This window comes from Triturus cristatus, chromosome 7 (genome assembly GCF_964204655.1).
Source record: "Triturus cristatus chromosome 7, aTriCri1.1, whole genome shotgun sequence".
In the NCBI taxonomy this organism is placed as follows: domain Eukaryota; kingdom Metazoa; phylum Chordata; class Amphibia; order Caudata; family Salamandridae; genus Triturus; species Triturus cristatus.
Genome location: NC_140590.1, coordinates 1,506,901,605 through 1,506,973,693, shown reverse-complemented (window position 1 = coordinate 1,506,973,693; position 72,089 = coordinate 1,506,901,605). Strand labels below are relative to the sequence as shown.

The following is a 72,089-nucleotide window of genomic DNA, read 5'->3' as shown; positions in this document are numbered from 1 at the left end:
CCCCACCCCCCCCCCCCCCAAAAAAAAGCCCACTTGTAGTGGTCAGGCTCACTTGCTGCATTCACGTGTGGTGCTGTACAAAAGTTGCCGACCGCTTTACACATTACCAATGTCACATATACCAAGCAGACACATGGTGTAAAAGTGTACTTAGCACATGTATCTTGTAAGTTTTAATGAACTAATGTAAGTGTTACATTTGATAATAAGTATTAAAGACTGCATTCACTGTAGTATTAGAAAATGTATTCATATAAATGTGTTTTGTCATAACCGATTGTGATAATTAAACCAACCTCATTTAGTAGTTAATGCACTTACTATAGAGATTAAATTTGACTTTCATAATGTGTGTACTAAATTACATGAATAACAGGTATTGATTTGCAAACTGACTAGAAGCCATCCTTACCTATGTAGAATGCGATTTTACTTAAAACGATACAAGGTTTATGAAATGTGTGCATTAATATTCCATTTATTTGATTTGAAATTTACTGCCTCCTTTTCATGCACATTGTGGTGTCACTTTTTTTATGCCCTGACAGCGCAATAGGCTTGCCCATGTCTACAAGGCAGCGTAAAGTCACCCTACATGACTCTTCATGGCCATGTAAATATGGCCCCTTTCACGCATTACTCTTCATGAAAGGGGAATTCTATGGGTCTCACTGTGAGAGTTTCCACGCAACGTATATAGAACCAGACATCAATAGAACCTGACACTTTCTCAGAATTATTTTGTGAAAATGGAAATGCATCAAAATCCTACACCTCCCCAGGGAACACGTAGGAGTGGTGCAATGAGGAGAAATACTTTTATTTCTTCTTGTTTTTCCTCTTTCTATGCGTGCTGCATTCTGCAGCATGCATGAAAAGAGGAAAATGCCATCAGAGATTGTTCTTGTGCAGAAATATGTCCCTTCATGCAGAAAAATAATCATTCATGCAACTCGGCACCCTTGCAACATGACGCAAGAGTGTCAGATTTGGTGCACGGCTGCTGTTTGAGCGCAGGCAGAGGGGAGGAGGACATAGATATGGTGCATTCCTGCCTTTTTATTTTGATGCACAGCAGCGCAGCAGGAAGCCTTGCTGCCCTGCATCAAAATATAGAAAATGAGGCCTGTAGTTCTTAACCATACTAGTAAAAAACAAACTACCCTTGGTTACTACACACTAGATTGAGAGGAAGACTCTATTTTTTTAATATTGTATGATAAACTGCTATGATTTTTGTAAAGTAGGAATGCATTTGTTATTAGTCTCTATATCGTACGATTATGTATTATAGTCATGTTCTGACTTTTATATGTATCTGTTTCACACAGGATTTAGGTCGGGGGAAATTATAGAGTGCAACACAGAGAGACTTAAATTATTTGTCCTAAAAAAGATGGAATATTATCAGTAAAACCATTGAAACGCATTGAAGCACCATTTTTCATAATTCGTGGAAGTCACTGGATCCGTGGATACCTGAATACCATGTTGTATCAGGTCCTAGTTAAAAAATGGTTCCAACGGATATGTTTATTTGAATGACAAAGTACATTGTCTGTTCTTTTTCTCCCTCTTAATGTTTTGTATTTTTTTTTTTTTTTTTACTTCAAATGAATTTGAGACGTATAGCGCGTGTGGGATCATTTTAAATATTTGTAATATAAAAATGTATTTGTAATAAAAAAATTGTGATAATTTCTAGTTTCGAGCATACATCTCTTGAGTCTATTACATGGACTGCAGTTTTGTTTTTATCCTTACTTGTGTTCTGATTGGGAGTAGAGTCTTGCTCTCAATCTAGTGTGTAGTAAGCACGGGATAATTTGTTTTTACTTGTTGGTAGTACCCTAATTCCCTTGGTGTGGCATACGGGGTCCCTCTCTCCTTTCTATTGTTCTTAACCATACTTACAAACAATTATTTTATACATTTACTGATTGATACATGTAATGGGAAATGTAATGCATTAAGAAATTATATTCATTTGTGTCTGAATGTGCACACACATATTAAATGTGCACCATTGAGTTAACGTTTAAGGTGTCACATGTAGTCCTGCATCTCACCATGCTTCATAAAGCTGATTTATTTTCTGCTAGCACACATTTTTTTGCAGGTATTTACATGCATTGTTAGTTGTAGAATAGATGCTTTACTGCACTATATATAGAGAAAGAGCCTGAAAAGAAGACCTTGATGAAGAAACATTGTAAACCAGAGTGACAACTGAAAAGCCTGTTGAGTAAATGTTGCCACCTGATGTGCATGCAAGAAATTGATGTAGTTCCTATGTCTAGTGTGAATGTTACCCCGTTGTTGAAGTCTGCCCCATGAGAAATGGATGAAACAATGGACCCCTGATGATATGTACAAAGGGGGTGTTATGTGTGTTATAAAGTACTGTTCACCATGTCATACTTCAGAACCTCTTTTTCCAGAGTTGCTTTAGGAGGTCTCTTTCAAACCTTCTCTGCCCCTTTAGGAACTTTTTTTCTTTTGGACCTTGTGAGGTTTAAACCTCAATGCCTATCTGATCCCTTCCTAAGTGTGGTTTAGGCTAGCACTTTCTCTCTGACCCATAGAAGACTCCAATCCAATCTAAAAAGCTTTATTCGACAATTGTCATAAAAGCGATACAAAGCAAGTACACAGTCCATAATAGCAATATAAAATGTATACACTTAAATTAATTACTTAAAATAGAATTAGAAACTAAGCTCTAAAATTTATAAAAAGAAACATTTTTTAACATACTCGAGGATAATACAGGTACACATCAGAATCAGCTAGGACATCACTCTCTAATGTTCCGATTTCTTATTATCCACGCCCAACCTAAGAATTTTTCCACAGCCACAACAATGACCGGTACTGTACTAGTACAGAGAATCCTTAGTGCCTCGCCACTATGTCTAGTACCCAATAGTTGACAAATTGGTCTCAGCCAGACATGCCTCGGAGCTAAATAGGGAGGACATACAAAAAACATGTGAGTTATCGTTTCTTCATGGGATTTGCAGAAAGGGCATAGGTTATTTACATTATTAGACCACCGGGCAGCGAATGAATTCAAGGGCAATGATCCCACCCGTAGCTGGAAGTACAATTTCCTATCTAATGGCTTAGTGACAAGGTCCCAAAAGGGCTCAAGCCTTGGGACAGATTTTATATTAAAAAAAACATCCGTTAGAGAAAGGGTGTTACAATCGGTCATTGTCTTTATATTAGTCCACTCCCAGTAATTTTCTTTTAGCAGGATTTTTGATGGAAAGGAAGCACCCAAGGGCTTCACCCCTAAATCGCTCAGACCCAGAGCCTCAAAAGATTTTCGAAGATCTTTGAACCACCCAATTTTGGGGGATCCAGCCATAGACAAAACGTCCAGGAACCCCGCTGCATACTGAGCTAATTCTGGGGTTGACCACAGTCTCCGCCAATATAAAATGGGACGTAGTCTAGCTATATCTGCAATAGAACTCTTTCCCAGATCATACCTAAGAGGAACTAAGGGCGTACTCTGAGGCAATGATGTGATGCCTCGAAAGAACTTGTTCTCTGAAACAGTAAGGGAGGACAAGTTCTCGAAGCCCCACAATTCAGCTCCATACAATGCTGTACTAACAGCTTTAGCACTATAGACCTGGAGCACAGGTTTGATTGGTTTCGTTAGGAATTTCTTGAATTCACCTCTTATAACTCCAGTGAGCTGTCTATGTTTTAAAGCTGCCAGTTCTTTCTGGTGCGTCCACTTAAGGTTATTTTGTATAGTAACCCCTAAATAAGTAAAAGCCTGTACTTGTTCAAGGGATTGGTTAAACAATAAAAACTTATGTTTAAAATGTCTATGAGGGTTAAAAGCCATGAACTTTGTTTTCTTTACATTTACTTCAAGTCCACGATCCTCACAAAAAATCTCGAAAATACCTAATGCCCGCTGTAGACCGCTAGGAGTCTTGGCAATTAGAAGCGTGTCATCCGCGAACATTAGAATCGGGACTCTCACGCCTGCAAGAGAAGGGGCATCAGTGCTTACTTCTAAAAGACGATCGGCTATTCCATTGATGTAAAGGGAAAATAAAGTGGGGGCCATTGCACAGCCCTGACGAACCCCCCGTTCTACCGGGAAGGCCTCAGTTGTCTCGCCCTGCCCTCCTCATCTAATTCTGGCGGTATTATCATCGTGGAGCCTCTGTATTAAAGACAACAGCCCTTGGTGCAGTCCCTGATCCTTCAACACCCTCCATAATTTAGGACGAGGGACTAAATCATAGGCTGCCCTTAGGTCCACAAAGACCGCATAAAGACTCCCTTTACTCAATGTCACGAATTTCCAATATAGAAGGACAAAGCTGAATACTTGGTCAACCGTGCTAATATGCTGACGATAGCCCGCCTGGAATGGAGACAAAATACTGTTTGAGGCTGACCACAGGTGAACACGATTTAAGATCAACCTACCTATGAGTAGCGTCGATCAAACTAATGGGCCTGTAGTTTTCCGGAAGCGACCCGTCCCCCTTTTTGAATACCGGAATTATCTCAGCCAATTGCCACGCACTAGGGATAGGGGCACCACGCGCCAGCGCATTAGCAGCCAATTGAATGTATCTCCCCCATTTAACCTTATCATTCAAAAGTAGGTCCGCTAGAACCCCATCAGGGCCAGGAGCCTTCCCGGGAGCTACACCGGTAAGGGCCAGCGCCACTTCTGCACTATTAAAGTCAGGAACCAAGATATTCGAGGCAACAATACCTTCGCTAGCTGTTCTATCCAGGAGGGAAGCATACTGGGGTTTGAAATACTCCACCCACCTCTCCGGGGGAACATTGTTTTGAGGCCGCTCTGCCTGGCCACCATATCCCCACTTCACGATGCCCCAGAACAATTTGCTGTTGTTCTTGGTACTCGCTTCTAAAAGATCCAGCCACTTAAGTTCATCCCAATGACGCTTTGCCTTTGCAATACAACTTTTATAATCATTTCTGGTAGTACGCACAGCACCTACATCGCCTTCCTTTAAAGCTTTCCCCAGCAATAGCCTCGACCGTCTACAATCCTCGTCAAACCAGCTAACTCGACTCGAGGCCAATTTCGGACCAGTTTCTCTCTTCTTTTGAAAGAGGGTTCTCAGGAAAGCAAAGAGATTAGTATGAATTGATGTTATATCCCCTATATCACCATTGGAAGAAAAAATCCGTTCCATTTCTTGAATAGCACTATTCACCTCACTCAAAATATTCTGCAAGGTGAAGGGATTCTCTTGATTACAAGACCACCTCAGACGGCGCATATCATTAGATAACACGACATTCGAGGTGGGCAATTTTCCAATCAGCAAAAGAGCACAATCCCTTTTCCACCAGTTATGGGATAAACAGAGGGGATTATGATCACTTTCTGGAAGGTCGAAAATCTTCATATCAACAAGGGAGTGCCAAAAACTCACAGCCGCAAGGATATAATCAATGCGACTCCTACTCTGACCATTGTTGAAAGTATAGGCACCATTACTGTCGCTAGGCATCCTACCATTCAATGCCCTTAAGCTCTTCTCCATACAAAGGGAATTAATCTGGATTATTTTTTCCGTCCACCTATTTATAGGAGGCAATTCTTGAGGGGGGATACCCCAAAGTGCCTACTCATTCTCATATTCATCCCCCTCATAGAGTACCAAAGGGTCGAAGGTAGCATTAAAATCGCCAACGACTACCACGGAAGAACCAGTTGAGTTAAGATCAAGCAGCCTCAATAGCTTGTCAAAGACTGCTGATCTTGCCCCACCCGAGCCCCTAGCACAGACATTATAAATATCAATTGTGCCCACAGAGCCTAGTTCTAACCTAAGTAATTGTATATCTCCACTCCCAGTAGAAATGTGCTTGCTATTTAAACTCGGATCTTGCCGAAGCCATATCGTTAAACCCCCAGAAGGTCGGCCATGCGTCCCTTTAGTTGCCGGAATGTGGTAATTTAAATAACCTATACAGAATCTGGGTTCCAGCAACCAAGTCTCCTGGAATAAGCATATATCCACATTATTAATAGATGCAACCCATTCAACAATGGGTAACTTAGCATTTAACCCAGCTATATTCCAAGAAAGTAATGAGCCGCCCCCCATGGATACAAACTTATTAATAAGGGTAGTGGATTTGGGAACAGAGCTAACAATATTCGTCGAAAGAATGGAATCCAGACTCTGCTCTATATCAGTATGAAAACAATTATTAGAACCTGGATCCATGGACGGGTTAGAGATAATACAAAACCCAGTACGACAGCTACCAACACTATGCAGTAGGATCCCTTCGTCTATAGGACCTGTGGGCCCCAGGACATCGTGTCAATCAACATTATCCAGTACAGACCCAGCTTCTCGGTTGGTACTCTGCTGGTCACACTCAGCCCACCCTGGACCATACAAAATAGATTTTCTTAACTGGATGGGAGATCCATTGGGGGGGCATGTCCTAAACTCTAAGGTAAATACATTCTCCACAAGATCACTAGAACAAAGACTTAGTTCAATACAATCGGTTGGCGACAATGGAGAAGTCAGTCTAGTAGCTCTGATAATGTCATCTCTAATAACAGAGCGACAACCTCTGACATATCTCAACCAGTGAATCGCCTTATTTGTCAGTGAATCTGCACTTTCAAGACCCTGACTGTTCCATAATTTTGGAACATTGGTCATAAAAATTTTCTTGTTGGTACAACTATTATCAGCATTCGTATAACGATCCACACGTTGCCCCCTTCCTACTAGAGATCTCTGAATGGTACTGGCAGGGATTCTTCTCTCTCCTTCATTCCTCTTATAGTTCAAATTAGACTGTGAAACAGCAGCAGGAATGCCCCCAGAATGTCGCGAGGAGCGAAGATTCCCCGCCCTTAGTGCATCACTATATGATACCTTCATATTGGCTTGGACATCAGATTTTAACAACCCCGAAGGGTTAGCCTGGGAAGGTAACCTAGCATTCACGGGTAGTGTGGATGCTTCCTTGGGAATACAAGAGAGGGGTTGCTGAACAAGTGGGTGGTTACCAACGGCCACAGTCAGGGTACTGATCACAACTTTCAAGGCATAACTTCCTCCTGTAATGAGCGAATTAGCTTAGCAAGAGCTTGGAGAGAATCTTCATGGGTCCCGGCAGTACTACATGGTGAAGTGGTTGGTAAGGGGTTGATAGTTTCAATACTAATCACCCCAGAATCATTCATCAGTGGTGCGAATCTATTGGAGCATAAAACAACAGGCACAACATCCCCAGAGTGGGTAGAGACGGCAGAAAACAAATCGACCCCACAGCCCGGCGCAGTTCCCACCTTAGCACTCCCCTCACCCCTAGATATCTTTTTAGCTTTAGTGCGAAACATAGCCGGGATACTAGGGGATGAATTAGGAATGGTATGCACCAGGACATCAACAGGCACTCCAGAAGGAGCACCCGATACTCTCTCCTCTGACTCCAAAATAGCTTCACACTCCTTGACCAACAAATTAATACGGTCCAATGTCCCCTCTATATCAGCCACTTTGGCAGACCTCCGAGCTCTCTTTTTCCTACGTTGTTTTGCTACAACGCTACCCTCGCCACCGACTCCTTGGCTATCAATCAACTTCCGTTTACCCATAGTAAACGGAGAAGGCAGGAGGCACAAGGATAGATATGGACAAGGTCCCGCACAACCAAGTATTATAGCACCAGTGTATCTCGCAAAATAACAATACGTCAGGCAAGAGGGGTAGCCCGGCCCGGCCTCCCTCGGCCCCTGACGGCCACAGACGGCCCGCCCTTTGTCCGGGCTTCGTCCGCCGCGCCCGCTCGCGTCCCGTGTAGCGGTGCTCAATACGTATTAAATAGTGTTTAGGGCGGAGTTCAGCAGTGGAAGCAGGCGAGGCAGCCCCTCGGTCCTCTGGGCAATTGAGTCCAGCACAATCCTGCACCTTTTCTGCGACGCGTTTCCCCTCTGCGACGCGTTTCCCCATTGATAAACACTTCTCTGCGAGTGTTGTTCTCGTCTCCCCAGGTGAAGAGTGTTGCGGCTGTGAGACTGAGCCAAGAGGAGATTCTAACGATATGCTGATGGAGGAAGTGTTGCCGGTAGGTGGAACACTGGGCTGGGTTTTGGTTCTGTGGAGGGTAGGGGCTGTCTTGATGGAGCTTCGGTGATGCTGACACCTTCTAAACTAAATTTTCCTTGCTTGACTCTGATTTCATTGGTGTAATTCCCTGATTCTTATGTTTCTTTAGTTTAATAGAACCATCTTCTTGGGGCCTTGATTTTAGTGACTCAAGATTTATGTTTGAATAGACAACAAAACTTGAGACTTTTCTCTGAGCATCCACTACTTTTATTAATTTACTGCAAAGCAGTGACGAAATTCCTAGTTTGTTTAATCTTGATACACCTAAACTTCTTTAGGAGGTTGGTTTTCCTGTTGTTATTCAGTATCTTTATAGCATGTTAGTAAGAGTTGTGTATTTGAACTTGGTATTGAATTTGTAATAAACATTCTCAACCCAAGCTACCAATTACTGGTAAACATTGTGTAGCCAAATGGGTTACATTGTTAGTTTAATTTGATTGATGTTAATGCTATCTCCGATCACCTCTAAGTCAGATACACAGGTCTGTCGGAGGACCAATGGTAAGCAAGTGGGCCCAGAAAATGCTGTATCACTCGCTATGCCAGAGCTGCTTTGGGTTTCCAGTCCGGCCCTTGAAAATGCCTTTTTGCTTTGGCAAACACAGCGATTGTGCAAATCGACCTGTTTGCAACTACAAAAAGGCTCCGCTTGTGAGCCCTAATTATCTTTGCAGGCAATATCAGAGCACAATTAGGAACCAGTCTTGACTGCTGAGTAAATAGCCGTGCCTCATGGGTGTAAATTGTGCATAGAGTTCCTAAAGACTGTGCAAGAGCGGTTTTCTCCTTGTACGCAATTTGCAACTCGTTCTGGAATGTGAAAGTCGGATTGAAGAATAACACAATAATAGTGCCTGTTATTCCCAATTTCTAGGTTACCAAGCAGCATATATGCACAATTAACATGCTTTGGTTGTTGCACGACACTGGCGATATATTGAGGGGAAAACTCTGATGAGTGCAGTTTGCGCTGAGTTATAAAATTGAGAGGCAGAGTTGCAAGGGGAATGCGCCACTGGAAGGTCACTTTTTCGGATGTTTCAGTGATGCAATGTGCTGCTCCATATTTACAAATCAGCGTTAAGCCACTTTACATGGATTAACGCTGCTTTGTAGATATCATACCCTTTCATGCATGTATCTGCGTGAAAGGTGCGTGCAATGTGTGCTGCTGTAGGCGTTCCACCCCAGCACTCATTGTTTTTTGACTCTGCCTCAGATATACAAGGATCTGTAAATCTGAAGAAGAGCCAAAAACTAACGGCACTTCATAGCAGCCGTTAGATTGGCAAAACGAGGAGAAATACTTTTATTTCTCCTTGTTTGTGCTCTTTCTATGTGTGCTGCATCCAGCAGTATGCATAGAAATAGCAGATCGCCTTTAAAGATTATTTGTGTGCACTTAAACAATCGATCCCTTCAACACAGACACCCTTGCACCCAGTGGCGGCTTGCCAAGGGAGTGCTGCGGGGCCGTGGGGCGGGTCAGGGGAGGGGTATGGTGGGGGGTAGTGGAGTCCGACATACGACGGACAGGGGTAAGGTAAGTAATTAAATAAATAAAACTATTTACCTTGCGCACGCTGCATCGCCACCTTGGCGATGCAGCACAAAGGTAAATAGTTGAATTAATAAGTTGTAGAGCCTCATGTTTAGTATGCTGTAATTTGAAAACGCTCACAAATGTCCATGAACCAAATATATTTCTAAAACCCCTAATGTAACAGTTTATTACACTATTTCTGGTTCCTCCCGATCATTCACAGCCAGTGCAGGCCTCATGCTTTTTTACTTTCTATCGCATCAAATGCACTTTTCATGAAGCAACGGTTTTGTGTGTGGCAGCTGTACTGTCAACAAATTATTTCTACGTTGTTCTTGTGATCAAATAACCATTTCAAGTGCTCATCGTTCACTTAATTATTCTGTTGGGCTGCCAAGTAAAAGCCCAGTCGCCTGCAGTGAAACTCTGAAGCATTTAAAGAGAGGCGAGATTGAAAAAAAACATATCAGGCCTTCGCCGCATTAACACATAATGTTTTTTTTTAAGTGTCTGGTATCCCAGGCTGTACATAATTTCGATCAATGATATTCCGAATACCTATTGGTTTACTGTTTTTGGTACACAAAATATTATATTGGCCCAATGTGAACCCTGTGTTTTTATTATCATTAATTACACTAATAACAACAAAATATATTAAAACTCCTCGTCCTACTCCTACTGAGGATGACAACATTGTTGTTATTGTTATTATGAAAAATAATGATAGCAATAATAATGATAATAGTAATAGTAGTAGTGGTAGTAGTAGATAGGACTACACTGTTTTGTAGTTACATTCCTTTCAGATTCATACCAGTTTTCGTTTATTTTTATTTTTTTATTTGATCCAGAAAATGCCCATTATCATTACACCCATACACACACATATGAACAAAAAAAGAGACAATGCTTTACGTTTTTATTAAACATAAAATAAATTATACCCCTTCGTAACCATCGGTCGGTTAATATTCATTATAACGTCCCTATCAGAAATCATCCTGCTTTATCCATTACAAGTGGTTTTATTTGAGCTTTAACTAAAGACCATCAATGCCTAATTACACAGTGATACCCATGCCCCACCGGGCCTAGCATCTGATCAGGTCTCAACAACGCCTGTTATTAATTTATCTTATCAATCATATCATTATATAACTCAGCTCCGCTTTCCTTTACTTCAATAAATACTGATAACTATCTCATTTAAAGTGACCTTTTCATGCTTATAGTACATTAAGTATATACATAACAGAACATTATAACTCCAAGAGATAGTAAAATCTTGAACAAATATGATCAACCCAAAATACCATTATATTTCCGGCCTCCTGTCACAATCATGGTTAGTCATTATAATTAATTTTTTTGTTTTAACCTTATAGCAATTAATACATTCTCCATGTGCACCAGGGAACCGGTGCACACTACCTCAGAAGGAGAGACACATTATGTGCCCCCTAGAACTTTGAGGTCTTCTACACTGTATCAAGCTTCTTTCCCTAACATCTGCCGCGTCCACACAGGAGGCCACTCCTTCCAGGTGCAGGGTGAACGTGCCTGGAACCTCTTACCTCTGACACTCAGACAGTTGTCCGATGTATCCACATTTAGGAAAATGCACAACACCTGGCTTTTCCGGAAATAACCCCGGGTCTTTCCACCTGTTAAGGCAGCAGTAGGTCTGATTGAGTCTTTCTGCACCTGGACACTCTTCTCTGAGTAGCTGTGTGCTTTATAAATGCTCTTTCATTCATATTGAATAGAACAGTAAAGTTAGTAGTGCAGGTAATATAAAGTGCATAATCGAACACATAAGTAAACATTTGTTTCATTGCCACCACAAAGATTACCATGTGGGAAATATGAATCACCATATTAGCTCAGGCAGTTATTTACAATTTCCAGAAATGTACCAACCCTGAAACATAGCTTGACCTTATTGCCAGTATGGCAGACAATAAATTCTCAATGTGTCCTATCTGGAGCTCTCTAAAAACAGGCATTCAAACGTTCCTTCTTCTTGATTAAAAGCAGTTCAAAATATCAATATATAACATAAAGGCCGGGGCGCCGTCTTCAGGATTGATAAATAACCTCAGACTGTCACTCTTTTTTGTAAGTCAAAGTGATGCATTTCCACTTTATAAAGGCCGTCACCTGGGCGAGTCTCAACTTTAGCATCCATAGTTTTATATTATTTGCTTTTATATCTTTTAAGTACTGCTCTTATAATCAATGAGTAACAAATGTGCCAACTCAGGTCTTTTCCTACAATCAATTATGTCACATTGCACAGTATATATTTTTAACATTTTTTTTAATCTTTCTTTTCCTAACAAAATGTTGAGGGTCATTAAAAATGATGGCAGGACATAGATTAAAAGCCTCCAAACATTTGCTAAATTCTTCATTGTAAGGGATTGGGTTTCTCAACTGGCATTTAAGCAAGTACTTACGTGTAATCTCCATTGTTGACCATATATTTGCCCCATAATTTAAACAGGAAGAATGCAAAAGAACCAACACATTATAAATCCAACACCAATTTAAAAAGACCACCAAATCTACAAAAATCCAATGTTAGGGACCCAGAGATAGACATTTTTAAAGATTAAACTGTAGTATAGTGCCTAAGCCAACAAAGTGCCAACCGCGGCTATCCGGTCACACTGGACCGGGTCAAATCTAAATCTTTAATCAAGCCAACTGCGATGGAGAAGGGTTGAATACAGTTCCAGATTACCCCACCTGAAGTTTTACCTCTTCCAGTTCTGTTCCAGGTATCCTATTCGTGGGGAGGAAGTTCATCAGTAGAAAGAAAAGCTTTGCTGGCAAGGGTCGGTTGGGTCCAAAGAGCAGGCAGGGCATCATGGACGGACGGGCTGGTGCCTCGCGGTGGCAATCCATGCAGGCGGACAATGCTCGCTCTGCAAAGAGATGAACTTGTGGAGGCTCGCACTGATTCTTCAGGGGAGCAGCACAATCCCAGTACAAACTGACCCACTCACATTTGCAAAGAACCCAAAAGCTTGATTTTAACAGATCCACCGAAGGGCCCACGACAGAAGAGGCACCTCTTGGGTGTCAGGAACTTGTTTCATATGAGTCCAGGATCTGTAGTCCACTTGCTGCTTCGTTCTTTGGGGGAAAGCATTGTCTTCTAGCACAGGCCAAGGGTTCAGAAGCTCTGGATTGCCACTAGGGGGCTAGGACTCAATTTCTCACAATTTAGCTGTGAAGTTCAGGAAAATCCAAATGTAGCTTGTCAGCTGGACCAGTCCTCTCTTTGGGCTGTTGCAGGTGGCTTCTTCCAGCACTTTTCTACCTGTTGCTGCTCAGGGAGTCCATTTCCTTTCATTTAAGGCAGGCACAGTCCTTTCTCTGTGGAGCCTTGAGAGTGCAGCAAGCACAGTCCTTCTAAGTGAAAGCATTCTGTGGTGCAGTCCAAGAGTCCAGCAGTGTAGTCCTTCTTTTCTTGTTGCTCTAGGTAGTGTTCTGAGGAGCTTTTGCAGCTCTGTCATATTTATTCTCCCTTCTGGGCTGGCAAGATGAGGGACACCCCAACCAATAGGGCTAAAGTTGCCTCCCTCTGCTATGACCACTTCCTGTAAAGTGTTGCATATTTGTGGACTAAAAGAAAACGTTCTGCAAAACTCAAAGTAGTGAAATTCTCTCCTTGGAGTGTGTATCTGGCTAACCCAGCACACAGGTGTGGCTAACATTTCACTATACTCCCCTTCCAGCCCCTCTCCTAATCTAATTAGGGGTTCCCCCATCTGGTAGGGGATCAAGGAAGTGGGGGCAGGCATGGGTGATGTGACATCTGTTCTTTTGCCTTTGAAGTTCAGTTTATCCCCCCAGCCCCCTTCCTGTCCTTGGCCTCTCCAGGAAGCAAATCTCCAACCACTAAATGACTGTATTATTTCATCCCTAGGAGGCTGTTGTAAGCTTAATAAGTACAGACTCCAAGGCTGGTAAGTCCACATATCTTTATTCCTGATCATCCACTCTCCATATAACTAGGAATGGTACACCAACATTCTAACTTGAGCTCCCTGGGAGGGACTAACGACTGGGGACTGACAGGGGGGAGCGGAGTGAACCATTGCATAGGAAAATATATGACATTATAAACAACTGTCTGAGAACTTACAGTATTAATAAATTACAACACATCTCCCTATGTAGGGAAGGAAAGCCTGAACCCTTACAAGTGTCTATGCTGTTTAAGTGGACACAAAGCTGCGTACCCTTCTGTGATCAGGTCGCGTTCACCACTCTATCCTTACTACACGTCTGCCCACTTTCCAGATGAACTACACTCTTACCTGCCTTTTCTACCCTTGTGAATTCCCCGTACTTACTCGCACCTGGTGTGACGTGTGTTGGTTTCTTGACCCTCACCAGCGTACCTTGCTCGAAGTCCACATCCTTAACACCGTGTTTAACATCATACCAGGCTTTGTACCTCTGTTGATGACCCTCAACTTTTCTTCTGCTCTGGTCTAGATCATGACAGACACTTTTCCCACTTCCCAACCACCTGGGATACATCTTGGTACCGGGCTCCCTCCCTCTTAGGAACACAAAGGGAGACACTCCTGTAACCATATTGGGAGTGGTGTGGTATGCCCACAACCACTCTCTTAACAAGTCTTCCACATTGAAACCATTGGTGATTGCCAGTTGAATGTGTTCCTTCACCATTCTATTCGCCCTCTCAACTAAGCCGTTGGCTTTCGGACAATAGAGTGCAGTCTTCTCATGCCTTATATTAAGCTCTTCCAAAAACTCCTTCATAGTCTCAGAGACAAACTGCACCCCATTGTCCGTGACCAAGGTGCTTGGGATACCCTCATATACAAAGATGTTCTTAAAACGTGATGAGGTTATTGGTCGTTGTTGATGCAGTAAACTTGAAATTGACCCAATCGGAGGTGTAATCCACCAGTACAAACATGAAGCGCTTCTGTGGGCCTAACCTATCCATGGGACCAATGATATCCATGGCTAACTTTGTCCATGGGGTCATTGGAACGCTGACTGGGGCCAATGGAGCTCTGTGTGGGATCTTACTTTTGTCACTTCTGGCACAGCTGATACATTCCTTAACTTTTACCTCGATCATGGAATCCATCTTAGGAAGCCAGTAACAGCTCCTCACCTTGATCTTTGTGAGGCTCCTGCCCAAATGCCCATCATGGGCTAAGTCAATTATTTTACTCCTCATATCCCTTGGCGGAATGATTTTATCCCCACGGTGTATGCGACCCGCGAGGAGGAACAACTCCAGTCTCACTTCCCAAAAGTCTCTGATACTGTCAGGAACTTCCGATATTTTCTCTGGCCATCCTTTGGTGATGAATTCCTTTAGTGTCCCCATGGCTCTATCCTCCTTCATTCCTTTTTCCCACTCATCATTGGTAATCGACGTGAGATGGATTGGAAATATGAGAACATCTAGCCCCTCTTCATTCAGACTGCCTCCTAAGGGTGACCTCGATAGATAGTCCGCTATAACATTTTCAGGACCTGGCAAATATTCCACCTTAAAACAGTAATTTTCTAACCCTAGGACCCATTTACTTATACGAGGAGATACGCTCTGAGCCTGTTTGGGTGAAAACATGAAGGTGAGAGGCTTGTGGTCTGTGTGTATTACAAACTTCGTGCCCCACAGAAAAAATCTAAAGTGGTGCACCGCCCAAAAACACGCCAATGCCTCCCTCTCAATGACTGAGTAATTACGCTCAGATGAGTTCAAAGTGCGGGATGCAAACGCGATGACCGTTTCTTCTCCATCACCTTTCTGCGACAGCATGGCCCCCAGGCCTTTATTGGATGCATCTGTCGTTAGTATGGTTTTCGTTTTGGGGTCAAAAGTGCCCAGTGCCGGGGACTCGACAATTTGCCGTTTTACCCTTTCAAACATCTCCTCATGGTTTTCTTCCCACACAAATTCTGCATTTTTCTTGAGGAGCTCTCGTAAACCCTCACACAAATCAGAAAAATTCCTCATAAACTTTGACATGTACTCCACTAAACCCAGGAACGATTTAAGTTCATCTTTGTTAGATGGGTGTGGAGCATCCTCAACTGCTTGAATAAGGCTGTATTTAGGTCTAAAACCCTCTTTGGATATTGTATGGCCTAAATAGTCGACCGAAGTGACCTTAATCTTGCACTTGTCCAATCACACTGTTAATCCTGCTTCTGAGAGTTTATGACACACCATGTTGAGCGTCTTATCATGTTGCTCCTCAGTAGCTCCATACATCAGTATGTCATCCTGGAAACAGAGTGTGTTTCTAACCCCCTGGAGTACTTGTTGCATTATTTTCTGAAAAATGGAAGCCGCCGACGCGAGGCCGAACGGCATCCTCCTGAACATATATGCACCAAACGGGGAACTGAAAGCAGTAAGAGGTCTTGAATCAGGGTGCAGTTCGACTTGGTGATAAGCCATGGACAAATCAATAACCGAAAAGTAACAGGCCTTCCCCATCGTACTCAACATTTCATTAATATTGGGAAGGGGAAACCTCTCCACCCATATATTGTCATTAAGTGAGCGGAGATCCACACACAGGCGGATGCCTTGCCCATTGCATTTTGAAGCCAGAACCAAAGGTGCGAGCCATTCTGTGGCCTCCACAGGTTGGATGACCCCCATCTCACTTAGATTGTCCAATTCCGCTTTGAGCATGTCTCTAAGGCGGAAGGGGTCGGGACGTGTCTTATGCACCACTGGTTTAGCCCCTTGCCTGACCTTAATCTTGTGTTGGCAGTCCCGTAGCTTGTCTAGACTCTCCGTGAACAATTTTGGAAACGCCTCTTGTAGGTGATCATTGCTAACCGGAACATTGACCAGCAGTACTTGATTCCTATCATTTGGATCCAGGATGATCCCCAGTTCCCTCTGATGTTGCCACCCTAGCAAGTTGGCCCCACACTCTACCACATACACTTTGCCCACCGTGGACCTCCCCTTAAAATGTATGTGGCTGCTCATCATACCCACCAAAGGATTGGGCTCTTTCGTGTAACCCTCCGGAGATATATCCGGCGTACTTAACCTCATTTTACATCCTTTTAGAGACCCCTCAAAATCCTTAACATTTATCAACGTAAACGGAGAGCATGAATCTGCAAACACTTCCAGTGGTTTGTTATCAAATAACACAATACATTTTGGATAGTTAATCATTGTCTCTGTATCACTGTCTTTCACTTGAAACACAAATCTGGCCTGTGGCTCTTCATGAGTGCTAACCACACTGACTGTGTTACTTATGCCATCTCTACATACCCGTGCCAAATGCCCTCTCCTGTTACACTTCTTACATAGAACACCTCGTGCAGTACACACAGGATTGTTCGCTAGATGGTTGCTGCTACCACATCTAAAACATTTCAAGGCATGCCCCTCCATATTATGTTTTACAGTAGCATATCTTTATTGCCCCGCTTGTCCAGGACCTTATGTACACTATTTTCACAGGCCTCTGTTTGTACTACTGAAACTATCTCCTCCTTAACTTTCATCTTTTCATCTCCTTTACACATTTAGCCGTGTGTTCGATAGATTGTGCAATTGAGATAGCCTCCCTTAGCATCGGATTCTTAGCTAGCAGTTTCTCTTGAACCCTATTATTGTTCGTACATCTGACCAGTTGATCACGAATGAGTGAATCATTTAGATCCCCAAATTCACACAGCTGGGTAAGGCCCCTCAAGGCAGCAATGTAATTGTTGATGGACTCATTTTTCCCTTGCACTCTTGTGAAAAATGTATGTTGCTCTAGAACCACATTAACCTTGTCCCCAAAGTGTGTTTCCAATTTTATTAGAGTGATATCGTAAATATCATAATCATCCTCATTCTCCACTTCTGGTTCCGGAAGAGTTTCGTACACTTTGCGTCCATGTACCCCCAAATTATGCAGTAGGATGTGTTGTTTCCGGAGGGCAGAGAATTTCCCCCCCCCCCCATTGCAATCAGGTAGGATTCGAATAGCTTTGTCCAATCCTTCCAATGTATCTCCGGATCCCCACAATCATTGAGGAAGGAAGGTGGCTGGCTAATACCTGGGGTGCCCATTGGATAGTGTACTGCTACCACCTTTAATGACACCTGCAGAAATAACCTCCCACGGAAATAATAAGTTGGGTGGGAAGCTGGAGCTCACCCTGCACACCTTCCCGTAAAGTTGGCGGGTTCCAAGTGCCAGGACGAATAAAACACAGATGCCCCTTCCCCACTTCTACCAAGTGCTCTGGGGAAAATTTACGAAACTCCCTGTCCCTCTATGCGGTGGGTATAGCATAAGCGCTAAACCTTACAGGTGCTCCCACCTCAAGGTCTTACTTGTAATAATCTCCTCACGATGACTGACGATGTGCGAGGCCCGCGCCGCCCTCTGCCAAGCCTGGACTCCTTGGCCAGTAGCACTGAGTTCACCGACCTCTCTCCCTGGCGCTCGAGAACCACACACGGCCCTCACGAGGTTGGGGCGCTGGCGACTTGGAGAACGGAAGAACTCTGCTTGAGACTTTACCCCTCAGACAAGCTCCGGTGCACAGAGGAATGGAACGCTGAGGAACTTGGCTTCTCCCGGCCCTCTAGAGGCTGAGGCGCCGGATCGTATGACGGAACTGACTAGGAAACACCCCCAGCATCAGGAGGCGGAGCAACAACGCTGAGAAAACTACCTCTTCCTCCTCTTGCCGATCTCTGAGGTAATCGATGTGAGGAAACACCCCCGGGATAAGGAGGTGGAGCAACGACACTGCGGATACTTCCTCTTCCTCCCCTTGCCGATCTCTGAGGTAATCGACGTGCCGGCTCACGGAGGACTTGAAAGGCTCATAGGGAATCACCACCGTCGCACTCCCCCTGCGTCCTCAGGCCTAAGCAGCGGCCACCTCTGGTGCAGGACACCCTCACGCCCCCACAGCACTTACTGCTTACACCGGCCAGGGCAAGGGAGTCGGCGGTACCACGCGCTGGAGGCTTGACACGTCTGCCCATACGCCACTCAGTCCACACACAGTTCCTGGAGGCTCTGACCCTAAGTAGCACACGCTCCACAGGATTCGGACCGGTGATGAATTTGGAGGATTCTCCACAGCAGTACCAGACTGACGACTCGGTGCGCCTTTCACCTCAGGGAAACCCTTGTTTCATAGATGCAGATCAAGGCCACGATCACCTTGCCCGCCGGTCCACTTTCAGTACAGCGTACTCCTGACAGGCTGTACAAAGATGACATCGATGGAGAGAACACAAAGGGGAGATGATCAGCTGCCCCCTCCGCAGTTCCACAGCTCGTCGCCAGTGTTGTAAGCTTAATAAGTACAGACAACAAGGCTGGTAAGTCCACGTATCTTTATTCCTGATCATCCACTCTCCGTATAACTAGGAATGGTACACCAACATTCTAACTTGAGCTCCCTGGGAGGGACTAACAACTGGGGACTGACAGGGGGGAGCGGAGCAAACCATTGCATAGGAAAATATATGACATTATAAACAACTATCTGTGAACTTACAGTATTAATAAATTACAACAGAGGCCTTTTCACACTTACTCAGGGATCCACTTGGCTCAGGCTGTCAGAGGCTGGCCAATAAGAAGAGGCTGCTACAGGGCTGTTTTAGGTACCTTCGGCATGCTTTGTTCTATAACTACTTTCCTGTAATAGTTATAACAAATCCAATCTGGGCAAGATGTTGGATTTATTGTAACTATTATTTTTTTACTTTGCAACTAATTACTACCACAAGTTAGAATGTATTAAAGTTTAATAATCCCTTCCCATGTTAGTCTCTGGACATAGCAGCAGTGCAATGGGGAAAATGATTTTGGCTGTTTTCCCCCCCACCAGGGCATGCAAATCTTATTTTATAATGTCCCTTCTTTTTATAACAAGGGATCCTACCCTTAGGGCACCTAGGGCAGACCTTAGGGGTGACATATGAAACAAAAAGGTAGTCTTTAACTTTGGAAGTAATTTTAATTCCAAAGTCGACTTTGGACACAGTTTTATATTAAAACCAGCCTGCAAGGCAGGCCTGGCTGTAATATGCCACCTAGCACAACAGCATTGCAAACTTGTTGGAAATGGGATTCCTGGATGGCTGAGGTATGCACCCAGGCCAGGCAGGATCCCCCACTCGACTTAGGGTAAGCTAGATACACAACAAAAGTTAACCTATGCTCACCCTTTGGTATTTTGCCACAGAGCAGTCAGACGTATCTAAAGGGACAAAGTTCAAAGTATTCGTACAATTCACACACACAGTAACACAATGAATACACCACAGAACAACTCCACACAGGTTTAGAAAAATAGATTATTCTGAACAAAACAAAGACCAAAATGACAAAAATCCAAAGTATAGAAGTAAATTAATTGAATTTTAAAGGAATTAAAGTGCTTAGAAGCAAGTTGCGCTAAAAAGGTTACTTCAGGTCACACTGGACCGGGGCCTAGTCAAAGATCTGGCTGACCTTGTGGAAGTGCAGACTTGCTACAGGACTCACGCAGGCCCCGGTGAACAAAGTACCTTTCCTGGTCGCAATAAACAAAATGTGTAAATCTTTTCCACGCAGTGTAGGCAATGTGTTGGTTACAATTCATGCAGTCGGGCTGATGCGTCGAAGTCTAGCATCATGGTTGGGAGCTCGATCGGGGCTGAGTCATTGATGAACCTCGCCATCAGGTCCTACATAATTGTCGAGCCACGCAGGACTGTCTCCTGACCAGCAATGAGTCAGTGACAAAGAGAACTGTGTCAGTCCAGATTGGCACAATGGTGATGATGTGCCCATTTTGTAGCACAACAGCTGCAGAATCCACTTCTGAGGCCCAAAACTGGAGAGCGCACCTCAGGTAAGGATAGAACTCACAGATGGCAGTGTCCAGCAGCACCAGCTGGATTGTAGGAAGTCTTGTCTCACTGAGAGTTCGGTAAACAGGAGGCAAACCAGCAAGCCCTTGGAGATCACTTGCAGGGAAGGGAGAGTCCAGCTCTCCGTTAGCAGAGTCACAGAGCAGAAGGCAGCAGGGCAACACACAGAAAAGCAGTCCATCCAGAAAAGCAGTCCAGTGGAGTCCTTTAAGCAGCATGGCAGACTTTCTGACAGAAGTTCAGTTCAAGATCCAGAAGTGTGTGATTTTAGGTGGTCAGAGACCCAGTACTCATACCCAAAAGTGCCTTTTATGTAGGGGGTGACTTCAAAGCAGCTCTCTGAACTGCACAAGGTTCCCTTTCAACCCAGTTCGGTCTGACAGGTTATCTGTGGAGGGTAAATCGATGCTTTGTGTGTGGACAGGACACCACATATAGGAGTGTAAGTGTCAGCGCTTCCCATTCCTCCCTGCCAGGGAAGACCCATCAGAATGCAGATGAGAGCTCAGAATGCAGATGAGTCTCATCTTCCTGTGTCTGTGGCTGTCTTGAGGGTTAAGCAGAGTGTAGCTGTCACCCACCCTAGACATGTATTGGACACAAGCTGTCAGGCACATAGAGCAGTAAATGCAGATAAATGTTCACTTTCTTAAAGTGGCAACAGTAATGTTAAATTCAACTTAACCTGTAAGGCGGATTTATCATTACATTCCAAAGATATTAATCATGAAAAAGCTACTTCTCTCTGATCAATAATTACAGCTTAACAGTGTATTAGGGAATTTCCAATGCTAGCCTATGAGAGGAGTAGCCTCACAGCAGTGAAAATCAAAATAGGCTGTTTTCACTACTAGGACATGAAAAATATAAAGGTGCATGTCCTCCCTTTTAATTACATCACCCTGCCCTTAGGGTTACTTAGGGCCTACCTCAGCAGTAACGTATATGTATTGAAATGGGAGTTTAAGGCTTGGCAAGTAGATTTAAATGGCAAGTTGAAGTGTCAGTAAACTGCATACACAGGCACTGCAGTGGCAGGCCTGATACATATTTGAAAGGTAACTTCTGTGAGTGGCACAATCAGTGCTGCAGCCCACTAGTAGAATTTGAAGTGCAGGCCCTGGGTATATGTTATACTACTTTACAAGGGACTTACCAGTACAACAAATATTCCCATCAGGTATACACCAATGTCATCTCTTTTAGGGGAGAAGCACATGCACTTTAGCACTAGTTAGCAGTGGTAAAGTGCTCAGAGTACTAAAGCCAACAAAAAGAATTAGCAAAACATGGAGGCAAAAGGCAAAACGTCCAGGGGAAGATCACCCTAAGGATTGAAGGTCTAACAACACTTTAATGCCTTTAGTCCTCTGGAGTCCAAAACCTACATGCCATACCATATACTAGGGGCTTACAAGTAGGTTGTCTTGACGAATTATAATTACACCAATGACCACATACCTTCTAAGGACAGAACACTGGCTCTGGGCCTGGCTAGCAGATCACAGAGCACTTTCAGAGTCAGTTACCACCAGTATCAGTCATAAAATAGGGTGATCAGGCCAAAAGGGATAACTTTCCTACACGCCCTTCCCCCTCCGGATGAAAGGTGATGGGTGTAGGAGAGTAGGATCTGCTTCACATGGGTGCCCCCACTTTTTGCAGGTGTTTCATTGTTTTTCGACCTTAGTCTGGCTGTGGCCCTGCCAATCAGGACCACAGCCTAGCTGCTTCCTCTCTAAAATGGTCTCCATGTACATTAGGTAAATATCTAATTGGATTCTGGAGTGCCTTATAAGCCCCTAGTATATGGTATACTATGTACCTAGGGCATAGGTACCTCAGAGACTTACCAGGGGCTGAAGCATTTATTATGCCACCCCTGGGAAGCACTCCAAAATGGCACCACAGGTCTGCTACTGCAGCCTGGGTAAGGGTGTACTTGCACCCCTTACTGTGGTATAGGCTACCTATATCACTACCTTATACAGACACATATAAACCTATAAGCCACTCCTATGGCAGGCCTTGATAACCCTATAGGCAGAGTGATTGGTTTTGTGTGAGAGGGTGCCCAAGCATGAGCTGATCCCCTCTGCAGCTTTCAGAAATACTTCCTTATGGCTGTTCTGTGATACAGCCATACCATATACTCTTAATTGCATTATAACCTCGCAGTAAATGCTAACTTTGGGATGGCTGCATCAAAACATGTCGTGCTTGGTGTCAATTGCTTTGGAATGCTACCCCGACGCCAATTCTGGTACCGGGGGTAGTATTCCACCCTTCTAGAGGGAGAGACATGTTCATACTGGCTAAACCCGGTAGGACTTTCCTGAGCCCTGGCATCACAAAATGGATGCCTCTGCCACAGACACGGGTCTGGCCTCCTGCAGCTGACCGAAACTGCGGCAGGGGAGGCCTGGACAATAGGTTTCCTGTCGAGGGGAGGTGTCCCCACTTCCCCAGACAGGCTGATGTGTATTGGGGCTGGGCGGGAGCACTTTCTGGTGCTGTGAAGTCCTGGACTGGGTGTCCCTGTGCATACTCCAGTTCAAACCGGTTGTAGGGGCTACCTGCCCTGCTCTGGCGTGAAACTGGACAAAGGAAATGGGTGCAACCACCCCTCTTCCCTGGCCCACCCATAGGTGGGGGCATAGAGTTAGTCCATCCCCTAAACTCACTATAAGTATAGGATTCCAGTCCCTAGGATTTTAGATTACCCTGGACGAAACTCTGCAACGTACATCCTGGACCTTCAACGTTCTATCCTGACTAGAAGACTGAAGAAATCTCCCTTGGGGTCAAGGAGTGACTCACCTGCTTGGCAGGCACCAAAGAAGCAACTGACTGGTCTGCAATTCTGAAGCTCTCGCCGGACGCCGAAGTCTCTGCATCCCCAGAGGTGGATTTCCAGACTTCCCAGAGGCTTAGCAGGACACCTGGGCCAGAACAAGACTTGGGACAGAATTGTTCCTCACTTTCACTGGCCCCACATGTCTGAAGACTCCAAGGAGTTTTGTCACTCTTGTGTCACTTGCCAAGCCAGTGGCAAAGCAGGTGGCACTGCAAAGGCCCCCCTGATACCACTACCTGTGGTGGGGATACCATTTGAAAGGGTAGGGATTGACATTGTTGGTCCCATGGATCCCCAAACAGCATATGGGCACAGATTTATACTGGTGGTAGTGGATCATGCCACCAGGTACGAAGAAGCAATTCCCCTAAGGACCACTACAGCACCTGTAGTGGCAAGAGCTCTCTTGAGTGTATTCTCAAGAGTAGGCTTTCCTAAGGAGGTAATATCTGACAGAGATGCAAACTTGATGTCACGTTACTTAACTGCTGTGTGGAGTGAATTACAAATTCACCACACCCTATCACCCACAATGCAATGGTTTAGTTGAGAGATTCAACAAAACCTTAAAGGGCATGATCAAAGGACTCCCAGAGAAGCTTAGGCGAAAATGGGACCTGCTCTTGCCCTGCCTTTTATTTGCATACAGGGAGGTGCCTCAGAAGGGGGTTGGCTACAGCCCATTTGAACTTCTGTTTGGTCACCCTGTCAGGGGTGATTGTGTTTGGTGAAGGAAGGATGGGCGTTACCTCTCAAGCCCCCAAAGCAAGACATAGTGGACTATGTACTTGGTCTCCGCTCCAGGATGGCTGAGTACATGAAAAAGGCAAACAAAAAACCTTGAGGCTAGCCAGGAACTGCAAAAAGCCTGGCATGACCAAAAGGCTGTTCTGACTGTTTACCAGCCAGGACAGAAAGTGTGGGTGTTGGAGCCTGTGGCACCAGCAGCCCTCCAGGACAAATGGACTGGCCCCCATACAATTGTTGAACAGAAAGGGGAGGTCACCTACTTGGTAGACCTTGGAGCCCGTAGGAGTCCCCACAGGGTACTTCATGTCAACAGACTTAAACCATATGTTGACAGGGCAGACATGGGCTTGCTCATAGCTACTGATGAAGAACAGGAGAAAGAGAGTGACCCACTCCCTGACTTGCTCAGAACCCTGATGATGAGTCAGTTGATGGTGTAGCCTTGGTAGGCAGCCTCCCTGTCCAGCAGCAAACTGACTGCAGAAAGCTTCTCAGTCAGTACAGACATATGTTTTCTCTGACTCCAAGTCAGACCCCCTGGTGCACTCATGAAGTGGACACTGGGGACAGTCTGACTGTGAAGAATGAGATCTACAGGCATCCTGATCATGTCAGGGACTGTATAAGGACAGAAGTCCACAGGATGTTGGATTTGGGAGTTATTGAACCCTCAGATAGCCCTTGGGCTAGTCCAGTAGTCCTGGTACCTAAACCTCACAGCTAACAAAAGGGTATGCAGTTCCTAATAATAACGCAGTGTGTGTTAGAATCACTAGGTCCCAAGGTGATGGTGTGAAAACAGTCTGATTGAACGGAGTAAAAGGTACTCCTTCTGGAAAAGAAGACCCTCACACACCCAACAAGCGGGTGTCTTGCTTCATCACCGGGTCTTTGCTCCTTATCGGGCCGGCAGTGCAATGCCCGATCAGGCACCCCAAGGGGGCCTTCCTGTCGGAGATCTTTATTTCCAAACGCCGGTGAGTGAGGTGTGTGGGGAAAACAGTTAATTAGGATAAATGGTGTAGGTGCAAGTGAAGTGAAAGGTAAGTGTACTAAAACAGGGTAGGTGATCCACTTCAAACAAATTTAATAAAGTATGGTCAACACCCTGATTAAAAACAATCCGCACATCTCTCACCATTAGGTGTATGAGTGATATGTGCTACAAAAATCAAAGAGGTCAACATGTTTCTTGCCTGGGTTTTAATTAAACGGCAATTCTTCAGGACCAATGTATACGGCTACCTGCACCTTTTTGGTGGTGGCCACAACCTCTAAGAGGTATCAATGGTGGCCACACGTACAGCACCCTAAAAACGTGTGGTGCCGTGTAAACCTAGAACACACAACCTGTGAAAAAAACACACAATTAAAAACATTGTTATTGTAAACCGGTTCGAGGCATCTGGTTCAGTTAGGGCAACAAGTGATGTCAAACATGAAACCGTGGCATGCGTCGAATGTGAGCAGATATTAAAAGGACTTAATAGAGGCAAACAGCAGGATCTCAATTGGAGAACTTAATCTACACTTTAGTAAGCATGATATTATTGGTTATATACAAAACTCACCCCATTTGGCTGTGGAGACAATGTGGCCAGGGTAGGAAAACACTAATTACTAGTGTCCTAAAAGGGAGGAAGATGGATAAAAACAAAAACAAACAGCAAATGCGTCAGATCAATCTGCGTCAAGTGCACTTAAAATAAGGTGGAGAACCCATGTGGTGGGAAATCTCATGGGGAACAACAGCATATAGAGTTTCTTTGATGCGTATAAAAATAGAACACACACCCGGTAGCACAAGGGCGGAATCTTGCCACAATGATCACATAAACTCAAGGATGTTGAATCAGTGCCAGTCAAGTGCTAATGGAGTAGAGGAAGACGCTGCCAGTGGTACCTGTATAGCAGCGCCCGTGCATGGCAATACAAAATAACAAATAACAGGACTGGTCTCTGCGTGTGTCAAGGAGGCACACAGCGGTTGTAGCAGCCGGTGATTCCACAAAGTTGTATAAGAAAATGATGATTAGAAAGAAGAGCTGGACTAATCTCAGCGTGGAACACGAGAACACTAATGAGGCCGCCGTCAACAGAGAGTGTAAAATCTGAGTACGATCAGTCTCTCCTGTGAAGCGTAGTCTCGACTCCGACTCAAAGCGCCGCATACCAATTCTCTAAATCATACAGCATCTAACGAGTAAAAAGTATGAAGTATACTCATGGTTGCGTTGAAGTAACGTCACCGTAAACCTAGGACCCCGCCAGCCGCTCAAGTCTGGTGATGGTTGGGTCGGATGGCTCACAGAAATGGGAGCCGATCAGCGTGCTGCGTCACTACGTCAAGGGCGGTCAACGGTGGATGGGGCGTGGCTACGTCCCAACAGCTAGACCGCCAACCGTGACGCCTGATCAGACGGTAGGGGACGCTGAAAGCGATACTCTGGGGATTAGGTATACAAGAAGGGCTCCCTCTCTCACGCGAGCATGTGACGTGAGTGCGGGGACCCCATTGGCCAATACGGTGGTTCCCTCAGAATGATTATCGAGATGTGTTGATGAATAAAGGTTGTCATGGGAACATGTAGATGACGCGTGCTAACAACGAACAGACATAACACCCCTTTGGAAGGTTTGTTTATGTCTAACTGTGCGTTACGGAGCTCAGCAAGTGCTATGTGCAAGGTAATCTAAAAGGACGCATAGCGGAAGTCCTGCCCCCAATGTTGGTAACCCTTTTGCTCGAAAAGGCGCTCGCAACCCCTAAGTATGAGTATTGATATCATTCTCTTTTCTATGACCAATACCAGATTCAAAAACATAATGAACAAACAGAATCAAAGACGTGCAATGGTTGTTAAAAGTATCAGAATGAACTCAAAGAATGTGCATTATATTATGCAAAGAAAAGGCTCATAGAGTAAGGATATATGTATTTAAATGTCTTGAAAAAACTAGTCTAAGTCAAGTTAGACTACTCCACGGAATGTCCTCATTCAGGCCAGTGGTATCAGCTGTCAATCTCAGGACCCAACGTTGTTCGAGTCTGAAGAGGGCGTTTTTTGACATATGGGGGTGAGATTCCAAAACCACCCATTTAAATGAGGTGGGCGCATGACGTACCAGGTTGTAGTGGGTCGTCATTTTAGTATTGGTCTTGGCGCATCTGAAATTACTTTTGTGTTCCAGCATACGAGTTTTAACAGCACGCGTGGTCATACCTATGTATGGTAAGCCACAAGGGCACGTCATCAAATAAATGCAATTTGTTGAGTTGCAATTTGTATGTTTATTGATCTGCCATGTAACGTCATTAGGGAGTACCAACTCTTTACTGATTTGTGTCTGTGGACACATAGAGCATGCCCCACAGGGGTAATGACCCTTAACTGGGGGTAGGTTCCATAATAGTCTTTGAGACCCAATGGCTGGTTTCTTAGGCCTAGTGTGTATTAGAAGGTCCTTAAGGTTGCTCGTGCGTTTGAACGCAAATCTGGGGACTTCCAATTCTAGATCTCCAGTATTGAGAATACCCCAGTGTTTTTTAATGATCGCCTTAATCCTATTCGAATCAGGGGTGAAGGTGGTAACACAGGTTAAGGATTGATCAAGTTCTTTAGTGTTAATGTCCAAAAGGCTCTCTCTGTTGTTATTTCTCGCTCGTTTGCGAGCACGAGACACAACCTGTGAGGGGTAGTCGCGCTTAATCAAGTCATTCATAAGCGTTAAGGACTCTTTCTGATAATCAACCACAGAACTACAGTTCCTTCTGATTCGTAAAAACTGACCAAAGGGTAAATTATCTCTTAACGCTTTTGGGTGGTAACTACTGAATAAGAGAAGGCTGTTCCTGTCTGTGGGCTTGCGATACAGACTCGTGGAGATTGTACCCCCTTCCAGGCGGATGACTAGATCCAAGAAAGGTACTTCTGAATCAGAGATGGTGTGGGTAAATCTCAAATAGGGATTGAGAGTGTTGATCCACGTACAGAATTCTGTGCATTTCGTATAGTCTCCCTTCCACAAAATCAGGATGTCATCGATGAACCTTTTCCAGAGCAGTACATTCGCCGAGTAGGGATTGGTGGGATGATGTATCACCCTACTTTCGAAGGCTGACATGTACATGCATGCCAGACTCGGCGCGAATGTACTGCCCATGGAAGTGCCCTGGGTTTGGTGGTACAATTGTGTGTTATACTCAAAGAAGTTTTGCGTCAAAGCCAGGCTGGCACATTCCATTATGAATGATACTGGTGTACTGGAACTAATCTCACTGCTGCTTAGTGCATCCTCGATAACTTGGAGGGTCGCTTGTTGGGGTATGTTTGTATACAACGCCTCAACATCTAATGTCAGCAAGAGATTTATTTCCTGTGGGTATTGGAACCCTTCCAGAAGTCGAAGAATATCAGAGGTATCCTGGATGTAAGAGGGGGTTGCTTTGACCAGGGGCTGGATAAAGTGGTCAACGAATTGTGATAGTGGTTCCAGAACAGAACCTATACCAGAAACAATCGGACGTCCAGGAACAGGGGATATTCCCTTGTGAATTTTAGGCAGACAGTAGAAGAAGGGGACCACTGGTTCTCTAGCTATAAGAAAGTTAGCTTCTTTTTTAGTAATCCACCCTTCTAGCTCAGCCAAAGAGACCATAGAGCCTATGGTCCGGGTAAGGCTTGGGGTGGGGTCTTCTTGGATGGGTGTGTAATATCTTGTATTAGTAAGTTGCCTACGGCATTCAATGTCGTAGTCAACTGCAGACATGATAACCGTCGCCCCACCCTTATCAGCTTGTTTTATAACGATAGTGTTATCGTTTGCCAGATCTCTTATAGCTAACTTCTCACTAGTGGATAAGTTCTGAAAAGGTATAGGGACAGTATCCGCATTGAGATCCTTCAAGACTGCCTTTTCAAAGGTCAGTACTTCCGGTGGAACCATGCTCCTTGTGGGCGTGAAGGTAGAAGGTCTATGGAGGCCAGAGTCTTCGTGATTGAGTGGTGGATGATCTTGAAAGAATGCCTTTAACCTGATTTTGCGGAAAAGGTTCTGGATCTCACACATGTCACGGAATCTATCTGTCTTGGGTGTGGGGACAAACCCCAGGCCTTTTTGGAGCACACTTACTTCCACGGGGTTGAGAGGTCTAGAGGACAGATTCAGCATCAGTCTCTCTTGTCCCTGGTTTGGCTCCTGGTTTCCACTGTCCTCGGCGGTTCTTCCTGCCATTGGACTCTTTTTTGCTGTCGCCCTCTTCTGCGCCCTCTTCCTCTGCCCCAGCCTCTGTCTAAAAAAGGTTGTTCATTCCTGGGTTGGAAAAAGGGCGGGGGAGGGCCTTGGTGGTACATCGGATATTGCCAGAAAGGGGGTGGTCCCTGAAAAGGAGGCATATTATATGCTGGGTAGCCTGATTGCTGGAAAGGTCTGGTCTTCCTATTGTTGTTATTCCAACTACCTGTACTTGAGTCACTGTTGGTTGAGGAGCCTCGTCTAGAAGGTCCTGAATTTTCATCTGATGAGTAACTAGTGACTGTGGACGTATAATCTGCCTTCAGGTAGGGATATACTTTTTCTTGCGAAAACTTCTTGATATCTTTTTGAAGTTTAGTTATTTTCTGCTTCATCAGATATTCCCTGTTTTCAGCAAGTTCGGCATTGATCTCAGCTAATTTGGTCTTATATGTGGTTGTTTGAATAATGACTTTAATAGCACCCTCTGCTGTTTGGATCTTAATTAACAAAGCATCTGCTATTCTTTTTGCTGTGTTAATAATAAGAATAAGCCAGTCCCTGGTGCATTTCCATGGACTGGCAAGCCTAACTATCAAGGCTACTAAGTGCCAGATAGGGCAGAGTCAGGTTGTGTACCTGGGCCACCTTGTAGGTGGAGGCCAGGTTCAACCATTGCAGAGCAAAATCCAGACCATAATGGACTGGGTTGCTCCAACTACCCAGACTCAGGTGAGAGCCTTCTTAGGCCTGACTGGGTACTATAGGAGATTTGTCAAGGGGTATGGATCAATAGTGACACCCCTGAATGACTTAACCTCTAAGAAAATGCCCAAACAGGTTCAGTGGACAGCTAGCTGTCAAAAGGCATTTGGTGACCTGAAGCAGGCCATGTATACTGCTCCCATTCTGCAAAGCCCTGACTACTCCAAAAAGTTGACTGTCCAAACAGATGCATATGAGTTGGGGGTAGGGGCTGTACTGGAACAGTTGAATGATAAAGGTCAGGATCAACCAGTAGCTTTCATAAGCAGAAGGTTGACCCCCAGAGAGAAACGTTGGTCAGCCATTGAGAGGGAGGCCTTTGCTGTGGTTTGGGCTCTGAAGAAGTTGAGGCCATACGTATTAGGTACTCACTTCATTGTTCAGACAGACCATAAGCCCCTCTTATGGCTAAAACAGATGAAGGGTGAAAACCCCAAACTTCTCAGGTGGTCCATTTCCCTACAGGGGATGGACTATACAGTGGAACATAGACCTGGGAATAACCATGCCCATGCAGAAGGACTCTCCAGATATTTCCACTTAGAACATGAAGACTCGACTGGTCAAGGTTAGTTTAATATCCCTGCGTTTTGGGGGGGGGTTGTGTAGGAGAGTAGGATCTGCTTCACATGTTTACCCCCACTTTTTGCTGTTGTTTCACTGTTTTTCGACTTCAGTCTGGCTGGTATCCTGCTTTTCAGGGCCCCAGCCTAGCTGATTCCTCTATAAATTGATTGCATGTACTTTAGGTGCCCCACAGATTGGATCCTGAGGTACCCTTGTGAGTCCCTAGTATATGGTATACTATGTACCCAGGGCATAGGTACCCCAGAGGCCTACCAGGGGCTGAAGCATGTATTATGCCACCCCTGGAAAGCCACCCAAAATCACACCACAGGTCTGCTACTGCAGCCTGGGTAAGGTGGTGCATGCACCCCTTACTGAGGTATAGGTTCACTATACCTCACCTATCATTGCTCATACAAACCAGTCACCCCTATGGCAGGCCTTATCAACCCTGAAGGCAGGGTGCTTGGTTATATGTGAGAGGGTGCCCAGGCATGAACTGAGCCCCTCTGCAGCCTTCGGAATCTCTTCTCCGGGGTTGAGTGGTGTAGCCTGACCATATACTCTTAAGTGCATTACAACCAAACGGTAAATGCTAACTTTGGACTGGCTGCACGGAAACATGTCGTGTTTGGTGTCAAACACATTGGAATCATACCCCCGCACCAGTAACTAGTGTGGGAGTATGATCCCCCCCTTCTAGAAGGAGAGACATGGCAGCACTGGTATACCCCGTGGAAACTTAATAGAGCCCTGGCATCAAAAAATGGATGCTGCAGCCACAGACACAGGTCTGGCCTCCTACAGCTGACTGAAACTCCGGCAGGGGAGGCCTGGACAATAGGTTTCCTGTCACAGGGAGGTGTAACCATCTCCCAGACAGGATTATGTGTATTGGGGCTGGGTGGGAGCACTCTCCGAGTGCTTTGAAGTCCTGCACTGGGGGCACATTTGGTGTCCCTGTGCATAGTCCAGCTCAAACCGGTTCAAGGACTTCCAGCCCCTGCTCTGGTGCGAAACTGGACGAAGGAAATGGGTGTAGCCACCCCTCCTTCCAAACCCTCCTATAGGTGGGTCCCCAGAGCTAGTCTAACCCCTTCCTTAGGTATAAGTAAGGAACCTCTGTAACCAGAACTTTAGATATCCCTGGACGAAACTCTGAAGCTGAATCCTGGAACTTCGACACTCTGCTAAAGACCAGAGGACTGAAGAAATCTCCCTTGGGGTCAAGGAGTGACTCCCCTGCTTGGCAGGCAACAACAAAGCAATTTGCTGGTCTGCATTTCTGAAGCTCCCGCCGGACTCCGAAGTATTTGCAGCCCAGGAAGAGGATTTCCAGACATCTCACAGGCCGACCGGAGTCCCCAGCAAAGCTGAGACCCACAGCCCTTGTGAGTAGCGTGGAACCGGATCTCCTGGTCACCGTGAACTTTTGCAAGTGCATTGACTTCTCAACGTCTCCTGAAGTCGTGCTTGGGCTGACTTGTAGCCCCCGCCTCAAGCACAGAATCCACCGAAGATTGTCAGCATAGTCACCCCGAGTGACCCGTGGGCCATCATTTTTTGTTTCGTCTTGAGGTCCCTTCCCGATCCCTGGTCTGTTGACTGGTGGGTCCCTGAGGGGGTAACTTTGAATTTCCGTGTGCTTCCCTGGTTGCTCCAGACATGCCCCGACTCCCTACCAAGTGGTGAGTCCCACAGATCTTGCTGGTTTGCATCGAAGCTTCTTTCTTGTTTCTGCATGGGTTGCTGTTGCCCAGACTTGTTGTGTCCAATCTGGGCAGCGACACTGCAGCACTCGACATCCTTTGTGGGACCGCTCAAATCCAGCTTCTGGTCGTCCTCGATGCCTCCTGGTCCTTGTGGCTGAAGAGTCAAGCTTCACCTTCTTCACCTGAAATCACCCGACCTCGTGGGCAATTGCCTATCGCCTTCCTGGTCACTGGCTAGTGACCCAGACTCTGTCCACTCTGCTTTCAGGTTCTTCTCATCTTTGATCCAGGCTTGGATCTCTTCGGACACTTTGCATCTTCCAGGCAGCAGCACTTCTTCACCAGCTTCCATTGAAATTGACAACGCGACCCGACACCATTTGACACCTATGTACCCAGCCGCCCTGGGTGAGGTAACACAAGTACTCCAGTGCTCCCATGGGTGTTGGCCCTAGAACTTCCCAAGTCCCAAAGGGTTTGGTCCTGACTCAGTTCTAAGTGTCCCTAATCTTTAAAAATCTAACCACGACTTTCCCCATAGAAGCTAACAGGAGCTCGCGGCTGTGTTCTCACACTGCACACAGCCCCCGTGGGTCATCTGTGTCACTACCTTGGGTGGCTCCTTGGGGTGCCAGCGATTCTACAGGCTCTAGGCCTTGTGTCTAGTTAAGTCGTGGTTCTTATACCACTATTTTAGAATAGGGTTTGGCTTGCCCCTAGGGCCTGACGTGTATTTGTGCTTATTACTGTCATATTTTGAAGTGTACTTATGTGTTTTGACCTCTAGCCTCATAAAGAGACTAGGAGGGTGTGTTTAGAAATAAATACATATATTTTATATATATATATACCTGGTGTGGTTGTCTTTCATTTAGCCATTCAAGAGATTATAGACTGGTAAAACAAGCTGCTTTACATTACTTCAAGACTTAGCCTGAAGGCTGCTCTCCATAGCTACCATTAGGATAGCTTTCAATAAAGGTTGTCTTTAACCTATAACCAATAAGGGGTTGTTTGGACTGATACAAGGTGCCCACTATAACTAGTGGACAGCATATATCAGGCCAACTTCTCACAGACAGCAACCCAGGACTAGTCCTCGCACAAGGCTGTTATCTCTTACGTTCATCAGGCACCCACAGGACAGATGGCGGTGAAAACAACTAGACAGCAAATAGCCAAATCTCTGCAAAACATTGTGGTTTTTGGCGGTCCGGCATCTGAACACAGTGACTCCGCGGAAAAAGCCAGAAAAAGTACAAAACCACTGTCGCTCATGCAGCAGGCCCACCAAATAACGGAACTCCAGCAGGGTAACACAAGATACCGGAATCAACACACCAAGGGTCCATTGTGTAGCCAGATTGTTGCCACAAATCTGTGTTAAGAAAAGCGTTTTTCCAAGTAAGGTTTATTCTTAAGGCTACACGGTTGTGGAGCACACAAGTAGGGTTACCTCCACCTGCAACACCTTCACAACAACCATTAGGTTTTAAAGCATAATATTCTCTGCCTACATAGCAACATAAGAACATTCTAAGACTACATGCACTCTAAGGGTTCTACACACAGTAAATCCTACGGTATCATGCACAATATATATAAATACATATAGATACGAATTGCCAATACTACAATCTGCATGTAGGCTATTGACAATCTATTGATTTTTGCTTCTTTCTATGGGCTAAATCAGTAAGTCAATACTGGGTAATGATGGTGCTAGTAATTACCCTAGTGGTGTCTAGTGCACCTCTTGTATATTCCTGAAGTAGCAGGTGAAGTCACTCATATAAATATGCATTACTAATCACTGGTACTTAGAAAGTACCTTTATTTGGCACATTGAGCAATTCTTAATTAGTTTGAAAATGTTAGCAGATGTAACAAAACGTAAAAGCAAGCAGATGCCGCATGGGACTGGTGGTTGTGTCATTAAATATTGTTGAGGAAAGATTGTATTGTGGCAAAGGGAAAGAGATTGACATAGCTAGAACTTGGCAGCTCAATAAAAGTTTAAAAATAACTGCACCATGAGTCTGGTAATGCGTCATAATGTCTTCCTTGATTACATTGCACGATACCTGGAAGTCAATACATGATGGAGAAGGTAAACAGATTGGGCCAGCCTGACCTTAAGATGGTAGCCCCTAAGTCTTGCAAGACCTTGTTTTTTGTTTTTGATCTTGTGACACGTCATGTTGGCCATCTGGAGTTCAGGCTGTCACGATTTTCAAAAAGAAACCTAAATATGGGGGGGGGGGCTTCTTAGTGTTAGATGTGGACTCCAGTCCTGGCACACATTAAACAAAAAACACCCATCAAAGCATGGAATGAGAGTGGGGTAGGCTGTAATTCACAAGGGTTTTTAAAAAAAAAGATTTATGATGTTTATTTACAGAGTATCAGGATGACTGGATGTGTGGGATTCCACAAACTGAGTTCATGTATAATTATTCTTTACCAAGGGCTGATTTAGCATTTGAAAGACGGTACTCTATTTGACAGAGTGGCGGAGAGCATTACCTCTATCATGCTGATGGACCACTTCCCTCAGATTTAGAGATGATAATCAGCCCAGTGGTCATCTCTGAACATTGAAAGGAATAGCCATCATGAAGGAAAGTAACAAAGAATTAGTATTTAAAAACTATAGCGGAGGTGTAGGGTACCAATGCGCTGAGAGACATCATGACAAAAAAATATTAAAACAAAGGGCAGCATAGGGACCTTTCTCAAAAAAGTGCTAAACTAATTTAAATAAACTAGTGGCCAAAAAGTCTGCAGGTCCCTCTAAGGCCTAGAACCTGAAACAGTGAGGTTCCTGTGAAAATTGACTTTGAACCTCGTGTTAGAACCCATCCCTGCAAGTGGTTAACAACCAATGATGCATCATTAGTCAGCAAATGTAATGACGTCTTCCTTATGTAGCCCATATCAGGTTAAGGCAATGAGGAAATAGCTAGATGTGCCAACAGGCCAGAGTTTCTGAAGGGCTGAGTCTGATCATACCACTCCAGCGCCGATTCCCTTGAAATTAAAGGGTATTACAGGTGCCTCTCAGGGGCAAAGGACATTTGAAGCCCATTGGCACTGCCATGGTGAGAAAGGGGGAGTGTATAATGGCTGGGTGGATAAGGTGACATGGCTGCTACTGTTCTCTTCTGGGTGGAGATGTAGTTGGCTTTCATTAGTCTGTCTTGGCTGGAGTGAGTAGGAAGGTTCTACTCCTCTCTTCTGAGCGGGATGAGTAGAGTGACTTCCACGGCTCTCTTCTGGGTGGAAAAGTGTGTTATGACTTCCATTACTCTCTGCCGGGAACGGGAGAATAAAAGAGCACCCAATACTCTCTCTCGGTGGAAGTGGATGGCATTGCTTTCATTATGCTCCCCTGAGAGAGGGAGAGTGGTTTCCACTAATCTCTGCTGGCTGAGGGTAAGTGGATTCTCTTTGAATGAAGAAGAGTAGCCTGGCTTCCATTAGTCTCTCCTGGTTGGCCGGGAATAAGAGATTTTCCACTACTGTCTTCAGCAAGGGAGAGAGTAATATTGCTTCCAGTACCTGGTTTACAAGGATGGAGTGGAATCCAATAATCCTTAAATTCCTAATTTGGCCCCTTCGATTGAGAGATTGCACACTCCCCCTCTCTTTCACACACACTGGAGTATAGGGCTATCAAAGATTATTAGCTGGTTCTTTGTGTGCCACTGAATCTGATCAGCATCATGGGTCAGATTTCCTGTGTACTCGCCAACAGTGCAGAAAAGGCATCGCATTTTTGTCCACCGTCCAGGTCAGAAATGTCACATCCAATATTCATGTTCCCAAATTCATCATAGTAGATGGTGCTGTTTCTGATGGTGAAGTGTATCGTCTTTAATTCTTTCAGCAGCTCTTCTCCAGCCTGGATGCTATTCACCGTCCTCTAGAAACACAGGGCACAGCCATCTCTATCCTTTGCTAGCCACAGAGGCAAGGCTGGCTATGGCAGAACTTCAAGAGACCCTGTCTGGGGTACCAACACTTTTCTGAGAGATTCTGCAGTCTGGGCAGCACCTTCTGGGGTTTTCTTCCCAGAGTCTGTCGGCGTCTCCAGAGGATTCGCTTGCTGGCCAGACTGTGCGCGAATACGCTGCAATCCAGCTTCAAAGGCTCGGGAACGCTTATTATCTGGGGCTTGTAACTGGAATTTCTGGTGCCTCCGGGCTGTGACCAGCTTGAAGCTTGGTATTCTCTGAAGAGCTTCATTCAGCTGGTGCATCTGATTCAGCTGCTCCTGTGCTACAAGCAGCTGAGAGCGGACCTCTTCATGTGCCTTGCGAAGAACCTTACTTTCCTCCCTTAGGTTCGATATCGTATCCAGCAGCACCACCACGTGGTTCTCATTCTCCCGCTGAAGCTGTGCATATTTCTGGTTGTGGCTCTCCAACACCCGCCGGTTTTCCAGCTTTAGAGAGTTATGCTGCACCTGCAAGTCCAGGAGCTGCTGCTTCACTTCTTCATGCTGGTTCTTCAGGACCTTATGCTGAGAGGGGAGGGCGATGTAACGGTTCATGGCGTCTTCCTTCTCTTTGCTCAGGGCTTCTTTAGCTTCTAATTTGTATTCTAAAAAATATTCCTTGGTCTTCTTGTGCTCCGCACGCTCCTTCTGGAGGGACTGCTCCAGCCTGGACCGGTGCTCATTCACCTCTTCCAGCTGGGCAGAGAGCATCTGCTGCTTGAACTTGAGGGACAGTTTCTCGGAGCTGTGCACTTTCTCCTGTAAGTGCTTGTACAGGTAGAGCACGGACTCCAGGCACATCAAGGCCAGCAAGCAGATGCCTGTCAGCAGAATCCTCTTCTGCCTGTGAAATCCACAGGCCCCAGATCCCATGGCCGGACAGTTTGGTCCTCTCAGCGAGGGCCAGGACCTCGGACTCCCGTTAACATCTTGACAGTAATGTAAGACTAACAGTCGTACGAGCCATACGCGTGCATAGCCCTGCTCAGCCTCACCAATTATGACGTTATTGTGAATTCACAGCGCCACATTGTTACGACAAAGCGCTTTGCGTCCCATACGAGTATCAACTCTGAATGTCTACTTTAATTAAGTCCGCACCCAGAACAGTACAGCTTTGTCATCCCGTGTGTACATCACTTCACGTGCGGTGAGCCTTTCCTGTGCACGCCTGGCCCTTCAGAGCCCCTTCCGCTGCGCCTGGGACTCTGCGAGGATGCTCCGCGAGCAAGGGCAGAAATGGATGGATGTTGTCAAACACTCCCAGGCGAATATTCCTGCAGCAAGCACGTGGCCTTCGATTACAGCTCATCACTTTTTCCGTGGAAGTAGACACGTATTCACAACGCTGCACTCTGCGCGTCCCACACAAGGTTTTTTTTAATGACATGGGAGTAAATGCATGTAAAGGCGACACCAGTAGAATGTTTGCATCTTTGTCATTTTCTCTCACAAACTTGGCAATTTAGCACTGCTACGATATTTTGTAAAGAATCATTATTGATGTTCTCTGGTGCACAGAATGATCCAGCCCTTCCCATAACTTTTAACAGTTGTGAAAGTTTTCCTTTATATACTTCGGGGTAGGAATCTAGCGATAGCTTAGAAAGTTTCTATGCACAATGTTTTTCTTTTTGTCGGCGAGGCCCTTTTTCAGCAGTGTAATGACCAAATAGTCCCAGACACATCCAGAAATCAATCCAACTCATGCATTAAGAGGCAGAGCACCCAAGAAGGCAGAGTGGCATTTAACAGCCAATACCATGTTGGGAGAGATGTGTACCGCTTTGAAGCTCATTTCTTAGAACAGTAATGACAAACGGCCTGGCAGATAGGTGCGTTTCAAGGTTGGGCGAGACTGCTTTGACTTTCCATCCCTCAACACCCATGACCGGCAGGGGGCAGTCCCAGGATTTGCAGTAGCCTCAATGATGCTCATAGCACAGTCTTATACGTCTTTATTTAGTTTAATCGCAAAATATAGTGCTCCTTTACAGTATTATCCTTGAAAGCAGTCACTGTAGCTTTGTGGCACCAAACATCGTTTTTGTATTTTTTTCTATGTAGACATAATGTGTGACACTAAACATGTTATTCTCCGGAAAATCAGGCCTTTTGATGTGTTGTGTTAGCTGTGTTTGTAATTATGTATTTATCATCCGCGCATTCATTTTTTATTTTCATGGGGCGGATAGCTAAAAAACACGTCCATTATTCGATCTTGCCTTTATTTACTTTTCATATTTCTACTTTTCATTTGTTACACTATAACAGCTTTTCTCTAATTTGAACAAAATTATTTTTTATGTCAATGTTCAAAACATTTTGCAAAATGACATGATGTCGATCATCTTATATAGACATAAATAAGTTGGCACATAACAATACAATATTCTTATTCCTTAGAGTGGTCAAATATAAATTATTTATAAAATAGAGGAAAAGTGAAATCAATTAACCTAAAAATAAAATGAAGTAAGCTACAATGAAAAATTGTTTTTTTCTAATGAGCAACCCATAAAGTACAAAATGGTATTGCTTGATTGATAAATGCATAACGCAAATGCAATTAACACTACGTCTCTTGACAATAATGCATGACAATGCCAAGGTTTTGTGCACTTTTGAGTCTATTCCCTGTGGTGCAGGTGGCAGGCACAGACACGTTAAGAAATGGACAAATTGTCACACTTTTACAATATTTATAAGAAACAAAGGGCCTGTTACTATGCGTTTAGAACTAATAGAATTGAATATATAATGGAAAATGTGATGTAAAATGCAAAATGTTTGCCATTTTCCCCAAATTCTCTTGGGGAAAGAACCCCCCACCCCCTCCCCCCCCCCCCAAAAAAAAAGCCCACTTGTAGTGGTCAGGCTCACTTGCTGCATTCACGTGTGGTGCTGTACAAAAGTTGCCGGCCCCTTTACACATTACCAATGTCACATATACCAAGCAGACACATGGTGTAAAAGTGTACTTAGCACATGTATCTTGTAAGTTTTAATGAACTAATGTAAGTGTTACATTTGATAATAAGTATTAAAGACTGCATTCACTGTAGTATTAGAAAATGTATTCATATAAATGTGTTTTGTCATAACCGATTGTGATAATTAAACCAACCTCATTTAGTAGTTAATGCACTTACTATAGAGATTAAATTTGACTTTCATAATGTGTGTACTAAATTACATGAATAACAGGTATTGATTTGCAAACTGACTAGAAGCCATCCTTACCTATGTAGAATGCGATTTTACTTAAAACGATACAAGGTTTATGAAATGTGTGCATTAATATTCCATTTATTTGATTTGAAATTTACTGCCTCCTTTTCATGCACATTGTGGTGTCACTTTTTTTATGCCCTGACAGCGCAATAGGCTTGCCCATATCTACTAGGCAGCGTAAAGTCACCCTACATGACTCTTCATGGCCATGTAAATATGGCCCCTTTCACGCATTACTCTTCATGAAAGGGGAATTCTATGGGTCTCACTGTGAGAGTTTCCACGCAACGTATATAGAACCAGACATCAATAGAACCTGACACTTTCTCAGAATTATTTTGTGAAAATGGAAATGCATCAAAATCCTACACCTCCCCAGGGAACACGTAGGAGTGGTGCAATGAGGAGAAATACTTTTATTTCTTCTTGTTTTTCCTCTTTCTATGCGTGCTGCATTCTGCAGCATGCATGAAAAGAGGAAAATGCCATCAGAGATTGTTCTTGTGCAGAAATATGTCCCTTCATGCAGAAAAATAATCATTGATGCAACTCGGGCACCCTTGCAACATGACGCAAGAGTGTCAGATTTGGTGCACGGCTGCTGTTTGAGCGCAGGCAGAGGGGAGGAGGACATAGATATGGTGCATTCCTGCCTTTTTATTTTGATGCACAGCAGCGCAGCAGGAAGCCTTGCTGCCCTGCATCAAAATATAGAAAATGAGGCCTGTAGTTCTTAACCATACTAGTAAAAAACAAACTACCCTTGGTTACTACACACTAGATTGAGAGGAAGACTCTATTTTTTTAATATTGTATGATAAACTGCTATGATTTGTTGTAAAGTAGGAATGCATTTGTTATTAGTCTCTATATCGTACGATTATGTATTATAGTCATGTTCTGACTTTTATATGTATCTGTTTCACACAGGATTTAGGTCGGGGGAAATTATAGAGTGCAACACAGAGAGACTTAAATTATTTGTCCTAAAAAAGATGGAATATTATCAGTAAAACCATTGAAACGCATTGAAGCACCATTTTTCATAATTCGTGGAAGTCACTGGATCCGTAGATACCTGAATAACATGTTGTATCAGGTCCTAGTTAAAAAATGGTTCCAACGGATATGGTTATTTGAATGACAAAGTACATTGTCTGTTCTTTTTCTCCCTCTTAATGTTTTGTATTTGTTTTTTTTTTTTTTTACTTTAAATGAATTTGAGACGTATAGCGCGTGTGGGATCATTTTAAATATTTGTAATATAAAAATGTATTTGTAATAAAAAAATTGTGATAATTTCTAGTTCCGAGCATACATCTCTTGAGTCTATTACATGGACTGCAGTTTTGTTTTTATCCTTACTTGTGTTCTGATTGGGAGTAGAGTCTTGCTCTCAATCTAGCGTGTAGTAACCACGGGATAATTTGTTTTTACTTGTTGGTAGTACCCTAATTCCCTTGGTGTGGCATAAGGGGTCCCTCTCTCCTTTCTATTGTTCTTAACCATACTTACAAACAATTATTTTATACATTTACTGATTGATACATGTAATGGGAAATGTAATGCATTAAGAAATTATATTCATTTGTGTCTGAATGTGCACACACATATTAAATGTGCACCATTGAGTTAACGTTTAAGGTGTCACATGTAGGCCTGCATCTCACCATGCTTCATAAAGCTGATTTATTTTCTGCTAGCACACATTTTTTTGCAGGTATTCACATGCATTGTTAGTTGTAGAATAGATGCTTTACTGCACTATATATAGAGAAAGAGCCTGAAAAGAAGACCTTGATGAAGAAACATTGTAAACCAGAGTGACAACTGAAAAGCCTGTTGAGTAAATGTTGCCACCTGATGTGCATGCAAGAAATTGATGTAGTTCCTATGTCTAGTGTGAATGTTACCCCGTTGTTGAAGTCTGCCCCATGAGAAATGGATGAAACAATGGACCCCTGATGATATGTACAAAGGGGGTGTTATGTGTGTTATAAAGTACTGTTCGCCATGTCATACTTCTGAACCTCTTTTTCCAGAGTTGCTTTAGGAGGTCTCTTTCAAACCTTCTCTGCCCCTTTAGGAACATTTTTTCTTTTGGACCTTGTGAGGTTTAAACCTCAATGCCTATCTGATCCCTTCCTAAGTGTGGTTTAGGCTAGCACTTTCTCTCTGACCCATAGAAGACTCCAATCCAATCCAATCCAAAAAGCTTTATTCGACAATTGTCATAAAAGCGATACAAAACAAGTACACAGTCCATAATAGCAATATAAAATGTATACACTTAAATTAATTACTTAAAATAGAATTAGAAACTAAGCTCTAAAATTTATAAAAAGAAACATTTTTTAACATACTCGAGGATAATACAGGTACACATCAGAATCAGCTAGGACATCACTCTCTAATGTTCCGATTTCTTATTATCCACGCCCAACCTAAGAATTTTGCCACAGCCACAACAATGACCGGTACTGTACTAGTACACAGAATCCTTATTGCCTCGCCACTATGTCTAGTACCCAATAGTTGACAAATTGGTCTCAGCCAGACATGCCTCAGAGCTAAATAGGGAGGACATACAAAAAACGTGTGAGTTATCGTTTCTTCATGGAATTTGCAGAAAGGGCATAGGTTATTTACATTATTAGACCACCGGGCAGCGAATGAATTCAAGGGCAATGATCCCACCCGTAGCTGGAAGTACAATTTCCTATCTAATGGCTTAGTGACAAGGTCCCAAAAGGGCTCAAGCCTTGGGACAGATTTTATATTAAAAAACCATCCGTTAGAGAAAGGGTGTTACAATCGGTCATTGTCTTTATATTAGTCCACTCCCAGTAATTTTCTTTTAGCAGGTTTTTGATGGAAAGGAAGCACCCAAGGGCTTCACCCCTAAATCGCTCAGACCCAGAGCCTCAAAAGTTTTTCGAAGATCTTTGAACCACCCAATTTTGTGGGATCCAGCCATAGACAAAACGTCCAGGAACCCCGCTGCATACTGAGCTAATTCTGGGGTTGACCACAGTCTCCGCCAATATAAAATTGGACGTAGTCTAGCTATATCTGCAATAGAACTCTTTCCCAGATCATACCTAAGAGGAACTAAGGGCGTACTCTGAGGCAATGATGTGATGCCTCGAAATAACTTGTTCTCTGAAACAGTAAGGGAGGACAAGTTCTCGAAGCCCCACAATTCAGCTCCATACAATGCTGTACTAACAGCTTTAGCACTATAGACCTGGAGCACAGGTTTGATTGGTTTCGTTAGGGATTTCTTGAATACACCTCTTATAACTCCAGTGAGCTGTCTATGTTTTAAAGCTGCCAGTTCTTTCTGGTGCGTCCACTTAAGGTTATTTTGTATAGTAACCCCTAAATAAGTAAAAGCCTGTACTTGTTCAAGGGATTGGTTAAACAATAAAAACTTATGTTTAAAATATCTATGAGGGTTAAAAGCCATGAACTTTGTTTTCTTTACATTTACTTCAAGTCCACGATCCTCACAAAAAATCTCGAAAATACCTAATGCCCGCTGTAGACCGCTAGGAGTCTTGGCAATTAGAAGCGTGTCATCCGCGAACATTAGAATCGGGACTCTCACGCCTGCAAGAGAAGGGGCATCAGTGCTTACTTCTAAAAGACGATCGGCTATTCCATTGATGTAAAGGGAAAATAAAGTGGGGGCCATTGCACAGCCCTGACGAACCCCCCGTTCTACCGGGAAGGCCTCAGTTGTCTCGCCCTGCCCTCCTCATCTAATTCTGGCGGTATTATCATCGTGGAGCCTCTGTATTAAAGACAACAGCCCTTGGTGCAGTCCCAGATCCTTCAACACCCTCCATAATTTAGGACGAGGGACTAAATCATAGGCTGCCCTTAGGTCCACAAAGACCGCATAAAGACTCCCTTTACTCAATGTCACGAATTTCCAATATAGAAGGACAAAGCGGAATACTTGGTCAACCGTGCTAATATGCTGACGAAAGCCCGCCTGTAATGGAGACAAAATACTGTTTGAGGCTGACCACAGGTGAACACGATTTAAGATCAACCTACCTATGATTTTCTGAGTAGCGTCGATCAAACTAATGGGCCTGTAGTTTTCCGGAAGCGACCGGTCCCCCTTTTTGAATACCGGAATTATCTCAGCCAATTGCCACGCACTAGGGATAGGGGCACCACGCGCCAGGGCATTAGCAACCAATTGAATGTATCTCCCCCATTTAACCTTATCATTCAAAAGTAGGTCCGCTGGAACCCCATCAGGGCCAGGAGCCGTCCCGGGAGCTACACCGGTAAGGGCCAGCGCCACTTCTGCACTATTAAAGTCAGGAACCAAGATATTCGGGGCAACAATACCTTCGCTAGCTGTTCTATCCAGGAGGGAAGCATACTGGGGTTTGAAATACTCCACCCACCTCTCTGGGGGAACATTGTTTTGAGGCCGCTCTGCCTGGCCACCATATCCCCACTTCACGATGCCCCAGAACAATTTGCTGTTGTTCTTGGTACTCGCTTCTAAAAGATCCAGCCACTTAAGTTCATCCCAATGACGCTTTGCCCTAGCAATACAACTTTTATAATCATTTCTGGTAGTACGCACAGCACCTACATCGCCTTCCTTTAAAGCTTTCCCCAGCAATAGCCTCGACCGTCTACAATCCTCGTCAAACCAGCTAACTCGACTCGAGGCCAATTTCGGACCAGTTCCTCTCTTCTTTTGAAAGAGGGTTCTCAGGAAAGCAAAGAGATTAGTATGAATTGATGTTATATCCCCTATATCACCATTGGAAGAAAAAATCCGTTCCATTTCTTGAATAGCACTATTCACCTCACTTGAAATATTCTGCAAGGTGAAGGGATTCTCTTGAATACAAGACCACCTCAGACGGCGCATATCATTAGATAACACGACATTCGAGGTGGGCAATTTTCCAATCAGCAAAAGAGCGCAGTCCCTTTTCCACCAGTTATGGGATAAACAGAGGGGATTATGATCACTTTCTGGAAGGTCGAAAACCTTCATATCAACAAGGGAGTGCCAAAAACTCACAGCCGCAAGGATATAATCAATGCGACTCCTACTCTGACCATTGTTGAAAGTATAGGCACCATTACGGTCGCTAGGCATCCTACCATTCAATGCCCTTAAGCTCTTCTCCATACAAAGGGAATTAATCTGGATTATTTTTTCCGTCCACCTATTTATAGGAGGCAATTCTTGAGGGGGGATACCCCAAAGTGCCTACTCATTCTCATATTCATCCCCCTCATAGAGTACCAAAGGGTCGAAGGTAGCATTAAAATCGCCAACGACTACCACGGAAGAACCAGTTGAGTTAAGATCAAGCAGCCTCAATAGCTTGTCAAAGACTGCTGATCTTGCCCCACCCGAGCCCCTAGCATAGACATTATAAATATCAATTGTGCCCACAGAGCCTAGTTCTAACCTAAGTAATTGTATATCTCCACTCCCAGTAGAAATGTGCTTGCTATTTAAACTCAGATCTTGCCGAAGCCATATCGTTAAACCCCCAGAAGGTCGGCCATGCGTCCCTTTAGTTGCCGGAATGTGGTAATTTAAATAACCTATACAGAATCTGGGTTTCAGCAACCAAGTCTCCTGGAATAAGCATATATCCACATTATTAATAGATGCAACCCATTCAACAATGGGTAACTTAGCATTTAACCCAGCTATATTCCAAGAAAGTAATGAGCCGCCCCCCATGGATACAAACTTATTAATAAGGGTAGTGGATTTGGGAACAGAGCTAACAATATTCGTCGAAAGAATGGAATCCAGACTCTGCTCTATATCAGTATGAAAACAATTATTAGAACCTGGATCCATGGACGGGTTAGAGATAATACAAAACCCAGTACGACAGCTACCAACACTATGCAGTAGGATCCCTTCGTCTATAGGACCTGTGGGCCCCAGGACATCGTGTCAATCAACATTATCCAGTACAGACCCAGCCTCTCGGTTGGTACTCTGCTGGTCACACTTAGCCCACCCTGGACCATACAAAATAGATTTTCTTAACTGGATGGGAGATCCATTGGGGGGGGCATGTCCTAAACTCTAAGGTAAATAAATTCTCCACAAGATCACTAGAACAAAGACTTAGTTCAATACAATCGGTTGGCGACAATGGAGAAGTCAGTCTAGTAGCTCTGATAATGTCATCTCTAATAACAGAGCGACAACCTCTGACATATCTCAACCAGTGAATCGCCTTATTTTTCAGTGAATCTGCACTTTCAAGACCCTGACTATTGCATAATTTTGGAACATTGGTCATAAAAATGTTCTTGTTGGTACAACTATTATCAGCATTCGTATAACGATCCACACGTTGCCCCCTTCCTACTAGAGATCTCTGAATGGTACTGGCAGGGATTCCTCTCTCTCCTTCATTCCTCTTATAGTTCAAATTAGACTGTGAAACAGCAGCGGGAATGCCCCCAGAATGTCGCGAGGAGCAAAGATTCCCCGCCCTTAGTGCATCACTATATGATACCTACATATTGGCTTGGACATCAGATTTTAACAACCCCGAAGGGTTAGCCTGGGAAGGTAACCTAGCATTCACGGGTAGCGTGGATGCTTCCTTGGGAATACAAGAGAGGGGTTGCTGAACAAGTGTGTGGTTACCAACGGCCACAGTCAGGGTACTGATCACAACTTTCAAGGCACTAACTTCCTCCTGTAATGAGCGAATTAGCTTAGCAAGAGCTTGGAGAGAATCTTCATGGGTCCCGGCAGTACTACATGGTGAAGTTGTTGGTAAGGGGTTGATAGTTTCAATACTAATCACCCCAGAATCATTCATCAGTGGTGCGAATCTATTGGAGCATAATACAACAGGCACAACATCCCCAGAGTGGGTAGAGACGGCAGAAAACAAATCCACCCCACAGCCCGGCGCATGTCCCACCTTAGCACTCCCCTCACCCCTAGATATCTTTTTAGCTTTAGTGCGAAACATAGCCGGGATACTAGGGGATGAATTAGGAATGGTATGCACCAGGACATCAACAGGCACCCCAGAAGGAGTACCCGATACTCTCTCCTCTGACTCCAAAATAGCTTCACACTCCTTGACCAACAAATTAATACGGTCCAATGTCCCTTCTGTATCAGCCACTTTGGCAGACCTCCGAGCTCTCTTTTTCCTACGTTGTTTTGCTACAACGCTACCCTCGCCACCGACTCCTTGGCTATCAATCAACTTCCGTTTACCCATAGTAAACGGAGAAGGCAGGAGGCACAAGGATAGATATGGACAAGGTCCCGCACAACCAAGTATTATAGCACCAGTGTAACTGGCTAAATTACAATACGTCAGGCAAGAGGGGTAGCCCGGCCCAGCCTCCCTCGGCCCCTGACGGCCACAGACTGCCCACCCTTTGTCCGGGCTTCGTCCGGCGCGCCCGCTCGCGTCCCGCGTAGCGGTGCTCAATACGTATTAAATAGTGTTTAGGGCGGAGTTCAGCAGTGGAAGCAGGTGAGGCAGCCCCTCGGTCCTCTGGGCAATTGAGTCCAGCACAATCCTGCACCTTTTCTGCGACGCGTTTCCCCTCTGCGACGCGTTTCCCCATTGATAAACACTTCTCTGCGAGTGTTGTTCTCGTCTCCCCAGGTGAAGAGTGTTGCGGCTGTGAGACTGAGCCAAGAGGAGATTCTAACGATATGCTGATGGAGGAAGTGTTGCCGGTAGGTGGAACACTGGGCTGGGTTTTGGTTCTGTGGAGGGTAGGGGCTGTCTTGATGGAGCTTCGGCGATGCTGACACCTTCTAAACTAAATTTTCCTTGCTTGACTCTGATTTCATTGGTGTAATTCCCTGATTCTTATGTTTCTTTAGTTTAATAGAACCATCTTCTTGGGGCCTTGATTTTAGTGACTCAAGATTTATGTTTGCATAGACAACAAAACTTGAGACTTTTCTCTGAGCATCCACTACTTTTATTAATTTACTGCAAAGCAGTGACGAAATTCCTAGTTTGTTTAATCTTGATACACCTAAACTTATTTAGGAGGTTGGTTTTCCTGTTGTTATTCAGTATCTTTATAGCATGTTAGTAAGAGTTGTGTATTTGAACTTGGTATTGAATTTGTAATAAACATTCTCAACCCAAGCTACCAATTACTGGTAAACATTGTGTAGCCAAATGGGTTACATTGTTAGTTTAATTTGATTGATGTTAATGCTATCTCCGATCACCTCTAAGTCAGATACACAGGTCTGTCGGAGGACCAATGGTAAGCAAGTGGGCCCAGAAAATGCTGTATCACTCGCTATGCCAGAGCTGCTTTGGGTTTCCAGTCCGGCCCTTGAAAATAACTTTTTGCTTTGGCAAACACAGCGATTGAGCAAATCGAGCTGTTTGCAACTACAAAAAGGCTCCATTTGTGAGCCCTAATTATCTTTGCAGGCAATATCAGAGCGCAATTAGGAACCAGTCTTGACTGCTGAGTAAATAGCCGTGCCTCATGGGTGTAAATTGTGCATAGAGTTGCTAAAGACTGTGCAAGAGCGGTTTTCTCCTTGTACGCAATTTGCAACTCGTTCTGAAATGTGAAAGTCGGATTGAAGAATAACACAATAATAGTGCCTGTTATTCCCAATTTCTAGGTTACCAAGCAGCATATATGCACAATTAACATGCTTTGGTTGTTGCACGACACTGGCGATATATTGAGGGGAAAACCCTGATGAGTACAGTTTGCGCTGAGTTATAAAATTGAGAGGCAGAGTTGCAAGGGGAATGCGCCACTGGAAGGTCACTTTTTCGGATGTTTCAGTGATGCAATGTGCTGCTCCATATTTACAAATCAGAGTTAAGCCACTTTACATGGATTAACGCTGCTTTGTAGATATCATACCATTTCATGCATGTATCTGCGTGAAAGGTGCGTGCAATGTGTGCTGCTGTAGGCGTTCCACCGCAACACTCATTGTTTTTTGACTCTGCCTCAGATATACAAGGATCTGTAAATCTGAAGAAGAGGCAAAAACTAACGCCACTTCATAGCAGCCGTTAGATTGGCAAAACAAGGAGAAATACTTTTATTTCTCCTTGTTTGTGCTCTTTCTATGTGTGCTGCATTCTGCAGTATGCATAGAAATAGCAGATCGCCTTTAAAGATTATTTGTGTGCACTTGAACAATCGATCCCTGCAACACAGACACCCTTGCACCCAGTGGCGGCTTGCCAAGGGAGTGCTGCGGGGCGGTGGGCGGGTCAGGGGAGGGGTATGGTGGGGGGTAGTGGAGTCCGACATACGACGGACAGGGGTAAGGTAAGTAATTAAATAAATAAAACTATTTACCTTGCGCACGCTGCATCGCCACCTTGGCGATGCAGCACAAAGGTAAATAGTTGAATTAATAAGTTGTAGAGCCTCATGTTTAGTATGCTGTAATTTGAAAACGCTCACAAATGTCCATGAACCAAATATATTTCTAAAACCCCTAATGTAACAGTTTATTACACTATTTCTGGTTCCTCCCGATCATTCACAGCCAGTGCAGGCCTCATGCTTTTTTACTTTCTATCGCATCAAATGCACTTTTCATGAAGCAACGGTTTTGTGTGTGGCAGCTGTACTGTCAACAAATTATTTCTACGTTGTTCTTGTGATCAAATAACCATTTCAAGTGCTCATCGTTCACTTAATTATTCTGTTGGGCTGCCAAGTAAAAGCCCAGTCGCCTGCAGTGAAACTCTGAAGCATTTAAAGAGAGGCGAGATTGAAAAAAAACATATCAGGCCTTAGCACATTAACACATAATGTTTTTTTTTAAGTGTCTGGTATCCCAGGCTGTACATAATTTCGATCAATGATATTCCGAATACCTATTGGTTTACTGTTTTTGGTACACAAAATATTATATTGGCCCAATGTGAACCCTGTGTTTTTATTATCATTAATTACACTAATAACAACAAAATATATTAAAACTCCTCGTCCTACTCCTACTGAGGATGACAACATTGTTGTTATTGTTATTATGAAAAATAATGATAGCAATAATAATGATAATAGTAATAGTAGTAGTGGTAGTAGTAGATAGGACTACACTGTTTTGTAGTTACATTCCTTTCAGATTCATACCAGTTTTCGTTTATTTTTATTTTTTTTTTGATCCAGAAAATGCCCATTATCATTACACCCATACACACACATATGAACAAAAAAAGAGACAATGCTTTACGTTTTTATTAAACATAAAATAAATTATACCCCTTCCTAACCATCGGTCGGTTAATATTCATTATAACGTCCCTATCAGAAATCATCCTGCTTTATCCATTACAAGTGGTTTTATTTGAGCTTTAACTACAGACCATCAATGCCTAATTACACAGTGATACCCATGCCCCACCGGGCCTAGCATCTGATCAGGTCTCAACAACGCCTGTTATTAATTTATCTTATCAATCATATCATTATATAACTCAGCTCCGCTTTCCTTTACTTCAATAAATACTGATAACTATCTCATTTAAAGTGACCTTTTGCATGCTTATAGTACATTAAGTATATACATAACAGAACATTATAACTCCAAGAGATAGTAAAATCTTGAACAAATATGATCAGCCCAAAATACCATTATATTTCCGGCCTCCTGTCACAATCATGGTTAGTCATTATAATTAATTTTTTTGTTTTACCTTATAGCAATTAATACATTCTCCATGTGCACCAGGGAACCGGTGCACACTACCTCAGAAGGAGAGACACATTATGTGCCCCCTAGAACTTTGAGGTCTTCTACACTGTATCATGCTTCTTTCCCTAACATCTGCCGCGTCCACACAGGAGGCCACTCCTTCCAGGTGCAGGGTGAACGTGCCTGGAACCTCTTACCTCTGACACTCAGACAGTTGTCCGATGTATCCACATTTAGGAAAATGCACAACACCTGGCTTTTCCGGAAATAACCCCGGGTCTTTCCACCTGTTAAGGCAGCAGTAGGTCTGATTGAGTCTTTCTGCACCTGGACACTCTTCTCTGAGTAGCTGTGTGCTTTATAAATGCTCTTTCATTCATATTGAATAGAACAGTAAAGTTTTGTAGTGCAGGTAATATAAAGTGCATAATCGAATACATAAGTAAACATTTGTTTCATTGCCACCACAAAGATTACCATGTGGGAAATATGAATCACCATATTAGCTCAGGCAGTTATTTACAATTTCCAGAAATGTACCAACCCTGAAACATAGCTTGACCTTATTGCCAGTATGGCAGACAATAAATTCTCAATGTGTCCTATCTGGAGCTCTCTAAAAACAGGCATTCAAACTTCCTTCTTCTTGATTAAAAGCAGTTCAAAATATCAATATATAACATAAAGGCCGGGGCGCCGTCTTCAGGATTGATAAATAACCTCAGACTGTCACTCTTTTTTGTAAGTCAAAGTGATGCATTTCCACTTTATAAAGGCCGTCACCTGGGCGAGTCTCAACTTTAGCATCCATAGTTTTATATTATTTGCTTTTATATCTTTTAAGTACTGCTCTTATAATCAATGAGTAACAAATGTGCCAACTCAGGTCTTTTCCTACAATCAATTATGTCACATTGCACAGTATATATTTTTAACATTTTTTTTAATCTTTCTTTTCCTAACAAAATGTTGAGGGTCATTAAAAATGATGGCAGGACATAGATTAAAAGCCTCCAAACATTTGCTAAATTCTTCATTGTAAGGGATTGGGTTTCTCAACTGGCATTTAAGCAAGTACTTACGTGTAATCTCCATTGTTGACCATATATTTGCCCCATAATTTAAACAGGAAGAATGCAAAAGAACCAACACATTATAAATCCAACACCAATTTAAAAAGACCACCAAATCTACAAAAATCCAATGTTAGGGACCCAGAGATAGACATTTTTAAAGATTAAACTGTGGTATAGTGCCTAAGCCAACAAAGTGCCAACCGCGGCTATCCGGTCACACTGGACCGGGTCAAATCTAAATCTTTAATCAAGCCAACTGCGATGGAGAAGGGTTGAATACAGTTCCAGATTACCCCACCTGAAGTTTTACCTCTTCCAGTTCTGTTCCAGGTATCCTATTCGTGGGGAGGAAGTTCATCAGTAGAAAGAAAAGCTTTGCTGGCAAGGGTCGGTTGGGTCCAAAGAGCAGGCAGGGCATCATGGACGGACGGGCTGGTGCCTCGCGGTGGCAATCCATGCAGGCGGACAATGCTCGCTCTGCAAAGAGATGAACTTGTGGAGGCTCGCACTGATTCTTCAGGGGAGCAGCACAATCCCAGTACAAACTGACCCACTCACATTTGCAAAGAACCCAAAAGCTTGATTTTAACAGATCCACCGAAGGGCCCACGACAGAAGAGGCACCTCTTGGGTGTCAGGAACTTGTTTCATATGAGTCCAGGATCTGTAGTCCACTTGCTGCTTCGTTCTTTGGGGGAAAGCATTGTCTTCTAGCACAGGCCAAGGGTTCAGAAGCTCTGGATTGCCACTAGGGGGCTAGGACTCAATTTCTCACAATTTAGCTGTGAAGTTCAGGAAAATCCAAATGTAGCTTGTCAGCTGGACCAGTCCTCTCTTTGGGCTGTTGCAGGTGGCTTCTTCCAGCACTTTTCTACCTGTTGCTGCTCAGGGAGTCCATTTCCTTTCATTTAAGGCAGGCACAGTCCTTTCTCTGTGGAGCCTTGAGAGTGCAGCAAGCACAGTCCTTCTAAGTGAAAGCATTCTGTGGTGCAGTCCAAGAGTCCAGCAGTGTAGTCCTTCTTTTCTTGTTGCTCTAGGTAGTGTTCTGAGGAGCTTTTGCAGCTCTGTCATATTTATTCTCCCTTCTGGGCTGGCAAGATGAGGGACACCCCAACCAATAGGGCTAAAGTTGCCTCCCTCTGCTATGACCACTTCCTGTAAAGTTTTGCATATTTGTGGACTAAAAGAAAAAGTTCTGCAAAACTCAAAGTAGTGAAATTCTCTCCTTGGAGTGTGTATCTGGCTAACCCAGCACACAGGTGTGGCTAACATTTCACTATACTCCCCTTCCAGCCCCTCTCCTAATCTAATTAGGGGTGCCCCCATCTGGTAGGGGATCAAGGAAGTGGGGGCAGGCATGGGTGATGTGACATCTGTTCTTTTGCCTTTGAAGTTCAGTTTATCCCCCCAGCCCCCTTCCTGTCCTTGGCCTCTCCAGGAAGCAAATCTCCAACCACTAAATGACTGTATTATTTCATCCCTAGGAGGCTGTTGTAAGCTTAATAAGTACAGACTCCAAGGCTGGTAAGTCCACGTATCTTTATTCCTGATCATCCACTCTCCATATAACTAGGAATGGTACACCAACATTCTAACTTGAGCTCCCTGGGAGGGACTAACAACTGGGGACTGACAGGGGGGAGCGGAGCAAACCATTGCATAGGAAAATATATGACATTATAAACAACTATCTGTGAACTTACAGTATTAATAAATTACAACAGAGGCCTTTTCACACTTACTCAGGGATCCACTTGGCTCAGGCTGTCAGAGGCTGGCCAATAAGAAGAGGCTGCTACAGGGCTGTTTTAGGTACCTTCGGCATGCTTTGTTCTATAACTACTTTCCTGTAATAGTTATAACAATTCCAATCGGGGCAAGTTGTTGGATTTATTGTAACTATTATTTTTTTACTTTGCAACTAATTCCTACCACAAGTTAGAATTTATTAAAGTTTAATAATCCCTTCCCATGTTAGTCTCTGGACATAGCAGCAGTGCAATGGGGACAATGATTTTTGCTGTTTTCCCCCCCACCAGGGCATGCAAATCTTATTTTATAATGTCCCTTCTTTTTATAACAAGGGATCCTACCCTTAGGGCACCTAGGGCAGACCTTAGGGGTGACATATGAAACAAAAAGGTAGTCTTTAACTTTGGAAGTAATTTTAATTCCAAAGTCGACTTTGGACACAGTTTTATATTAAAACCAGCCTGCAAGGCAGGCCTGGCTGTAATATGCCACCTAACACAACAGCATTGCAAACTTGTTGGAAATGGGATTCCTGGATGGCTGAGGTATGCACCCAGGCCAGGCAGGATCCCCCAGTCGACTTAGGGTAAGCTAGATACACACCAAAAGTTAACCTATGCTCACCCTTTGGTATTTTGCCACAGAGCAGTCAGACGTATCTAAAGGGACAAAGTTCAAAGTATTCGTACAATTCACACACACAGTAACACAATGAATACACCACAGAACAACTCCACACAGGTTTAGAAAAATAGATTATTCTGAACAAAACAAAGACCAAAATGACAAAAATCCAAAGTATAGAAGTAAATTAATTGAATTTTAAAGGAATTAAAGTGCTTAGAAGCAAGTTGCGCTAAAAAGGTTACTTTAGGTCACACTGGACCGAGGCCGAGTCAAAGATCTGGCTGACCTTGTGGAAGTGCAGACTTGCTACAGGACTCACGCAGGCCCCGGTGAACAAAGTACCTTTCCTGGTCGCAATAAACAAAATGTGTAAATCTTTTCCACGCAGTGTAGGCAATGTGTTGGTTACAATTCATGCAGTCGGGCTGATGCGTCGAAGTCTAGCATCATGGTTGGGAGCTCGATCGGGGCTGAGTCATTGATGAACCTCGCCATCAGGTCCTACATAATTGTCAAGCCATGCAGGACTGTCTCCTGACCAGCAATGAGTCAGTGACAAAGAGAACTGTGTCAGTCCAGATTGGCACAATGGTGATGATGTGCCCATTTTGTAGCACAACAGCTGCAGAATCCACTTCTGAGGCCCAAAACTGGAGAGCGCACCTCAGGTAAGGATAGAACTCACAGATGGCAGTGTCCAGCAGCACCAGCTGGATTGTAGGAAGTCTTGTCTCACTGAGAGTTCGGTAAACAGGAGGCAAACCAGCAAGCCCTTGGAGATCATTTGCAGGGAAGGGAGAGTCCAGCTCTCCGTTAGCAGAGTCACGGAGCAGAAGGCAGCAGGGCAACACACAGAAAAGCAGTCCATCTAGAAAAGCAGTCCAGTGGAGTCCTTTAAGCAGCATGGCAGACTTTCTGACAGAAGTTCAGTTCAAGATCCAGAAGTGTGTGATTTTAGGTGGTCAGAGACCCAGTACTCATACCCAAAAGTGCCTTTTATGTAGGGGGTGACTTCAAAGCAGCTCTCTGAACTGCACAAGGTTCCTTTTCAACCCAGTTCGGTCTGCCAGGTTATCTGTGGAGGGTAAATCGATGCTTTGTGTGTGGACAGGACACCACCTATAGGAGTGTAAGTGTCAGCGCTTCCCATTCCTCCCTGCCAGGGAAGACCCATCAGAATGCAGATGAGAGCTCAGAATGCAGATGAGTCTCATCTTCTTGTGTCTGTGGCTGTCTTGAGGGTTAAGCAGAGTGTAGCTGTCACCCACCCTAGACATGTATTGGACACAAGCTGTCAGGCACATAGAGCAGTAAATGCAGATAAATGTTCACTTTCTTAAAGTGGCAACAGTAATGTTAAATTCAACTTAACCTGTAAGGCGGATTTATCATTACATTCCAAAGATATTAATCATGAAAAAGCTACTTCTCTCTGATCAATAATTACAGCTTAACAGTGTATTAGGGAATTTCCAATGCTAGCCTATGAGAGGAGTAGCCTCACAGCAGTGAAAATCAAAATAGGCTGTTTTCACTACTAGGACATGAAAAATATAAAGGTGCATGTCCTCCCTTTTAATTACATCACCCTGCCCTTAGGGTTACTTAGGGCCTACCTCAGCAGTAACGTATATGTATTGAAATGGGAGTTTAAGGCTTGGCAAGTAGATTTAAATGGCAAGTTGAAGTGTCAGTAAACTGCATACACAGGCACTGCAGTGGCAGGCCTGATACATATTTGAAAGGTAACTTCTGTGAGTGGCACAATCAGTGCTGCAGCCCACTAGTAGAATTTGAAGTGCAGGCCCTGGGTATATGTTATACTACTTTACAAGGGACTTACCAGTACAACAAATATTCCCATCAGGTATACACCAATGTCATCTCTTTTAGGGGAGAAGCACATGCACTTTAGCACTAGTTAGCAGTGGTAAAGTGCTCAGAGTACTAAAGCCAACAAAAAGAATTAGCAAAACATGGAGGCAAAAGGCAAAACGTCCAGGGGAAGATCACCCTAAGGATTGAAGGTCTAACAACACTTTAATGCCTTTAGTCCTCTGGAGTCCAAAACCTACATGCCATACCATATACTAGGGGCTTACAAGTAGGTTGTCTTGACGAATTATAATTACACCAATGACCACATACCTTCTAAGGACAGAACACTGGCTCTGGGCCTGGCTAGCAGATCACAGAGCACTTTCAGAGTCAGTTACCACCAGTATCAGTCATAAAATAGGGTGATCAGGCCAAAAGGGATAACTTTCCTACACGCCCTTCCCCCTCCGGATGAAAGGTGATGGGTGTAGGAGAGTAGGATCTGCTTCACATGGGTGCCCCCACTTTTTGCAGGTGTTTCATTGTTTTTCGACCTTAGTCTGGCTGTGGCCCTGCCAATCAGGACCACAGCCTAGCTGCTTCCTCTCTAAAATGGTCTCCATGTACATTAGGTAAATATCTAATTGGATTCTGGAGTGCCTTATAAGCCCCTAGTATATGGTATACTATGTACCTAGGGCATAGGCATAGGTACCTCAGAGACTTACCAGGGGCTGGAGCATTTATTATGCCACCCCTGGGAAGCACTCCAAAATGGCACCACAGGTCTGCTACTGCAGCCTGGGTAAGGGTGTACTTGCACCCCTTACTGTGGTATAGGCTACCTATATCACTACCTTATACAGACACATATAAACCTATAAGCCACTCCTATGGCAGGCCTTGATAACCCTATAGGCAGAGTGATTGGTTTTGTGTGAGAGGGTGCCCAAGCATGAGCTGATCCCCTCTGCAGCTTTCAGAAATACTTCCTTATGGCTGTTCTGTGATACAGCCATACCATATACTCTTAATTGCATTATAACCTCGCAGTAAATGCTAACTTTGGGATGGCTGCATCAAAACATGTCGTGCTTGGTGTCAATTGCTTTGGAATGCTACCCCGACACCAATTCTGGTACCGGGGGTAGCATTCCACCCTTCTAGAGGGAGAGACATGTTCATACTGGCTAAACCCGGTAGGATTTTCCTGAGCCCTGGCATCACAAAATGGATGCCTCTGCCACAGACACGGGTCTGGCCTCCTGCAGCTGACCGAAACTGCGGCAGGGGAGGCCTGGACAATAGGTTTCCTGTCGAGGGGAGGTGTCCCCACTTCCCCAGACAGGCTGATGTGTATTGGGGCTGGGCGGGAGCACTTTCTGGTGCTGTGAAGTCCTGGACTGGGTGTCCCTGTGCATACTCCAGTTCAAACCGGTTGTAGGGGCTACCTGCCCTGCTCTGGCGTGAAACTGGACAAAGGAAATGGGTGCAACCACCCCTCTTCCCTGGCCCACCCATAGGTGGGGGAATAGAGTTAGTCCATCCCCTAAACTCACTATAAGTATAGGATTCCAGTCCCTAGGATTTTAGATTACCCTGGACGAAACTCTGCAACGTACATCCTGGACCTTCAACGTTCTATCCTGACTAGAAGACTGAAGAAATCTCCCTTGGGGTCAAGGAGTGACTCACCTGCTTGGCAGGCACCAAAGAAGCAACTGACTGGTCTGCAATTCTGAAGCTCTCGCCGGACGCCGAAGTCTCTGCATCCCCAGAGGTGGATTTCCAGACTTCCCAGAGGCTTAGCAGGACACCTGGGCTAGAACAAGACTTGGGACAGAATTGTTCCTCACTTTCACTGGCCCCACATGTCTGAAGACACCAAGGAGTTTTGTCGCTCTTGTGTCACTTGCCAAGCCAGTGGCAAAGCAGGTGGCACTGCAAAGGCCCCCCTGATACCACTACCTGACGTGGGGATACCATTTGAAAGGGTAGGGATTGACATTGTTGGTCCCATGGATCCCCAAACAGCATATGGGCACAGATTTATACTGGTGGTAGTGGATCATGCCACCAGGTACGAATAAACAATTCCCCTAAGGACCACTACAGCACCTGTAGTGGCAAGAGCTCTCTTGAGTGTAGTCTCAAGAGTAGGCTTTCCTAAGGAGGTAATATCTGACAGAGATGCAAACTTGATGTCACGTTACTTAACTGCTATGTGGAAGGAGTGTGGAGTGAATTACAAATTCACCACACCCTATCACCCACAATGCAATGGTTTAGTTGAGAGATTCAACAAAACCTTAAAGGGCATGATCAAAGGACTCCCAGAGAAGCTTAGGCGAAAATGGGACCTGCTCTTGCCCTGCCTTTTATTTGCATACAGGGAGGTGCCTCAGAAGGGGGTTGGCTACAGCCCATTTGAACTTCTGTTTGGTCACCCTGTCAGGGGTGATTGTGTTTGGTGAAGGAAGGATGGGAGTTACCTCTCAAGCCCCCAAAGCAAGACATAGTGGACTATGTACTTGGTCTCCGCTCCAGGATGGCTGAGTACATGAAAAAGGCAAACAAAAAACCTTGAGGCTAGCCAGGAACTGCAAAAAGCCTGGCATGACCAAAAGGCTGTTCTGACTGTTTACCATCCAGGACAGAAAGTGTGGGTGTTGGAGCCTGTGGCACCAGCAGCCCTCCAGGACAAATGGACTGGCCCCCATACAATTGTTGAACAGAAAGGGGAGGTCACCTACTTGGTAGACCTTGGAGCCCCTAGGAGTCCCCACAGGGTTCTTCATGTCAACAGACTTAAACCATATGTTGACAGGGCAGACATGGGCTTGCTCATAGCTACTGATGAAGAACAGGAGAAAGAGAGTGACCCACTCCCTGACTTGCTCAGAACCCTGATGATGAGTCAGTTGATGGTGTAGCCTTGGTAGGCAGCCTCCCTGTCCAGCAGCAAACTGACTGGAGAAAGCTTCTCAGTCAGTACAGACATATGTTTTCTCTGACTTCAAGTCAGACCCCCTGGTGCACTCATGAAGTGGACACTGGGGACAGTCTGACTGTGAAGAATGAGATCTACAGGCATCCTGATCATGTCAGGGACTGTATAAGGACAGAAGTCCACAGGATGTTGGATTTGGGAGTTATTGAACCCTCAGATAGCCCTTGGGCTAGTCCAGTAGTCCTGGTACCTAAACCTCACACCAAGGATGGCAAGAGAGAGTTGAGGATTTGTGTAGACTACATGGGTCTCAATGCAATCACTAGGACTGATGGCCATCCCATCCCCGGGGCTGATGAGCTAATAGATACTTTGGCCTCAGCCAAGTTTCTAAGCACATTTGACCTGACCGCTGGATACTGGCAGATCAGACTAGCTGATGAAGCAAAGACAACATTTTCTACCCCTAGGGGGCACAATCAATCTGTGGTAATGCCCTTTGGTTTGAAGAATGCACCTGCCACTTTCCAAAGGTTGGTGAGTCAAGTCCTTACAGGCCTGGAAGACTATAGTGCAGCATATCTAGATGATATTGCTGTCTTTAGCTCCACCTGGGAGGATCACTTGGTCCACCTGAGGAATGTTTTGGAGGCCCTGCAAAAAGCAAGCCTAACTATCAAGGCTACTAAGTGCCAGATAGGGCAGAGTCAGGTTGTGTACCTGGGCCACCTTGTAGGTGGAGGCCAGGTTCAACCATTGCAGAGCAAAATCCAGACCATAATGGACTGGGTTGCTCCAACTACCCAGACTCAGATGAGAGCCTTCTTAGGCCTGACTGGGTACTATAGGAGATTTGTCAAGGGGTATGGATCAATAGTGACACCCCTGAATGACTTAACCTCTAAGAAAATGCCCAAACAGGTTCAGTGGACAGCTAGCTGTCAAAAGGCATTTGGTGACCTGAAGCAGGCCATGTATACTGCTCCCATTCTGCAAAGCCCTGACTACTCCAAAAAGTTTACTGTCCAAACAGATGCATATGAGTTGGGGGTAGGGGCTGTACTGGAACAGTTGAACGATAAAGGTCAGGATCAACCAGTAGCTTTCATAAGCAGAAGGTTGACCCCCAGAGAGAAACGTTGGTCAGCCATTGAGAGGGAGGCCTTTGCTGTGGTTTGGGCTCTGAAGAAGTTGAGGCCATACGTATTAGGTACTCACTTCATTGTTCAGACAGACCATAAGCCCCTCTTATGGCTAAAACAGATGAAGGGTGAAAACCCCAAACTTCTCAGGTGGTCCATTTCCCTACAGGGGATGGACTATACAGTGGAACATAGACCTGGGAATAACCATGCCAATGCAGAAGGACTCTCCAGATATTTCCACTTAGAACATGAAGACTCGACTGGTCAAGGTTAGTTTAATATCCCTGCGTTTGGGGGGGGGGGGTTGTGTAGGAGAGTAGGATCTGCTTCACATGTTTACCCCCACTTTTTGCTGTTGTTTCACTGTTTTTCGACTTCAGTCTGGCTGGGATCCTGCTTTTCAGGGCCCCAGCCTAGCTGATTCCTCTATAAATTGATTGCATGTACTTTAGGTGCCCCACAGATTGGATCCTGAGGTACCCTTGTGAGTCCCTAGTATATGGTATACTATGTACCCAGGGCATAGGTACCCCAGAGGCCTACCAGGGGCTGAAGCATGTATTATGCCACCCCTGGAAAGCCACCCAAAATCACACCACAGGTCTGCTACTGCAGCCTGGGTAAGGTGGTGCATGCACCCCTTACTGAGGTATAGGTTCACTATACCTCACCTATCATTGCTCATACAAACCAGTCACCCCTATGGCAGGCCTTATCAACCCTGAAGGCAGGGTGCTTGGTTATATGTGAGAGGGTGCCCAGGCATGAACTGAGCCCCTCTGCAGCCTTCGGAATCTCTTCTCCGGGGTTGAGTGGTGTAGCCTGACCATATACTCTTAAGTGCATTACAACCAAACGGTAAATGCTAACTTTGGACTGGCTGCACGGAAACATGTCGTGTTTGGTGTCAAACACATTGGAATCATACCCCCGCACCAGTAACTGGTGTGGGAGTATGATCCCCCCCTTCTAGAGGGAGAGACATGGCAGCACTGGTATACCCCGTGGAAACTTAATAGAGCCCTGGCATCAAAAAATGGATGCTGCAGCCACAGACACAGGTCTGGCCTCCTACAGCTGACTGAAACTCCGGCAGGGGAGGCCTGGACAATAGGTTTCCTGTCACAGGGAGGTGTAACCATCTCCCAGACAGGATTATGTGTATTGGGGCTGGTCGGGAGCACTCTCCGAGTGCTTTGAAGTCCTACACTGGGGGCACATTTGGTGTCCCTGTGCATAGTCCAGCTCAAACCGGTTCAAGGACTTCCAGCCCCTGCTCTGGTGCGAAACTGGATAAAGGAAATGGGTGTAGCCACCCCTCCTTCCAAACCCTCCTATAGGTGGGTCCCCAGAGCTAGTCTAACCCCTTCCTTAGGTATAAGTAAGGAACCTCTGTAACCTGAACTTTAGATATCCCTGGACGAAACTCTGAAGCTGAATCCTGGAACTTCGACACTCTGCTAAAGACCAGAGGACTGAAGAAATCTCCCTTGGGGTCAAGGAGTGACTCCTCTGCTTGGCAGGCAACAACAAAGCAATTTGCTGGTCTGCATTTCTGAAGCTCCCGCCGGACTCCGAAGTATTTGCAGCCCAGGAAGAGGATTTCCAGACATCTCACAGGCCGACCGGAGTCCCCAGCAAAGCTGAGACCCGCAGCCCTTGTGAGTAGCATGGAACCGGATCTCCTGGTCACCGCAAACTTTTGCAAGTGCATTGACTTCTCAACGTCTCCTGAAGTCGTGCTTGGGCTGACTTGTAGCCCCCGCCTCAAGCACAGAATCCACCGAAGATTGTCAGCATAGTCACCCCGAGTGACCCGTGGGCCGTCATTTTGTGTTTCGTCTTGAGGTCCCTTCCCGATCCCTGGTCTGTTGACTGGTGGGTCCCTGAGGGGGTAACTTTGAATTTCCGTGTGCTTCCCTAGTTGCTCCAGACATGCCCCGACTCCCTACCAAGTGGTGAGTCCCACAGATCTTGCTGGTTTGCATCGAAGCTTCTTTCTTGTTTCTGCATGGGTTGCTGTTGCCCAGACTTGTTGTGTCCAATCTGGGCAGCGACACTGCAGCACTCGACATCCTTTGTGGGACCGCTCAAATCCAGCTTCTGGTCGTCCTCGACGCTTCCTGGTCCTTGTGGCTGAAGAGTCAAGCTTCACCTTCTTCACCTGAAATCACCCGACCTCGTGGGCAATTGCCTATCGCCTTCCTGGTCACTGGCTAGTGACCCAGACTCTGTCCACTCTGCTTTCAGGTTCTTCTCATCTTTGATCCAGGCTTGGATCTCTTCGGACACTTTGCATCTTCCAGGCAGCAGCACTTCTTCACCAGCTTCCATTGAAATTGACAACGCGACCCGACACCATTTGACGCCTATGCACCCAGCCGCCCTGGGTGAGGTAACACGAGTACTCCAGTGCTCCCGTGGGTGTTGGCCCTAGAACTTCCCAAGTCCCAAAGGGTTTGGTCCTGACTCAGTTCTAAGTGTCCCTAATCTTTAAAAATCTAACCACGACTTTCCCCATAGAAGCTAACAGGAGCTCGCGGCTGTGTTCTCACACTGCACACAGCCCCCGTGAATCATCTGTGTCACTACCTTGGGTGGCTCCTTGGGGTGCCAGCGATTCTACAGGCTCTAGGCCTTGTGTCTAGTTAAGTCGTGGTTCTTATACCACTATTTTAGAATAGGGTTTGGCTTGCCCCTAGGGCCTGACGTGTATTTGTGCTTATTACTGTCATATTTTGAAGTGTACTTATGTGTTTTGACCTCTAGCCTCATAAAGAGACTAGGAGGGTGTGTTTAGAAATAAATACATATATTTTATATATATATATATACCTGGTGTGGTTGTCTTTCATTTAGCCATTCAAGAGATTATAGACTGGTAAAACAAGCTGCTTTACATTACTTCAAGACTTAGCCTGAAGGCTGCTCTCCATAGCTACCATTAGGATAGCTTTCAATAAAGGTTGTCTTTAACCTATAACCAATAAGGGGTTGTTTGGACTGATACAAGGTGCCCACTATAACTAGTGGACAGCATATATCAGGCCAACTTCTCACAGACAGCAACCCAGGACTAGTCCTCACACAAGGCTGTTATCTCTTACGTTCATCAGGCACCCACAGGACAGATGGCGGTGAAAACAACTAGACAGACTCGCCAAATCTCTGCAAAACATTGTGGTTTTTGGCGGTCCGGCATCTGAACACAGTGTCTCCGCGGAAAAAGCTAGAAAAAGTACAAAACCACTGTCGCTCATGCAGCAGGCCCACCAAATAACGGAACTCCAGCAGGGTAACACAAGATGCCGGAATCAACACACCAAGGGTCCATTGTGTAGCCAGATTGTTGCCACAAATCTGTGTTAAGAAAAGCGTTTTTCCAAGTAAGGTTTATTCTTAAGGCTACACGGTTGTGGAGCACACAAGTAGGGTTACCTCCACCTGCAACACCTTCACAACAACCATTAGGTTTTAAAGCATAATATTCTCTGCCTACATAGCAACATAAGAACATTCTAAGACTGCATGCACTCTAAGGGTTCTACACACAGTAAATCCTATGGTATCATGCACAATATATATAAATACATATAGATACGAATTGCCAATACTACAATCTGCATGTAGGCTATTGACAATCTATTGATTTTTGCTTCTTTCTATGGGCTAAATCAGTAAGTCAATACTGGGTAATGATGGTGCTAGTAATTACCCTAGTGGTGTCTAGTGCACCTCTTGTATATTCCTGAAGTAGCAGGTGAAGTCACTCATATAAATATGCATTACTAATCACTGGTACTTAGAAAGTACCTTTATTTGGCACATTGAGCAATTCTTAATTAGTTTGAAAATGTTAGCAGATGTAACAAAACGTAAAAGCAAGCAGATGCCGCATGGGACTGGTGGTTGTGTCATTAAATATTGTTGAGGAAAGATTGTATTGTGGCAAAGGGAAAGAGATTGACATAGCTAGAACTTGGCAGCTCAATAAAAGTTTAAAAATAACTGCACCGTGAGTCTGGTAATGCGTCATAATGTCTTCCTTGATTACATTGCACGATACCTGGAAGTCAATACATGATGGAGAAGGTAAACAGATTGGGCCAGCCTGACCTTAAGATGGTAGCCCCTAAGTCTTGCAAGACCTTGGATTTTGTTTTTGATCTTGTGACACGTCATGTTGGCCATCTGGAGTTCAGGCTGTCACGATTTTCAAAAAGAAACCTAAATATGGAGGGGGCGCTTCTTAGTGTTAGATGTGGACTCCAGTCCTGGCACACATTAAATAAAAAACACCCATCAAAGCATGGAATGAGAGTGGGGGAGGCTGTAATTCACAAGGGTTTTTTAAAAAAAAGATTTATGATGTTTATTTACAGAGTATCAGGATGACTGGATGTGTGGGATTCCACAAACTGAGTTCATGTATAATTATTCTTTACCAAGGGCTGATTTAGCATTTGAAAGACGGTACTCTATTTGACAGAGTGGCGGAGAGCATTACCTCTATCATGCTGATGGACCACTTCCCTCAGATTTAGAGATGATAATCAGCCCAGTGGTCATCTCTGAACATTGAAAGGAATAGCCATCATGAAGGTAAGTAACAAAGAATTAGTATTTAAAAACTATAGCGGAGGTGTAGGGTACCAATGCGCTGAGAGACATCATGACAAAAAAATATTAAAACAAAGGGCAGCATAGGGACCTTTCTCAAAAAAGTGCTAAACTAATTTAAAAAAACTAGTGGCCAAAATGTCTGCAGGTCCCTCTAAGGCCTAGAACCTGAAACAGTGAGGTTCCTGTGAAAATTGACTTTGAACCTCGTGTTAGAACCCATCCCTGCAAGTGGTTAACAGCCAATGATGCATCATTATTCAGCAAATGTAATGACGTCTTCCTTATGTAGCCCATATCAGGTTAAGGCAATGAGGAAATAGCTAGATGTGCCAACAGGCCAGAGTTTCTGAAGGGATGAGTCTGATCATACCACTCCAGCGCCGATTCCCTTGAAATTAAAGGGTATTACAGGTGCCTCTCAGGGGCAAAGGACATTTGAAGCCCATTGGCACTGCCATGGTGAGAAAGGGGGAGTGTATAATGGCTGGGTGGATAAGGTGACATGGCTGCTACTGTTCTCTTCTGGGTGGAGATGTAGTTGGCTTTCATTAGTCTGTCTTGGCTGGAGTGAGTAGGAAGGTTCTACTCCTCTCTTCTGAGCGGGATGAGTAGAGTGACTTCCACGGCTCTCTTCTGGGTGGAAAAGTGTGTTACGACTTCCATTACTCTCTGCCGGGAAGGGGAGAATAAAAGAGCACCCAATACTCTCTCTCGGTGGAAGTGGATGGCATTACTTTCATTATGCTCCACTGAGAGAGGGAGAGTGGTTTCCAATAATCTCTGCTGGCTGAGAGTAAGTGGATTCTCTTTGAATGAAGAAGAGTAGCCTGGCTTCCATTAGTCTCTCCTGGTTGGCCGGGAATAAGAGATTTTCCACTACTGTCTTCAGCAAGGGAGAGAGTAATATTGCTTCCAGTACCTGGTCTACAAGAATGGAGTGGAATCCAATAATCCTTAAATTCCTAATTTGGCCCCTTCGATTGAGAGATTGCACACTCCCCCTCTCTTTCACACACACTGGAGTATAGGGCTATCAAAGATTATTAGCTGGTTCTTGTTGTGCCACTGAATCTGATCAGCATCATGGGTCAGATTTCCTGTGTACTCGCCAACAGTGCAGAAAAGGCATCGCATTTTTGTCCACCGTCCAGGTCAGAAATGTCACATCCAATATTCATGTTCCCAAATTCATCATAGTAGATGGTGCTGTTTCTGATGGTGAAGTGTATCGTCTTTAATTCTTTCAGCAGCTCTTCTCCAGCCTGGATGCTATTCACCATCCTCTAGAAACACAGGGCACAGCCATCTCTATCCTTTGCTAGCCACAGAGGCAAGGCTGGCTATGGCAGAACTTCAAGAGACCCTGTCTGGGGTACCAACACTTTTCTGAGAGATTCTGCAGTCTGGGCAGCACCTTCTGGGGTTTTCTTCCCAGAGTCTGTCGGCGTCTCCAGAGGATTCGCTTGCTGGCCAGACAGTGCGCGAATACTCTGCAATCCAGCTTCAAAGGCTCGGGAACGCTTATTATCTGGGGCTTGTAACTGGAATTGCTGGTGCCTCCGGGCTGTGACCAGCTTGAAGCTTGGTATCCTCTGAAGAGCTTCATTCAGCTGGTGCATCTGATTCAGCTGCTTCTGTGCTACAAGCAGCTGAGAGCGGACCTCTTCATGTGCCTTGCGAAGAACCTTTCTTTCCTCCCTTAGGTTCGATATCTTATCCAACAGCACCACCACTTGGTTCTCATTCTCCCGCTGAAGCTGTGCATATTTCTGGTTGTGGCTCTCCAACACCCGCCGGTTTTCCAGCTTTAGAGAGTTATGCTGCACCTGCAAGTCCAGGAGCTGCTGCTTCACTTCTTCATGCTGGTTCTTCAGGACCTTATGCTGAGAGGGGAGGGCGATGTAATGGTTCATGGCGTCTTCCTTCTCTTTGCTCAGGGCTTCTTGAGCTTCTAATTTATATTCTACAAAATATTCCTTGGTCTTCTTGTGCTCCGCACGCTCCTTCTGGAGGGACTGCTCCAGCCTGGACCGGTGCTCATTCACCTCTTCCAGCTGGGCAGAGAGCATCTGCTGCTTGAACTTGAGGGACAGGTTCTCGGAGCTGTGCACTTTCTCCTGTAAGTGCTTGTACAGGTAGAGCACGGACTCCAGGCACATCAAGGCCAGCAAGCAGATGCCTGTCAGCAGAATCCTCTTCTGCCTGTGAAATCCACAGGCCCCAGATCCCATGGCCGGACAGTTTGGTTCCTCTCAGCGAGGGCCAGGACCTCGGACTCCCGTTAACATCTTGACAGTAATGTCCGACTAACAGTCGTACGAGCCATACGCGTGCATAGCCCTGCTCAGCCTCACCAATTATGACGTTATTGTGAATTCACAGCGCCACATTGTTACGTCAAAGCGCTTTGCGTCCCATACGAGTATCAACTCTGAATGTCTACTTTAATTAAGTCCGCACCCAGAACAGTACAGCTTTGTCATCCCGTGTGTACATCACTTCACGTGCGGTGAGCCTTTCCTGTGCACGCCTGGCCCTTCAGAGCCCCTTCCGCTGCCCGTGGGACTCTGCGAGGATGCTCCGCGAGCAAGGGCAGACATGGATGGATGTTGTCAAACACTCCCAGGCGAATATTTCTGCAGCAAGCACGTGGCCTTCGATTACAGCTCATCACTTTTTCCGTGGAAGTAGACACGTCTTCACAACGCTGCACTCTGCGCGTCCCACACAAGGTTGTTTTTAATGACATGGGAGTAAATGCATGTAAAGGCGACACCAGTAGAATGTTTGCATCTTTGTCATTTTCTCTCACAAACTTGGCAATTTAGCACTGCTACGATATTTTGTAAAGAATCATTATTGATGTTCTCTGGTGCACAGAATGATCCAGCCCTTCTCATAACTTTTAACAGTTGTGAAAGTTTTCCTTCATATCCTTCGGGGTAGGAATCTAGTGATAGCTTAGAAAGTTTCTATGCACAATGTTTTTCTTTTTGTCGGCGAGGCCCTTTTTCAGCAGTGTTTTGACCAAATAGTCCCAGACACATCCAGAAATCAATCCAACTCATGCATTAAGAGGCAGAGCACCCAAGAAGGCAGAGTGGCATTTAACAGCCAATACCATGTTGGGAGAGATGTGTACCGCTTTGAAGCTCATTTCTTAGAACAGTAATGACAAACGGCCTGGCAGATAGGTGCGTTTCAAGGTTGGGCGAGACTGCTTTGACTTTCCATCCCTCAACACCCATGACCGGCAGGGGGCAGTCCCAGGATTTGCAGTAGCCTCAATGATTCTCATAGCACAGTCTTATAAGTCTTTTTTTAGTTTAATCTCAAAATATAGTGCTCCTTTACAGTATTATCCTTGAAAGCAGTCACTGTAGCTTTGTGGCACCAAACATCGTTTTTGTATTTTTTTCTATGTAGACATAATGTGTGACACTAAACATGTTATTCTCCGGAAAATCAGGCCTTTTGATGTGTTGTGTTAGCTGTGTTTGTAATTATGTATTTATCATCTGCGCATTCATTTTTTATTTTCATGGGGCGGATAGCTAAAAAATTCGTCCATTATTCGATCTTGCCTTTATTTACTTTTCATATTTCTACTTTTCATTTGTTACACTATAACAGCTTTTCTCTAATTTGAACAAAATTATTTTTTATGTCAATGTTCAAAACATTTTGCAAAATGACATGATGTCGATCATCTTATATAGACATAAATAAGTTGGCACATAACAATACAATATTCTTATTCCTTAGAGTGGTCAAATATAAATTATTTATAAAATAGAGGAAAAGTGAAATCAATTAACCTAAAAATAAAATGAAGTAAGCTACAATGAAAAATTGTTTTTTTCTAATGAGCAACCCATAAAGTACAAAATGGTATTGCTTGATTGATAAATGCATAACGCAAATGCAATTAACACTGCGTCTCTTGACAATAATGCATGACAATGCCAAGGTTTTGTGCACTTTTGAGTCTATTCCCTGTGGTGCAGGTGGCAGGCACAGACACGTTAAGAAATGGACAAATTATCACACTTTTACAATATTTATAAGAAACAAAGGGCCTGTTACTATGCGTTTAGAACTAATAGAATTGAATATATAATGGAAAATGTGATGTAAAATGCAAAATGTTTGCCATTTTCCCCAAATTCTCTTGGGGAAAGAACCCCCCCCCCCCCCCCCCCCCAAAAAAAAAAGCCCACTTGTAGTGGTCAGGCTCACTTGCTGCATTCACGTGTGGTGCTGTACAAAAGTTGCCGACCCCTTTACACATTACCAATGTCACATATACCAAGCAGACACATGGTGTAAAAGTGTACTTAGCACATGTATCTTGTAAGTTTTAATGAACTAATGTAAGTGTTACATTTGATAATAAGTATTAAAGACTGCATTCACTGTAGTATTAGAAAATGTATTCATATAAATGTGTTTTGTCATAACCGATTGTGATAATTAAACCAACCTCATTTAGTAGTTAATGCACTTACTATAGAGATTAAATTTGACTTTCATAATGTGTGTACTAAATTACATGAATAACAGGTATTGATTTGCAAACTGACTAGAAGCCATCCTTACCTATGTAGAATGCGATTTTACTTAAAACGATACAAGGTTTATGAAATGTGTGCATTAATATTCCATTTATTTGATTTGAAATTTACTGCCTCCTTTTCATGCACATTGTGGTGTCACTTTTTTTATGCCCTGACAGCGCAATAGGCTTGCCCATATCTACAAGGCAGCGTAAAGTCACCCTACATGACTCTTCATGGCCATGTAAATATGGCCCCTTTCACGCATTACTCTTCATGAAAGGGGCATTCTATGGGTCTCACTGTGAGAGTTTCCACGCAACATATATAGAACCAGACATCAATAGAACCTGACACTTTCTCAGAGTTATTTTGTGAAAATGGAAATGCATCAAAATCCTACACCTCCCCAGGGAACACGTAGGAGTGGTGCAATGAGGAGAAATACTTTTATTTCTTCTTGTTTTTCCTCTTTCTATGCGTGCTGCATTCTGCAGCATGCATGAAAAGAGGAAAATGCCATCAGAGGTTGTTCTTGTGCAGAAATATGTCCCTTCATGCAGAAAAATAATCATTCATGCAACTCGGCACCCTTGCAACATGACGCAAGAGTGTCAGATTTGGTGCACGGCTGCTGTTTGAGCGCAGGCAGAGGGGAGGAGGACATAGATATGGTGCATTCCTGCCTTTTTATTTTGATGCACAGCAGCGCAGCAGGAAGCCTTGCTGCCCTGCATCAAAATATAGAAAATGAGGCCTGTAGTTCTTAACCATACTAGTAAAAAACAAACTACCCTTGGTTACTACACACTAGATTGAGAGGAAGACTCTATTTTTTTAATATTGTATGATAAACTGCTATGATTTTTGTAAAGTAGGAATGCATTTGTTATTAGTCTCTATATCGTACGATTATGTATTATAGTCATGTTCTGACTTTTATATGTATCTGTTTCACACAGGATTCAGGTCGGGGGAAATTATAGAGTGCAACACAGAGAGACTTAAATTATTTGTCCTAAAAAAGATGGAATATTATCAGTAAAACCATTGAAACGCATTGAAGCACCATTTTTCATAATTCGTGGAAGTCACTGGATCCGTGGATACCTGAATAACATGTTGTATCAGGTCCTAGTTAAAAAATGGTTCCAACGGATATGTTTATTTGAATGACAAAGTACATTGTCTGTTCTTTTTCTCCCTCTTAATGTTTTGTATTTTTTTTTTTTTTTTTACTTCAAATGAATTTGAGACGTATAGCGCGTGTGGGATCATTTTAAATATTTGTAATATAAAAATGTATTTGTAATAAAAAAATTGTGATAATTTCTAGTTTCGAGCATACATCTCTTGAGTCTATTACATGGACTGCAGTTTTGTTTTTATCCTTACTTGTGTTCTGATTGGGAGTAGAGTCTTGCTCTCAATCTAGTGTGTAGTAAGCACGGGATAATTTGTTTTTACTTGTTGGTAGTACCCTAATTCCCTTGGTGTGGCATACGGGGTCCCTCTCTCCTTTCTATTGTTCTTAACCATACTTACAAACAATTATTTTATACATTTACTGATTGATACATGTAATGGGAAATGTAATGCATTAAGAAATTATATTCATTTGTGTCTGAATGTGCACACACATATTAAATGTGCACCATTGAGTTAACGTTTAAGGTGTCACATGTAGGCCTGCATCTCACCATGCTTCATAAAGCTGATTTATTTTCTGCTAGCACACATTTTTTTGCAGGTATTTACATGCATTGTTAGTTGTAGAATAGATGCTTTACTGCACTATATATAGAGAAAGAGCCTGAAAAGAAGACCTTGATGAAGAAACATTGTAAACCAGAGTGACAACTGAAAAGCCTGTTGAGTAAATGTTGCCACCTGATGTGCATGCAAGAAATTGATGTAGTTCCTATGTCTAGTGTGAATGTTACCCCGTTGTTGAAGTCTGCCCCATGAGAAATGGATGAAACAATGGACCCCTGATGATATGTACAAAGGGGGTGTTATGTGTGTTATAAAGTACTGTTCACCATGTCATACTTCAGAACCTCTTTTTCCAGAGTTGCTTTAGGAGGTCTCTTTCAAACCTTCTCTGCCCCTTTAGGAACTTTTTTTCTTTTGGACCTTGTGAGGTTTAAACCTCAATGCCTATCTGATCCCTTCCTAAGTGTGGTTTAGGCTAGCACTTTCTCTCTGACCCATAGAAGACTCCAATCCAATCTAAAAAGCTTTATTCGACAATTGTCATAAAAGCGATACAAAGCAAGTACACAGTCCATAATAGCAATATAAAATGTATACACTTAAATTAATTACTTAAAATAGAATTAGAAACTAAGCTCTAAAATTTATAAAAAGAAACATTTTTTAACATACTCGAGGATAATACAGGTACACATCAGAATCAGCTAGGACATCACTCTCTAATGTTCCGATTTCTTATTATCCACGCCCAACCTAAGAATTTTTCCACAGCCACAACAATGACCGGTACTGTACTAGTACAGAGAATCCTTAATGCCTCGCCACTATGTCTAGTACCCAATAGTTGACAAATTGGTCTCAGCCAGACATGCCTCGGAGCTAAATAGGGAGGACATACAAAAAACATGTGAGTTATCGTTTCTTCATGGGATTTGCAGAAAGGGCATAGGTTATTTACATTATTAGACCACCGGGCAGCGAATGAATTCAAGGGCAATGATCCCACCCGTAGCTGGAAGTACAATTTCCTATCTAATGGCTTAGTGACAAGGTCCCAAAAGGGCTCAAGCCTTGGGACAGATTTTATATTAAAAAAAACATCCGTTAGAGAAAGGGTGTTACAATCGGTCATTGTCTTTATATTAGTCCACTCCCAGTAATTTTCTTTTAGCAGGATTTTTGATGGAAAGGAAGCACCCAAGGGCTTCACCCCTAAATCGCTCAGACCCAGAGCCTCAAAAGTTTTTCGAAGATCTTTGAACCACCCAATTTTGTGGGATCCAGCCATAGACAGAACGTCCAGGAACCCCGCTGCATACTGAGCTAATTCTGGGGTTGACCACAGTCTCCGCCAATATAAAATGGGACGTAGTCTAGC

General features: G+C 44.3%; 2 pseudogenes; both read right to left on the bottom strand.

The window, feature by feature from the left end:
• Positions 1 to 36,245: 36,245 nt before the first annotated feature.
• LOC146812258 (Golgi integral membrane protein 4-like) lies at positions 36,246 to 37,388 on the bottom strand (annotated as a pseudogene).
• A 28,139-nt stretch (positions 37,389 to 65,527) lies between these two features.
• On the bottom strand, positions 65,528 to 66,670 carry LOC146812257 (Golgi integral membrane protein 4-like; annotated as a pseudogene).
• Between the last annotated feature and the right edge of the window lie 5,419 nt (positions 66,671 to 72,089).